The sequence below is a fragment of the Saccostrea echinata genome, unplaced genomic scaffold (genome assembly GCF_033153115.1).
Source record: "Saccostrea echinata isolate AGI-Se365-2 ecotype Australia unplaced genomic scaffold, CSIRO_AGI_Sech_v1 ptg000001l, whole genome shotgun sequence".
Classification (NCBI taxonomy): domain Eukaryota; kingdom Metazoa; phylum Mollusca; class Bivalvia; order Ostreida; family Ostreidae; genus Saccostrea; species Saccostrea echinata.
Genome location: NW_026889750.1, coordinates 21,749,332 through 21,821,420, shown reverse-complemented (window position 1 = coordinate 21,821,420; position 72,089 = coordinate 21,749,332). Strand labels below are relative to the sequence as shown.

The 72,089-nt window shown below is 35.0% G+C and overlaps 5 protein-coding genes and 2 pseudogenes across 5 annotated transcripts; 3 read left to right on the top strand and 4 right to left on the bottom strand.

Annotated features, from left to right (window-relative positions):
- The window catches only part of LOC133195834 (uncharacterized), a 3,615-nt pseudogene extending 2,265 nt beyond the window's left edge, over positions 1–1,350 (bottom strand).
- Positions 1,351–19,882: 18,532 nt separating this feature from the next.
- Positions 19,883–41,943, top strand: LOC133199239 (uncharacterized). Its single transcript, XM_061335108.1, has 7 exons — positions 19,883–20,072; positions 20,169–20,261; positions 24,162–24,268; positions 30,719–30,802; positions 35,373–35,522; positions 36,187–36,276; positions 41,478–41,943. The coding sequence occupies exons 3-7, from the start codon at positions 24,174–24,176 to the stop codon at positions 41,590–41,592; spliced, it is 534 nt and encodes a 177-aa protein (XP_061191092.1). The 5' UTR covers positions 19,883–20,072; positions 20,169–20,261; positions 24,162–24,173; the 3' UTR covers positions 41,593–41,943.
- Positions 41,944–47,010: 5,067 nt separating this feature from the next.
- LOC133195822 (DNA-directed RNA polymerase II subunit RPB1-like) lies at positions 47,011–48,242 on the bottom strand. Its single transcript, XM_061331779.1, has 2 exons — positions 47,858–48,242; positions 47,011–47,632 (listed from the first exon to the last, which is right to left on the bottom strand). The coding sequence occupies exons 1-2, from the start codon at positions 47,935–47,937 to the stop codon at positions 47,011–47,013; spliced, it is 702 nt and encodes a 233-aa protein (XP_061187763.1). The 5' UTR covers positions 47,938–48,242.
- A 3,334-nt stretch (positions 48,243–51,576) lies between these two features.
- On the top strand, positions 51,577–54,342 carry LOC133199136 (mucin-2-like). The gene is made up of 3 exons (XM_061335029.1): positions 51,577–52,543; positions 52,738–52,812; positions 53,132–54,342. Exons 1-3 carry the CDS (start codon positions 52,042–52,044, stop codon positions 53,509–53,511), a joined length of 957 nt encoding a protein of 318 aa, XP_061191013.1. The 5' UTR covers positions 51,577–52,041; the 3' UTR covers positions 53,512–54,342.
- A 3,440-nt stretch (positions 54,343–57,782) lies between these two features.
- On the top strand, positions 57,783–59,947 carry LOC133195814 (uncharacterized). Its single transcript, XM_061331767.1, has 3 exons — positions 57,783–58,596; positions 58,718–59,345; positions 59,389–59,947. Exons 1-3 carry the CDS (start codon positions 57,783–57,785, stop codon positions 59,945–59,947), a joined length of 2,001 nt encoding a protein of 666 aa, XP_061187751.1.
- Positions 59,948–62,336: 2,389 nt separating this feature from the next.
- LOC133195805 (uncharacterized protein F54H12.2-like) lies at positions 62,337–63,653 on the bottom strand. Its single transcript, XM_061331756.1, has one exon. It carries the CDS (start codon positions 63,651–63,653, stop codon positions 62,337–62,339), a length of 1,317 nt encoding a protein of 438 aa, XP_061187740.1.
- Positions 63,654–65,965: 2,312 nt separating this feature from the next.
- On the bottom strand, positions 65,966–66,939 carry LOC133199034 (uncharacterized; annotated as a pseudogene).
- Positions 66,940–72,089: the final 5,150 nt, after the last annotated feature.

The following is a 72,089-nucleotide window of genomic DNA, read 5'->3' as shown; positions in this document are numbered from 1 at the left end:
CATGTTATTTGTGTATCAGTGTTACACATCACTGAACACGCTGGTCAACATTGACACTAAAATCAATCTATGTCATGCAAAAAATCTTAGTTTCAATAATTGTGTATAAATTTATTTCGGGATTAATTAATTTTGAACATAATCTGAGGGTTCCATTTGCGTGATTTACAGATGTACACTCGAACATTTATATAATAAAACACTTAAAACTGAGAATTTAAAGATAATTAAATTGGGAAGTCATTGAAAATAATCATGACTGAAATAAAATACTCGGCAATGTTTAACAAAGAATTTTTCAAAAGCTCCAATACTTAAGAAAAATGCATTCAGAGTATAGTATGGGAATCGGCCTTGCTCTATAATTATCATTATCTATTTAAAGCTAATTCTGGTATAAAATAAACAATTCAAGTTTAATTTTCTATATAAAAAAAAAATAAATATGAAAACCAATATCAAACACAAAAATGAAGAAATTGGTTTATTTTGGTTGAAAATTAATATACCAAATAATTGTGTTTAAATATTCATGTTATTAATAGGTGTGCACGTCTTCTTCATTCAATAATTATAAATTGTTTCTATACGCGTACTGTGATTTTCTTAACAGTTCAGAAATGACTGTCGCGTAAGAATTGTAAATATTTGTTGATACTACTCAGAAAGAATTGCTCATCAATTTCAACTGCCTTTTATATAGTTACATTGTTTATTGGTAATCTCATTCTGAGTAAGCTCCGCCCATTAAATTAATTAACCCCGCCCACTGGGACTGCTTTCTGGGACTGCTGGGACTGCTTTCTGGGACCGCTGGGACTGCTCTGGGACCGCTCTGGGACTGCTTTAGCAGTCCCAGAAAGCAGTCCCCGGGACTGCTCTGGGACTGCTTTGTGTCAGGTTGGGTCTGGTTGGTACTGTACATGACTAATGGAGGTCATCAAATACATGGCTGAGCCCCAGGCATGTCGAAAAAGATCGAATCATTTTTTTCCCTGGTTGATGTGAACATTTTTCTAACTCTACAGCCACCACGTGTGTCGCCATGTTTTCAAATTATAAAACAAAGCATCTAAGTAACACCGATGAAAAATAAATGGTGCTCTTTAAAGCGCTTCTGTAACTTCAATTCATAGTACAAAGTTTATTCATCGGACAAAAACGGAAAATTAACATCTTCAAAGGAAGAAAAGCATTAAAGAAATTAGGGTCGGTGCTATAAATTAGGGTCGGTCGGGAAAGGGGAAACAAACATTTTTTGTAGGCCTAATATATAATTGGTTCCGAATCCCTGCTTACTAAGCAGTGATATTTTGAAAGTTCCCTGGCATTAAACCTCAGGGCCACCATGATCGTAGGATATGAGAGTTTTGTGAAACAGCTATAGGTGCAATCTTACGATAATTTTCTGTCTTAAGACAGATCTTAATCAGGAGGTAGTTTGCCCCTGGTCCGTAAAACATTAATCATTTAAACGATAGAACATTCTATCTACATTCTACTGTATAAGAAGAATCAATTCACCAACCAGAAATATTTGGAAAGCAAGCGCCCATTCCGTTCTTTCTCAGATTTATTATATGGTCTTTCATAAGCGAGTTTAAGGAGGACACCATAAGAACCGTCATCGCCGCTCTCTCTGAAATTTGTACTGTGCAAACCACGGCAACAGCTCGAAAATAATGTTCTTTCCGTACCCTGTCGGGAGTATAGATTTACAGTTTTTTTTCTTAAACAATGCTTCTAATCGCTAATTGCTTATCCTTCCAAACAAAATCAGAATTTGTAAATAAAGGACAATATTGAAGGGTAAAAATCGATACATTTTTGAAAAGTCGCCATTTTGATCTTTCTTATTTCCAACGTTATGTTTTTCCGAAGCGGTAAACCCACAATCGTAACACAATTGTTAAGCAAAGACTCATATCAAGTTACTTCGTACAGCCGAGGTTTGATGAAGGCGACGGAATCATCTGATGTTTACCGAATGGTATTTACCCCCGGCTAAAGCCGGGTGTAGAGAAATTTATACCCGGCCTGCTAACCAATCAAATCTCGTGTTACAAGCTAGATAGGAAATTATCCCTTTTACTCTTGCTTAACCTCCTGTGCAACGTCAGCTGAAAATTCTTTAGAATCTTTTCAGCAATTCTTCGATACTTAGTTTGTAAGAAAATGGCTTGCTGAAGTTGCTGTAGTCTAGTAGGATGACGTTCTGGTGTATAGTCCAAAAATGATGATAACGATATAGAAGTCCAAGTTAATATGCATAAAATCGGAAGTACATGTACACACCAGCCACAACAAGACCTAATGTTGGAAGGAAAGGAAGAGTTCCTGGTAAGACACTTGAACCTGTGAATATTATCACAACAGATCCAGAAGTACAAGAAGACTTTGCCTTCATCGCACAGACGGCACGTTCAACATTAAAATGTGTAGAGTGCTTGAAACCACGTGTAATATATGGAAAATTGAAACTGTCTGGAAGGCAGGAGATCCAATTTGCACAGCTAATGAGTGAATTCAACTACAGCTGTGGTGCCCCATTAACACCACCAAGGACACGCTCTACATGGAAAGGCTACAATGAAATTAGAAATTGATTGTTCATTTCCATTGAAAGTAGCTTACTACTTTTTATCCCAAGCTCTTTGACCAACAGAATTATGTTTTTATTGTGGAAAAGAAGGCGCCTCTTTTGACATTACTTTAAAAGAAAGTTTAAATCTGTATTGCTTGTGTGTGGGTCTTAGAGAAAGGTCTTGCTTACTCACTTTAGTCCTTATGGAAAAACAAAGAAGTGATATATGCAAGACTTTTCTCGTGGCAAGATTCATTGTTATTAAAGGACAAAGGATACACAAAAATATCTTCAATATGGATGTTGGTGTATATCATTATGTAATTTTCCAATGAAACCCCATAATCGTATAGATTTGCATTTTTCTCAAAATCTATACATATACTTGGAAAATCTTGCAAAAACATAGTGATACAGTCAATTTTAATTTCAAGATATCTTTTGTATTCACATCAAATTGTAACTTAGTATTTAGCGTATCTTATTCAAGTACTTATTAGTGCAATTTGTTCAATGTTGAAAAAATAAAATAGAAAAGCTTAAAACAAATATTTTATTTTTCATTTACCAGTGTATACATTTCACGAATTAGAGATTTTTGTACTACACATATTATTTGCAGTTTGACAAGGAAAAAAAAATTAAAAGAATGCCTACAGTGTACCTACCTACCCTATTTTTTTTTTCAGCCTGAAAGCGGAAACAAACTTATTTTTTCCTAGGCCTTAGTATTTCTTAGATATATTTTGTTCATTTGCATATTACCCAACTGTTTGTGAAAAGGGGAGGGGTGATAGAAGGTGATCTGGTTTTTATAAAATATTGGTAACTTTCAAAAGAGAGATTGAAACCGTCACGGTAGCTCAGTCGGTAGAGAGCTCGCTCCATGATCGCCAGGTCGTGTGTTCGAATCACATCAGCGACTGACCTAAGTCGATAAAAATAGGTAGCAACTGTTCCTTCGCCAAGCGCTCGGCACTTTGAAGTGAAAGTTGTGGGTCTTTCGGATGAGACCTTAAAAACGGAGGCCCCGTGTCACGGTAGGCGTTGGCACGATAAAGAACCCTCACTGTTCAATGGCCCTGAGTGCCGAGTAAAGAACTAAATTTGAAGCCCTTCACCGGTATATGGTGACGTCTCTATTTGAGTGAATCAGCGATCACGGAGCGAGCGCTCTACCGACTGAGCTACCGTAATTTATTAACGAAAATGAAACGTGTGTTCTGTATTTTGTTGTGATTGTAATAAACACCAAAAAAAAAAAAACGTATTAAATTGAACACATTTCTATATGTTTCATTTTCAGAAGGGGTTTTGACTGTTACTGTAGCATTGCTAACTATCCCAAGCTGACAGAGGTGAAGAGTATGGTATTCAGGTTGCATTTGCAGTTGCAATTTCAAGTCACCGTTCTTCAACTTTAATCTTCTTTTCCTCGATTTCTAATCTTCTTTTCTCCACAGCCAACCTCTCTTCCTCTGTTTCAACTTGTTTCAATGTTAGGTCATTATTGCAAGAATAACGTTAATTCTTTGTGCGTTTCTTTGCTGGCTCTACATCGGCAAGTCTTTTTATACGAACAAAACTCATATTATACAACCACGAATACGTATACGAAATTCATATAAACAAAATCAATGAACACTTTTTTAAATAAGATATATGAAAACATTAATTTTGTTATTTTATCTTACGTAGTTTCAAAATTAATATGAATCAAATTTAAAGTAATAATTATTTCAAATTAAACATTTTTTTCAGCAGAATTTAAAAAACAAAACAAAAAAAAAAAAAAACACACGCATTTTTTCAATACTTTTTGTCACACAATTTTGTCATTCAAATTTATTTATACATATGACGGCACAGTTTAGCACTATTGTGACTCCACTCCCACATCTCCCGCCCCACCAAAGAGTTGAACATTGTACATGTATTTGGTACATTAAAATTTTATTTTGTTTAGCGTTTAAGTCCTTTACAATATTTAAGTTACACTTTTATTTACAAATATATATATATATATATATATATATATATATATATATATATATATATATATATATATATATATATATATATATACATTTACAGGAGCTAAATTAAGGTAGAACAATACACCCATGAAATCTGTTTTAAATTATTTCTTTTAAGTACACTAAGATAAAAAGAATAATGTCACTGTAATGTCAATAATGAATGATCTTTGTTAGAAAATTAATAAGTTGTTACATGTTTTTCGCCATATTTTGTTAAAAAAATTTAGAGAATAATATATATTGGTCATTCGAGAGCATACATTTTAATTAAAATGGGTTTTTGTCATCTATGACAGTCAGTTATTAAATGCAAAGGAACTTTTGATCAATTTTTAGTAGAGACCTGAATATTTGGGCATATTTAAAGGAGTCTCCAATAAAGGTCAAGGTCATATTTTGAGGTCAAAGGTCATATATTGTGACGTCATTAACTGATTCTTTTAATTTTTTGCATTGAATAATTTTTTTAAATCGCCAAAATATCTTATACTGTCGGTTCAATGCTCCTCTCTCTGACCCATTTTTAATCTGGATTCTATTTCAATTATTCTGTATTTGTAAAAATTGAATCATACGTTTTCTCTTAAGTGTAGCATACTTACGCGTGAATTTTCAATTCCTGGGTTATCTATGATCTATTTTTTTAATCACATTTTACTCAAATATACCAGTATCAAATTAATAATTTACTGAAATTTAGTTACAGAAAGGTTGTAATTATAAAAAGCTTCACTCAAATTTGCAATAGTTCGTTCGGTAATTTTTTAAGAAAGCATATTCTGAAGTTCAATGTCTAATTTCACAATGTTCTTACAGGGGGCTGATAGGCCATATTTCAAGCTATGTGAACAAACATAGTGCGGTTGAATGTCTTTCAAATAACATATAAAGAGAGATTTTGTATCTTAAAACAAAGCATCAAAAAAATAAATTTGAGGAAAAATTTGGCCTATCTATTGTGTACTACTTAAAAAATTATGGAGCATGTATTTGAGCGCACAATTTCTTATGCGTATTGCTTATTTGCTTCTAGACTGTTGTTAAGAAAAGTGCAAATCATGCAAGTGATGATGATAATGAACCTAATACTGTAGAGTGTGATGTACCAATAGAACAATTAGAGAAGGGAGAGTTTAACTTAATCCACTGTCATCCTAAAGCTTTCCTCAAAACCAGATTTAGCAAACTTCTTAGGTCAAAGAAGTATCAAGAACTCATTTGTGCAATAGTTATCGATGTTCATATGTTTTCAGAATGGTAAGTTAAGGGAGGAAAGATCTCAATTTTTTTTTTTGCTTTTGTAATAGCTAGTGTACTTCGACTATGTACGAGGATTGGATTCCCTCCCTAGGTGAAACTAAAATAAAAGCTGGTGCAAAGTGGGTAGATCGCCTAGTGGCCCTGCATAATTAGTAGTATACAGTTTTGTGAATATGAATAATAACCAGTTGATATTTACAAGGGGAAGAGTTTCATCCTGCTTTTTTGAGAAAATTCGGTTTCTACATTTGACAAGGCTTTTCATTTGCTGCTGATTACAACTGCCAATCAATAATATCAAACATGAATCTTAAAAATCCAGTCGTAATAAGCGAGAATGTAAACAGGTCCAACATTTTCCTTGAAATCAAAAATTAAAAAAAATTGAAAAGAATGGCGACTTGAAAAGCCAATTGCCTAAGAACTTAAAAAGAAATTCTTTTCCTCTAATAATCATGTTTGTAGAAAACATAGAATCCATGGGATATTTCTTTCAGTGTTTATTAAATAAACTCCGAGACAGGTGTTACGATAGAGAAAATGTTTCACAAAACAGGATAATTGCTCATTACCACAAAGACTACCCAGAGTCCATAAAAACCATCATTATTCAAGAACTTACAAAACAAGGCCCTAAAATACGCCTAGTTCTTGCGACAGTTGCTCTTGGTATGGGAGTAAATGTCCCAAAGCAGGCGTGTAACTACGCCTACGCATGTGCTTCCACATCATTTTCACCAAAAAGTAATAATAATAAAACAAAAAAAACTGATTAATTGAATCTTTGTTGAAGGAATAAAATGAAATTCATAAGAACCATATAAATATATACGATTATCATTCCGGAATTTTAAATATTCCATCGATAAGTTTTACAATATTGTCGCGTTAATCATATCTGGTTTACTGTAATTTCAATGTTGTGAGAGAGTATGCTTCAAAAACAACAGAAAATTACCAATTTGTTCGGAAAGCTTAAAACGGCAGAAAAATTAACAAAGAGTACGCCCAGTTCAGAAAGACTTTCAGAGGCTGTTAAATTCAGTACATGTGATTTCTCTCAAGGCCCCGACTATCCGGACATATTTCAATGCTGCGACGACGATTTCCGTAAGGATAGCTTCAAGACCAAGCTCCTTACTGGAACATGGGAGACGGCTTATAAATTTGACTTTCCATACAGGTAGGCAAAATAAGTATATGTTAAGTAATTTTAAGAATAGATTTCATTGATTTTTTTTTTATTTTGAACAAATGAAATTGATGGGTATAAACGAGACAAAATAAACTATGATAGATTTATCAGCCTGCTTTTAGTAAAATTACCTAAATTGGCTTCAGATAATACAAAGCGGATAATACAAGGTGTGAGAAAAAGGTTTTCTTTTTATATTTTAAAGAAGTACTGGGTACTAAATGAAAACTTCAAGGGAAATGGCTTGAAAAGCATACATGGCTGAAATATTTTATGTTTTCTGATGCAGTGTATTGTGCTCCTTCTGTATTGTTCGGGAGCCAACGTGATAATGCTAAAGAACGTACATTCACAAAACTGAGTCCCGTCACTGATTTTTCCAACTTAAGTAAATTCATCGGAAGGGTCTAGTCACCACGAAAACGTCAGAGCACAGGCACATGTTTTGTATACGGGGCGCCCCTACTTATTTTTACCACAAGGTACCTAACTCAATTTCAGCTCTAGCGTCAGAGCTAGAGAAAAGTTTCAAAATGTTAGACTACAAAAATCCGCGAAAGCTGACATCAGAGGACAAATATCAAACTACATGTATCAACTGGAAGTTATTGAAAAGAATCGTCTCATTTAAGGTGAAATGACTAAAGCTCTTCTTTTTTGTGCTAGACAAAACATCGCATTACGGGGACATGAAGAGGGGAAGGGTAACTTTCCTGACTGACTACATTTACAAGCACAGAAAGACCCCATCTTGGCTCAGAGTCAGCAGACATTAAGGCTAAATATACATCCCCTATGATACAAAATGAACTTTTAGATATCTGTGCAGACAAAATCAGATAAAAAATTATAGTTGATCGCTGTAATGCTGCCAGTTTTTGTGGTTTTATTGCAGATGAAGCAACAGAACAGACTGTTCCACAAAGGAACAAATTACATTGTGTGTGAGATTTGTCGATTCTGGGAATATTTGCGAAGAGTTTCTTGGATTTCAGGAAGCTGAAGGTAATACGGGGGGACACCTTGCTAATAAGTTTATATCATTATTAGAGGAGTAAGGCATAAACGTTGGTCGTATGCGTGGACAGGGGTATGGTGGGGCAGCCAATATTGCCGGTAAGCATAGAGTTGTCCAGGCAAAAATCAGAGAGAGAGAGTGCCCTCAAGCTACCTACACTCATTGTCGTGCACATTCACTGAACTTGTCAGTTGTTCATGCTTGCAAATTAAAGAACCATTTATTCGGAATATGATGGATACGGTGCAGACAATCTCTTGAATTCGATTACTCGGCTAAACGTTTATAGCAGTTTAACGAATCATTATCCAGCCATAATCCAACGAAGGAGCAAATGAAACGCAAAGCGAAACTTTAAACTTTATGCAAGACCAGGTGGTTCTCTAGGGTCGATGCATTAACTACATTTAAGAAATGTTACAATATCGCTAGCGATGCTCTAGAGGAATCGTCTGGGAATATATATTTGAAGACGCCGTAGCCATGGGAGTCAGAAATGATGTTCAACCTTCGGTACTAAATTTTGCTAGACGGCAGTGCTACCGTAGAAACGTTCCTTGAGATACTCCATCAGAGTACTGGAAGCGAAGTCTGTATCTACCATTTGTATCTCATCTTGTCAACGAATTAAACGACCGTTTGGTTCAAAACGAATATTGATTCTCTGCACAATGTCTGCTTCTTCTCAAATAGGAAACATCACAAGGGCAAAACTGACAAAACTTTATTTCACATGCCGGGAGGACTTACATGTACCTGCAAATGATAACATTGAGTTCCAACGAGAGGTCGACAGGTGGAGGGCAACATGGACTGATATTCAGGAAAAACCATAAACTCCTGGCGAGACTTTGGCTTCAATCAATGAACCTATGTTATATCCAAACATTTTCAAATGTTTGGAAATCATTGCAAGTTTGCCCGTAACTTCAGCAACCGCAGAACGCTGTTTCAGCGTCATGCATTGCCTAAAGACATACCTAAGGTCAACGATGACGGGACAAAGAATGTCGTCTTAAGCAACTATAAACATGTACAGGGATACCGAGGTCAATGTAGCAGCTGCTATCTCAGCATTTGCAAAAGAAGACTTCCGTTTCTTTTTCAAAAAAATGATAAGATCGCTATACTGATATCTTCCGTATTATTTGCATACGATTCCATAACTTGACAATGATTATTAGTCCCCGGTGAAACCGGAGGGGACTATAGGTTTCCTCTGAGCTGTCCGTCCGTCTGTCTGTCCCTCTGTCAGTCTGTCCCACTTGGTTTTCCGCACTTTTTTTCTAAGCGCTTGCAGATATTGAGCTCATAAAACACCGTGCCACCAACATTTCTGAGATTCGTCTCACGTAAGCTGAAATTTGAGAAAAATCTTAGACTTATTCTTGTTGTTATATGCGACCTTTTTTCTTAAAATGCACAAAGTTGTTGAATCAATGATTGAATTTACCTTCCAGTTAGTTGTTTATGCAATATTTTGGTGTGTAATTGCGAAAATACACATTCTCCACTTCCTTCGTCTGTTATTTGCTGTTTCGAGTCGCTCAACGGAAATCTTTGCGACAATAAATATTCACCAAGTCCCCGTAAAATAAACCCCACAGAAGAATAACACAAAACGTATCCAAACTTTATAGTCTTGGTTCGTCTGTTTACATAAACACACAAATATATACACCGAGTCGTCACTTCCGCCATTGTGACGTTACGTGTCGAAAGATTACAGAGTGTGTAGGCGGATCAAGACTATATATTTACAGGCCGATTACACATTTTTTCTTTTATTTTGTTTTGTATACTGTCAGATATATCTATTACATTTTACTCTCCATAGCAAAAATGTTTTAGATATAGGGAGTTTTTGTCCCTATTTAGAATAATTTAAAAAAAATCATTTTAAGCGATTAAAGAAAATAAATTTTACCACCAAAATGATGATTTTAATACTGCAAACTCGGCATTAACAGTGATTATAATAAGAAAACACCGAGTAATTTTTTTTCTCTAGCTTATTAAATGTTAATTTTCTCACATGATAATTTTCTTGAGTGTTCCGTAAAGTTCGAGCATAAGTTGCGACAGAAAAAATGTCCAGGGCGAGTAACATAATTACAATTCAATTCAATATACATGTATGCTTGGTTTTACGTGAACCCAATTTATCAAGAAAATTTCGATACAAATTGTTTAATGTCAGGTTATTTCAGGTATACACACCCCTTCTCCCTAAGAAACAAAAAAAAAAACAACCTGAAATTGAACTACAGACATGTATGTAGGGACGAGGCTAAATAACGCATCACATTTTCCACGATCCCCTGTGAGAAAATGTCACAGGAAAAATATTCTTCTTTCAGATATAATATATATAATAAATATTAATTTCAGTTATAATAACAACGAATATAGTGAGCAATATTCGTTGTTACACTGGACACCTAAATCAATCTAACAATTACTTATCAAGTGACGATTAACTGATTAATTCCTGTGAAAAGTTTCACGGCGTAATCATGTACTATTTGAAACTTTGGACCATTCTTACTTTTTTAATATCAAGATTTAACTGGTCGTATTAAAAAAAGTCAGGTTTATTCTTAAAAATAATATAAACGGTCAGGGATTTTTGTGTGCGATGTATAGTGAGTATAAAGCAGATCCTCATACGCGGATCTATAAGCTAGAAGGGGGAGGTGGTCCCCCCCCCTGGAATTTGCAGAGTTATTAAAAGTACATACTGAATCAAATAAAAATTTATTTTGAACACCCCCACCCCCTTGAAAGCGTGGAGACCACCACTACCACAAGAAAATAGGTTTTTCACGTTTGTGAAACAGATTTTTTTCTTTGCAAGAAAATTTCAGGGTTTGATACTTTTGGGAAAGCAGTTTTGCTTGTCAAGAAATTTCTGGGTTGGATTCTTTTTTTGACTTGGATGGAACCCCCCCCCCCCCAACTGGAAAGAATTCTTTGATCATTATTCTTAATTAAGAATTTTATAGATTTAGTGAAGATCCAAATTAGACAGATTGCTATCATCAGTGAATTATAAATTATTTTGAAAGCATAGCAATATTTTTTACACAGAATTTTAGGCAATGTTCTTCCAATATTTGCGTATAATTTACACGAATAGGTACGTATATTGCATAAGTAAAAAATAACTACCGGAGAAAGAAAAACAAGAGGCCGTGGGGATTTAATATTATCTAATCATATTTACTTTTCTGATATACATGTATATATAATGTGAATAAATTTGTCTAGCCATAAATAGCATACTAAAATATGAATTTAACTAATAAATGAAAATAGTTCTTGCATGAATGAAGATATACATGTTATGTAAAACTGTCACAAGAATATTGCTTTTATTCCGTTTTTTTTTCTTTTAATATAGTTTCAAGTGCATTGTTTCAATGCGTGGACAATATTATGACATTTTTTACATGTGCGTAAGAACCCCCCCCCCCCTTTCTTAAAAACGTATAATCTTGTTTTGGGAGAAATAAACATGCTCTCTGTGTTTGCACGTTAATTTCATGTTTTCGTGGATTAATGTGTGCACTGTCATAATATTTGCAACCATTTTACCATAAAATAATTCTGTGAGATTTTATTTGAGACTACTATGTACCAATCTCAAGATTTTCTGAGAAATCTCAAATTTTCTTCTCAGCTGAGTCGGAAAAAACGTTGGTGGCACACACGTTTCAGAGAAATCTCAGATTTGAGAAAAATCTCAGATTTAAGAAAAAAACTCAAAAGATAAGTCGGAGTTTGAGAAAATATTTATTTGGTGGCACAGTTTGGTGAGAAAAACTCAGATTTTCTGAGAAATCTCAGATTTGAGAAAATCTCAGCGTTGGTGGCCCCGAAGCCAAGTCTGCATTTCGTTCCATTTCAATGATTTTTGACGGAATTACGACCTTTTCAATTTTTCGGAGTTTTCCGCATTTTTTTTTCTGAACGCTTGAAGATATTGAGCTGATTTTTGGTATGTGACTTTACCTTGATGAGTTACAGATCAAGTTTGCATTTCGTTCCGCTTCAATGATTTTTGACGGAATTATGGCAGTTTCAATTTTTAACGGGAACCAGATTACACTTGCCGGTAGGGGACTAGTATTGCTAATGCAATACTCTCAGAAATGCTTGTTAGTCCCCTACTGGTGAAACCGGAGGGGACTATAGGTTTCTTCTGAGTCTGTCCCTCTGTCTGTCTGTCCCACTTGGTTTTCCGCACTTCTATACTTATAAATTAATAAATTTTGCAAATAAACTCCAAAACGGATGTACCAGAGTTCTTACTTACTCCTCTAACAATACACTAGATACAAGATGATGTCCGTAAACTACATTTAGGTTTCACTCGCATAGAAAGTATCGTACATAAAATTAAAAGTCTACTTTCATTTTCTATAAACAGCCATGAAATAGCTCAAATGTGAGTACGGTGGCGTTTCCGGTTGGCGGATCTAAGTTACTGGCAATTTTTAATGAAACTTACAACAAGCAATCGTTTATTTACTACAGAAAACGTCATCACTGAATTATTCAATCAAAACTCGATTTAAATGATATAAAAGAAATAAGATGTGATAACCGATTAAAAAGGGAAATGTTCAAAATATTTTCGTCATTCACCGATCTTTATATTGACGGAAGTTTCTAGAACATCAAGTAGCATCGAGCCCGATGTTAAGGAAAAAACGAGGCGATTTTAGCTACATGACCATAAAAAAGCTTTTATGTAAATGGTCATAATTGAAATAATGGTAAATCACTGATAACACTATAAGTTGTGAATATAATTATATATCGAAAGACTATTACATATACATGTATGTAGTAGGTTTTCTTAATAAATTTATCGGTAAAATTTGTATATATTCCTTCACTCTCTACCATCGCCTCATACATTCACATCTGTCGTTGGTTCGCGTATATCACAGTGATAAGCACGAGAAATAGTGCGTTTGTTTCAATTCATTTTAATAAAATGTCTGAGCGAAAGATAGTCCTTAAAGATAGATATTTACTACATAGATATAAAACTATTAGTTTAATTTGAAATAATTCTTGAAATGTTATGTTTTTTACGTTATGTCAAAAATCTTGACGCGAGCCCATTGCAGAGGTGTCTGAGAGAGGAACGAACGACAACTCTGAATATTCCTTAATGCTTTAAAAATCTTCTTCTCTGCTCCTGGGTATTTTTGAAACAAACTAAGTACATTGTTATAATAAGCAATGGTGCTTCTTCCAAAATTGTGAATTTCATGGCCCCAGGGTAAAGGATTCTAGTGAAAAGGTTGGAAGGGGGGGGGGGGGGGCTCTATTGATTATAAATGAAAAATGCATTAATTCTGTTAAATAATCCTGTCTGCTCCTTAGTGTTAAGCAGGTAAACAAAGTGATTACTTATGATGAGCAAACTTCTGGTCCCAGGGTGAGAGACTCTAGTTTTCTCGGTGTGGAGGGGGGAGGCTCTATTGATAATATAGTGAATCTGTAGTAAAAATGCATTATTTCTTTAAAAATTTTCTCTGCAATTGGGCATATCAGAGGCAAAAAGATAAAAAGTTTTAATAAGGAAGGGTATTTTTACCAGATTTTTTAACATCTCGACCATTTGGTCATGTGTTCTGGTCCTGGCCAGGGCTCTATTAATTTGTATTCTACTGAGAGGAGTTATTCCCCTTTGCCGTTTACTTTTGATAATTAATCACTGTAAACAGTGTACTTGAAAGGTTAATCGAATAAGAGAATTATGCAAGAATTTTTATTGTATAATATAAAAAGTATTTTCATAGTTTTACTGGTCAGGTAGACTTGTAAGTTATAGATAAATAAAAATGGAACAAAAATAACTTGTCTTATTAAATGTTCATCAAAGACCAAGAGAGGCCAATGTAAGAGATTTCAACAAGAAATTAAAATAGTACAGAAGCACCGATAGGTTTTTAATATACTGTATAATGATAGTGATAAATAGGGAACAGATTAGAACTTAATTTATAAACTGTCAATGAATACTAGATTAATTATTTTGTTGATCCTGATCACCCCATTTTTCTTGCTTTTGGGCAACAAAGCTTCACCTTTCAGTTCATTTTATACTCTATGGATCCTCTAAATTGTTGTATTATACTCAGGTGACCGTTAAGGCCCTTGGGCCTCTTGTTATTATGTTGTATAGTTTCGTGTATACGGGCTAAGACATGTATAACGTATCTGTTGAAATCTGAAAGTGCTCGCTCCAAAATTTCATTTAAGATAAGGCAAATTCAAATTTTTCTTAATATCAAACCTTTTGTTTTTTCTATAATAACATTATTTATACTTTATAAAAAGATTTCGGTCCGTGATCGGAAGGTCGTGTGCTCGATTCACGGCCGCGACTGAAAATAGGTAGCAACTGTTCCTTCGCCAAGCGCTCGGCACTTTGAAGTGAAAGTTGCGGGTCTTTCGGATGAGACCTTAAAAACCGAAGCCCCGTGTTACGGTGGGCGTTGGCACGATAAAGAACACTCCCTGCTCAATGACCCTGAGTGCCGAGTAAAGGTCTGAGTTTGAAGCTCTTCATACAATTAACTAATATAAAAGGCTCATTAGATAATTGAATTCCTTATTTAAATGCTTAATAAAATATGGTTGAAAATCGGTAACGTATCTGAACCCAGTCAAGCGGACACTATGTTCTATGGCATTTTTTTCTATAGTCAATGTGATTGTTTGGGAAAACAAGTTTTTTCATTGCAAAGTATAAAGCATACCAGCCCATTTTAGCATATATAATGATTTGATACTTTTGTTTCTTGTAAAAATTACAAATTCAGAAAGTTGATAAGTGCAACGGACACAGCAAAACTTCACAATGTCGACTAATTAGGATGATTTTTTAAGAAAAATATTATAGTATGAAACTTTTAACTATATTTCCCTTTTAGGACATACAAATACTTTTTAAAAAAAATCATTATAAGCTAATCGTATCATGCATAAATACTTTTTTAAAACACTACAGACATAGTTTTTAATAATTTGTCAATTTACTGAAGAATGTGTCATAACGCTACAGATCCCATAATGCAAATAAAGTGCAATTTACGGTGCAATATTTTTTCTGCGCACGGATGGGGATGCATTTCGCCACTTTCCAGCATTGGTCAATCAACTACCTTTCATTCCTTAATTCTAGACATACATGTATTCTATTACCAACCAGTATATATTTTATCCACCTCCTAACCCTTAATCTACAGACATCTCTGGCGAGAATCGTCAGTAAGTCAACATGGCTGTCGGAAGACAGAAAATTCATTCCAAGTGCATTTATTGGTCTGTAGAGAAGATTATAAAGGGTTAGGAGGTGGATAAAATATACAGGTTGGTAACAGAATATGTCTAGAATTAAGGAATGAAAGGTAGTTGATTGACCAATGCTAAAAGTGGAAAATGAATACATCCTAAACCGTACGCAGAAAATCTTGCGCCGTAAATTGCACTTTATTTACATTTCAAAGACTAAAATGCAAAAACCATAATGTTCTGCAGCTTCATCAGATCAAACGACGTGATACGTACGGCTCTTCGGATCAAGTTACTGCTGTAATACGTGTATTATAACAATTTTTGGTATTATATTATACATGTATCTTCATCACCAGTTTCATTCTCGTCTTCTGGAATAGTAAATCCTCGTAACTTTCCCGCCGTTGATATAAATTTGGAAATACAGAATGTTCAATGTCAAATAATTTAATGTTGGAAGTGTGTGGAAGTTAACGTTTGGGATTTTGAATTCACCACACTTTAGGGGCATTATTTCGGTTAAGAGCTCCTTGACATCACCCGCAAATGATTTTTTTCTGATGGCGTATCTTCTTTGCTTTAACACACAACATTCTATCAACATCGTCCACAATGCCATGAATAACGGGGCTGCTTTATAGACAGTCACAATTCAGTTTCTTTTGTACCCCTTCCTCTAGCTGATTAGATCACTTAAGAATAACACTTCATTTTCCTTATGAAGATCTATGGCTTTGTTTGACCCCCCCCCCCCTTTTCCTTTAAGGTTGACAAAAGAAACAGCTCTTCCTTTCAAGGCCATTTTTACCTATAGCAAAATTTCGAACTTTAAAATATATCCAAAAAAGATTGGAATGCAAAATTTCAGATGCACATTATTGTGGTAAATGTCTCCTTCCTTGTTGGCATCATTCATACTTATGATTAAGAATTCCACTGATGAACATAATTGTAAAGATCATCTTCCTGTGTAACTGAACACATTTCTATCAGATAATTTATTGTGTTAGTTGGAATCATCATACATGTGCCTTGCTTTGCCTCCATCACTTCAACATTGATAATAAAACGAGCATTTCTAATGTACAACTCCAACTGTACCTTGTCTCCATCAACTGTACTGTTTACCACAAAATTAGATTGATTGATTGATTGTATTTTGTTTATCGTCCCTCTCGAGAATTTTTCACTCATATGGAGACGCCACCACTTGCCGGTGGAGAGCTGCAAATTTTGTCCTATACTCGGCACTTACGGCCATTGAGCAGTGAGAGATCTTTTTCGTGCCAGCACCTACTGCGACACGGGACCTCGGTTTATACGGTCTCATCCGAAGGACCGGTCTCCACGTCCCACAGTGGGATTCGAACCCGCGACGTAAGGATCAACTCCTTACTTCGCGACTCTAGAGCAGACGCTCTAACCACTGCGCCACGCGGTCGACTACCACAAAATTAGAACCGCTCACTTTCATGTTTAGTTTTACCAAAGGCATCCTGAAAAGTATATGATTGATTGATTGATATTGTTTAACGCCAAGTCGGCAATATTTCAGCCATATATCGGCGGTGAAAAGTTATGTACAGATTTGAAGGATTTTTGGGTTTCCCTGGCGGCCCCCAGTGAGCCTACTCTTTTTCGAAAACCAGAAAAACGATCTTTTACGTGCCAAGGGGGTTGTTATCCTTGACATTTTCCAATAAATACATACTAGTATTCAATATAGAAATATATCTTTTTGTGCTATTTTATCAACTACCCCAGTACAATGAACCAATTATTGTGCTGGATAATAACTTTACAAAGATGAAATTCATGCATCCATTTAAAAACAACCCTTAAATCTATACTACCTGAGGATGCTTCTGTACTAATATGATTAATCATGGCTTTTTTTTTGTTTAATGCTTTTAAAAAGATTGAAGGATTTTTCCTATATATTTCTATATATAACTTTGATCCCTTGTTGTGTTCCCACCCTACCCTTTGGGTTCATGATTTGATCAAACTTGAATCTATAGTACCTGAAGATGCTTCTGCTAATTATCTTGTCTTTCATGTTCTTGAGAAAATGATCTTTAAAGATATTTCCTATTCATTTCCATACATACTTTGATCCCCTGTTATGGCCCCTACCTTCACTATAATGAAGCTTTCACATAAGCTTCATCCTTTCTGGCACAGTGGTTTTTGAGAAGATTTTTAAAAGATGCCATTAAATTTTCACTAATTCTGTATCATCTCCCCTTGAAAAAGAGAATGAATTAGTGTTTTTCAAATAACGATCTATATAATTAATGACAGTTTTAATTGGAAAATTTTTTTTTTCTATTTTTCAAGAGTCAATGAACATAGCGCTGATGTATATTTAGGAACAAAGGCAAATGTAATATATATACCCACAGTAATTTAAATTTCAACATTCTATATTTATGAGACACAAGCATTAAGTACAAGCTGTATGCTACCATCCTCCAATATAAATTCATAGATACCGAAAAAAAATCAAACAAAATTGACTGAAATAGCGTTTAAAAACAAGTAAATTTTAACACATCTTAATCATAAAAAAGTTTTCTCCCAGAATTTTAATTACCCATTTGAAAATGAATTGACCATCAATAGCTCGCAGACACCTATACTGATGTCGCATGGGTGTGATCAAAGCTCGAAAAGTGAATAGATTTGAGTCACGTGTTCAGTGCTTTGTTATTCATGAGGTCAAAGGCGGGTTGAAATTTGTAAACAAGGTGCCTTTACTATTGAGACAAGTACCTGATTTTGCGTCTATTTGGAAACTAATAAATGAGCGCAAGATTGTTTCAATTTCTATCATGAATGTAAATGACTAGTATAACTCTTTACATTGACCGTATTTACGACAACCTGAAACATTCACGCGCTCATATAAAAAATTGGCTTGGAAAATGGGGGTGTGGCCTAAAGTCTATGAGAAATCGATGTAAACAACGTACCCCTGCTATATTAATCAGATAAATACCTAATTACAGAGCATGGACGTAAACATTGAAATTAATAAACTACAATGTTTGATGGAATGATTGAGACAAAAATATGTAGAAAATCTTTAATTTTAAGTAAATTATCGGGGGACCAGATTTGAACGTTTAAACGATTCATTCTTTTGACCTATGCTCGGCACTTAGGACCATTGAGCAGTGAGGGATCTTTTTCGTGCCAGCACCTACTGCGACACGGGACCTCGGTTTATACGGTCTCATCCGAAGGACCGGTCTCCACGTCCCACAGTGGGATTCGAACCCGCGACGTAAGGATCAACTCCATACTCCGCGACTCTAGAGCAGACGCTCTACCACTGCGCCACGCGGGCGACAATCATGGCAAGTCATGGAAATTTCAGTAACTAAATCTATGATACTTTTCTTTTTTATAAAGTGATTTATGAACAATTCGAAAATGGGTTTTGTATTTGCTCTGATGAACAATTTTTCCCCAACAATTTTAATTACAAAACTGTATACCTGGCCTGGTTATCTGCATAGAAACGAATAGCAAGAGCAGTATATAACCTTTGAATGGCGCAAGCTCTCACGTTTCTGATATGGAGAATCATACCATAAATAGTTGCAGCCGTTGTCGCTTTAGAATCAGAAGAGACATGGTCGCCTGGAAATAGTTATCCATAAAATAATATTTCATTACCTCTTAATTTCCCAAATTATCATAGGATACAAGGATATTGTATTGTAGATATTAGTAAACATTACAGTAAGATTTCTCCCTTTTGCTTTATAATGAGATATAGCATATATATGCAAAATTCTAACCAAATATTTTGTTGAAAATTTCAGGCCACTTCCGGTTTAGCTGAACCATACTTCCGGTGAAAGTGATATAACATAAGGCACTCTTTTAACAACTATTATAAATACTTTCATTTGTAAGAAATTGAAAATGTTTATTAAAAAAAATTTAGCACAACTTACGGCGGACAACGGAAATAACGGCAGAAAAAAAAAACACTTGTGCACAAAAACCAGTCAAAACTATCATCCTTGCAAGTCTTATGACTCTGCCTTTAACCCTTCCCGAGAAAAATCTGGGACATATTTTCATTTTCACAACAGAAAATTGGCCTCGTTACAACGAAGAGATATGTCTCTGATAGGTTTGAGAATATAAAGGTGATGTTTCACTTTTTCCTAATTATTTTGGAGAAATATTTTTTTCAAAAAAGATTCTGAAAAATTTTTAGTCGTACAATCACACAAACTGTGTATACAAAACTGGACAACATATACCATGTCACATCAATTGACAGCGTAACAGAGCGTTTGATCGGAGTATTTAAATGTTACCTAGCTCAGTTCGAGAGCTTCAGTTGACTCAGCATCCTTATTACTCTGTGCGGCGTGGCTATCATATATTGGTGTACGATTTTCTTCTACGTCGCTATAGTGTGAAGTAATGATTTCACTCCACCATTTTGACTGTCGAATACTTCATTTGACTCTTAAATTATAAGGATTCTGACTCGTGACGTCACATATTGGCCTATATTGATGAAAATCAAAAAGCTGCAAGGGGATTATTAGCCAAGACTTTAGTGCTAGCTAGGAAACCAGTACAATACGCCAACTTAACGATAGCAATTAAACATCTGGGGACAGAGAGGTGTGCTTGCGCAAGTATCAAACCCCTCCCTTTTGCCAGAAATAATTTTAACTTAATTTAGACTTTTTACTCATTAATTTTGTCTATTTAAAAAAGGTGTGACTGTAGCCAACCATATTATATAAAGGCAGACGTTTTCGACACCTTTGAAAAAAACAGGAAAACAAGGAATTTAGCGGCATAGATTCGGTAAGTTAACATAATTGATACCTTTTTATTTTACACTTCATACTCAGATAAATATTTTTCTAAATCAACGTCTGATTTTCTATTTAATTTTGAAGATGTAATGGTTCATCTTGAAGATGTAATTTTTATCATGTGAACATGATTTCTGGAGTATTTTGTATTTTGGCTGTAAATGCTGTATGCTTATTTTTGTGACCTCATATGATACTCTCCGAAATATAAAAACATTTAGTCATTCTAACAGTCGCAAACCTTTTTAACTTGTCCATATTTCTAGAAAAAAACAAAACATACACAGAAATAGTGTTTACGATTAAATTTAATTTAGAAAAATGATTTGATATTGAATAAGGTAAGCTATAAATACAATGACTGTTACATCTGGCTATATATAATATATATATATATATATATATATATATATATATATCATAGGTTCACGTTTCCCTCCCAGATTTTATTTATTTTAGAAATCTACCACAACTATTAAATTATAAAAGTCTCAGAAACATTTTTACTTCACAAAAACCTCATTTTCCATAAAGTAATTCATTTTTAAAATTGCAATTAATATATTTTGTACATACTTATCTTTAATTCCTTTGTTGTAAACTTTTGATAAGTATACATGTATCTTACATTCCTTTTGACATTTTTTTCTATTTTATTTCTATAGATTAAAAAGAAAATTTTGTAACGAACATGATTTCCAAAGTTTCTCAGTTTCAAATTCAAAACCAAAAAATAACTTTTTTTCTATTCACAGAAGATATTTAAATGACGTATGTTCGTATTATTTCCACAAAAGATGGACAACTTTTTTTTTAACTTTAGAGCTGATCTCCTGATCAAAAAGTCACAAGCAGATAGACGGACAGGGTGATTTCCAAATTTTTAACATGTTCCTTTGAACTATTTTTAAAAAATTAAGATAATGTACATGAAGCACTAGAATTCATTTAACATAATACACACAACAAAGTAATACACCGTGGAAATAACGTGCGATTATACAATGTTCATCAGCGTGTACTGCTCATGAGGCATTTCATGTTAATATATATATATATATATATATATATATATATATATATATATATATATATATATATATATATATATATATATAAACTGTGATTATCAAGCATTTTAATAATTATTTTTTAATTATAACACTATTTTAATAGACAAAACTGATAAGTAAAATGTACATTTATACTCCTGCAATGTAAATAACGTCTTTATGACGCGTATAAAAAAATGTTCAATGTTCATAATCGCTCTGTTCAGATATGTAAAATTTTAAATTTAATTTGATAGTGATTTTCCAAAAGAAATTTATAACTAATCATGAAATACGAATAAATCTATGTAAAATTTTACAGAAATTTCACTTCGATTCTCTTATCATGGGCCAATAAACCATTAGAACATAAACCAGGAGATTGTTACAGGAATCAAAAAATGATATACAAAATGAAACTCAGTTTTAATTAGGCATGAAGATTCTTCCGATAAAAATCGTATGAAATCTGTTTAAATTTAGCATTTAGAAGAAATGAATACCATAGGTGTTAACGTAATCGTACGTTTACTTGTAAACCAACATGATGCTTATTTAGACACAAGTTTACTACGAAGGGAATGAGTTAATTTAGACACGTAGAAATTAAAGGTGATTTCAAATGAGATGAAATACTAATAATTTCAGTACCATACGAAGGTTTTTTTGCAAGAAGGCGATTCATTATACTCTGTAATAGTATTCCCCTTAATATTTGCAAATATATCGAGTATTAAATTATTCCAGGCTCTATAAATATGTCAAATGAGACAGTATCATCAACAATAAAGGACATTATTCTTCTTGATTATTGAATACCATAAACGTATTGAACTCGGGCAGTTCGGTCAAACGTCTTTTTATTTTATATTGACATATAATAAAGAATAAAATGCACCTCTGTGACAGACCATATGTCGAGAGAACACGGCCGTTTAGCAATTATTACGGGTGTTCAAATATCATTAGGGCCGTACTGCAAACAACGACCACATGCTCTCTGTACCTTTAATACCATACTCTGATATCTCCGTTGACTTGTATGTCGAAAAGTGGCTCATTTCTTATGATACAAAAAGTTCTTTGTAAAAATGATCCTTAGATTACAAGAGATTGAATGGCACTGTGCCAAATCTCATTTTTAGTTTAATAACTTTTCTACAGTAAATTAATCCATCTACAATCATTTCTCTAGGGATCACTCGTCTTGTTCCCTTCATTTGCCTGTATTTACCATGTTGAACATTTATTGTACAGTTTAAGAGTAAAGCTAATAGAACAAAACAGTAATTGGATTTATTGCCTCTTTAGAAGCAGTTTACACTTTACGTTAAAGTTTCGACACCAAAAAGGAAGGCGTTTTCAGAGTTTTATTTGAACAACTTTTCCCTGAGCAATCATCAATTGTCGAGTGGATTTCCGGATAAAATACTCAATTTGCGATTATCTTAACTTGTCCAAAATCTCGCCAGCTGATACCTGATTACGCTTTACAAATTATTTTGATTTAAGAAGACGATTATCGCTCAGTTTGCGTCTGTTTTAATAATTAAACATGCCAAAGTGAGAAAACATCTTGATAAAATCAAATCTTCACTAGATTGTTTCCAAAATTGTTGATCGTAATGATTCGAAGCTTCTAGGGAAATAGAAAATCGGTTCTTTTGTGGCATTGTTAACATTTTCACTGGGACCAGATGTCCTCTAAGAAACAATCAGACCCACTTAAAACGGTGGCACTTTTCACTACACTTAATCTGTACAATTGAATTTCTGTTGACAACATCTACTCAGAAAAGAAAGTGCAACTATCAAGGTTGCATTGAAATAATTGGTTTTTGTTATTCATTAGGAATAAAATAAATAATTAACATTAAGACTTTTTATGTATTCTTGAGATAGAAAATGTATTAAATGGTCATAGGTGGATTCAATTTCTTACATTTAGCTAAGTTCTTTGTGTCAAAAATCGACGCACCAGTGATGTGATGAAAGTATAACCTTGTTCCTTTTCTATCAGAAAAGGGTGTGAAATCCTATATAACGCTTTCATATTTTCAGTTCATTCAGTAAAATAAATCTTTCCTTTTTTTATTCCGAAAGTGTCACAATTGTAAATTATTTCATTTGTTAGTATCAGAACTGTTCATTGATTTGCATTCTACAAATAATATCAGAGGTTACATAATTTTCTCTATAAACGAGTGTCAATATTTTATTAATGTATGCAAGGAGAATAGTGGGACAGAATAACGGGATCCATATAACATAGGGTTTTATTTGCTCAAACCAATCAGCGTAAAAAAGACCAATTTATTTGAAAGTCATGATGAGTTAAATGTCACAAATATGTGCAAATTAATCTGTTTAAACGGACGTTCGATGCAAATGAAAAAAAAAAGGTACAAATAAAGAAAATTAATGTTAATATCTATTTTGTCTGGCACATAATCAATTGTTTTTGGACGAAATCGTCTTTTTTATAGTTCAGTGTGTATCTTATATTCCCTTTGTGGACGGAAGCGACTTACAAACACCCAACATACAAACACTTTTCAGTTTTTAATTAGCTGTTGATATCGGATAACGTTTTTATGCAATTTTATGATACGTAAATCTATTCTGCTATGTAACGTTTTATTAATATTTACATATTACAAATGTTGCCTTGTTGGCATTCATTGTACCACAAATCATGCAGAAGTCGATCATTAATATGTGGCAAGCTGGATGTTCAATTACGGTTGGCCCCGATAAACAACCTAGTAAAAAATGAACGTCAAATAATATAACAAAAATAAATAAATGTCAAATGATATTTGATTAATTAATTTCAGGATTTGATCATTATGGAGGGATTGAAGACATCGATTCTATCAGTGCTATTTTTCATCGTAGCAACATCATCAATTGAGATTAAAACACAACATTTACGGGAAAAACAGTACGTATATAAATTTCACAAAAAATTAACATTCAGTTCATATCTTATAGTGTCTTTCTTAACCTTAACCCTTACCATTCATTTATTTATTTATTTTTTGGTTAGTATACGTCGGCCATTTCACTCTTTAATTTTAGGTTATAAAGTATTCATTTTTTTAATGTGACCAACAAAAAACCGTTCTAACTAGCCTTTTCACGAACAAGGGGTTGATCATTTAGCATCACTCTTACTGTACATATAATTATTTAAGAACAAGTAGGTGTCTACTCGTGGCAAACCGGAAGCCGGATTTATTCTTTTTCGGTTTTAAAATTACGGTTCATATAACAATAATAAAATGTTAACAACGTCTGCAGAAATGTTGGAAGGGGTGTATAAAGATAAATGAGGGTAATTGAAATCAAACAGTATGTAGCAGAAGATTTAATCGATGTAAGACACAAGCGCGAGGTTGAATGCCGGTTATTTCAGATGCAGTGTATATTTTTTGCCCATATTACAGCAGGTATATTGTACAACTTGAATATTTCTGATACCTATGGCAGATACATCCAAATAAGAATTTGTCCTAATCTTTTCGTTTATTGCACTCATTTGTGCACAATCGGTATGCTGTGCACCTGGGATTTTCCTACTTTCGTTTGTAACAGTAAATCTTCTAGATACGAACGATGGTACTATATTATTTTTAAAAAAGTCAACAAAGCCTACTAATGAAATATTTGAATTCTTTAATATGATTTTTGAATGAAAGACATTATAATATGATTTTTGAATGAAAGACATTGTATCTCTTGTTTTTCATCTTTTGTTAGTAGAACTAAACATTCAGGAAAGTCGGTTCAGTAGTGATGAATATGCCCTCTGTATATATTGATTATTAAAGTTTGAATGAAAGAGCAGTATATGATAAATGTCTAAATGGCCCCTTAAAATGATTATCTTAATTGTACGTTATATATAGCTTTACTTTGCATAGCTATACACGTGACATTTATTTGTAATTTTCAATTTGATCAAAATGCCATTAATTTAGAAGTTCACCTTTTCCCGCCATTTTAGCATATTTTGTATAAAACTGCTCATTTTCAAGCAGTTTTTCTTGCGGAAAATATTGAGTGCAGACTTGAACAAACTTTATATTTTTACCAAAGATGTATCTATCCAAGACTAATTACTGACAGAAAAAATTTGCATGTTCAAAGCTGCGCTCTATGTTTCCAATAAGAAAAACGACAAGAAAAAGGCACATTTTTGTCTTATTTTGATTGGATTGCAAAAATAACATTTCTGACGTCATTTACAGCCCATGAGTGCATATAAATATAAAAGAAATGTATTGGAAATATCTCTAATATAATCTCTTATACAAAATAAAAAAACAATTATGCATATCTGAATCACATTCTAAAATGTTTATTTTTGGGGGCCCAAATTGACTCTTAGCATACAAAGTCCTTTTATGTTTATGTTCAGAAAAGAATGTGTAATTATAAATGAAATTGTTCTTAAAAAGAAATGTTCCACTTTTTCCCGTTTATTTATAAAAATTTTGTAAACATAAACGTTTGAGCTATTAAACTGCGATAGGGGTACCTACATGTTTTACCCCATTCTTCGATAAAAAGGCAGATGACCAATGCATTTTTTGTGCTGAACAGATACTTTTAAGCATCAGTTGCAATAAATCAAGACAAAAAATTTCAGGGTTAACACATTAATTATTCTAGTAAAAGGCTTTATTTGAGTTTTGAGCTTTGTTAATTTATTAGCAAATAAAAAAAAAATCTTCAATATTTTCTTCGTTTGAATCAGATATGTGTACATGTACTTTAGCCTAAAATTATTCAAAATAATCCTCATATTCATTTGATTTATGTTGAAAAGAATATATCTGCCATGTGCAATGACGTAAAATACAGACTGTCTTGATTTTTTCTTATTGATAAGTGGGAATAGGAGTGTTTCACACCTTATCTCAGTAAAATATAGATGATCTATGTGTTTTCGTGCTTTGAAGTACATAAGGTATTTCTTAATGTAAACCAGGCTTCGGGGTCTTAAAACTTAGACGAGCTCACGTTTGATCTCAGTCTCACTTTTCCACTATTAATTCCTTTTGTAAAAAATGAGACTGAGATCAAAAGTGAACCCGTCCAAGTTTTATGGCCCCGAAGCCAGGACAAAACTTGCACCGTTAATACATAAATCCTACTAGTAGGAATAAACCTACCTTAATGTAACTTTTAAGCTCGCTTCTGTTTCAAAGACTGTCAGTTAAATCACGAGATTACATGTTTACCTAGTTGAAATGTGGTTAGTATAAATAGATTTTTGTTAATATCCGGTTTCATTCTTAAAATACCCTTGTTTAAGTATATGATAAATGGTTTCTTTTTATTTCATCAAGGCGGGACTGAATTTATGGTAATTGTAATCTTCAAGAAATTGAAGATGAATTTCACTACATGTATATTCACGGCAACAAGGAAGAATGCGATGTAACAATTAATTATATACAAATTTGATGTGTACCTGTATTCAGCTTAAAACGGAATATATATCTCCTAACAAGCATTGCTCAATTACTTTTATAAAGGAAATGAATAAAACATAATCCTTGGCCTAAGATCCAGGTATATCACCGCGATTTTGCTTGAGGGTATTTCGGGTTCCCTTGTGGGCGGTTTGTGTTTAGGCTGATGAGCCACATGTCGGTAAAAATATATAAATAATACACGAAAACATGCATGAAAGTCAATAGGTTTAAAATTTAAAAATCATATCGGAGATTCCAATCTACCGTTGGATATTGTAAAATCTTTCTTATATTGAAATACCGCTATGAAAACTCATACTAGATGTAAATACATCCCTAACCGAATTTATTAAATCAGAAACAAATTCTGCAGTGGTTTAATTCGGGTTAAAAATAATGTGCACTCTTCGAGATTTCTGAATGAAGCAACAATTTCTACAGCCGAAGCAAAAGCAATTATTATACAAATTGCATTTGATAATATTAAATCTTCTAGTGACAATTTTTAAAACATTTTGTTTTTGAATTCAGACTCGCTCTCCTGCTTACAATCCAAAACAATATGAACATTGATCACCCATACATTTTGGATATATTCGTCTCACACCATGAAGTGAACGTACTAATCTCGAACAGAGGGCAAATTTAAAAACTAGTGGGTTTAAAAATTCATTTATAATCTTGAAATATTGCAGTGAATAAATTAAATTTGTTTGCGTTTTATTTTCCGTAAAACGTAACGACATATTTTTCGATGTCATTTTAGAAACAGATTTGTAGCCAATCAAAATCCAAGAATATATTCCGCCAGAGATTACTATATAACACTTCATGGTGTGAGACGAGTTTTCCAGTCGGATAGCAAAGTTTAGACGCCTTTTGCGGAGATAAAATAAAATATAGACAAGCATGCCATATATACATGTATGGTTGTATACATAAATCATAAAAGAGAATGATTACAGTTTGCCAGCGCATTTTCTCTGAAAGTGTAAACGACTGCGATATTCAGAGGAAGGGGTTTGAGTGCGGGTGGGTTGGATGTTCTTCCATGTGATGGGGAGTTAAGGAGGTTTGATCCTTAGCTCTTGAGAAGCTTTTAGTCTGGACCTTTATTTCTAAAATTCTGCATCATATTTAAGTTCTTAAATTAAATTTGGATTCTACAATGTAAACTACATTCGATAAAAAAACTGCAATTATATTCCATTCCAATAGTTTTTAGCTCACCTGAGCTGAAAGCTCAAGTGAGCTTTTCTGTTCACCCGTTGTCCGTCCGTCTGTCCGTCCGTCCGTCTGTCCGTCCGTCTGTAAACTTTTCACATTTTCAACTTCTTCTCAAGAACCACTGGGCCAATTTTAACCAAACTTGGTACAAAGTATCCTTGGGTGAAGGGGAGTGTAAATTGTTAAAATAAAGGGCCAAGTCCCCTTACAAGGGGAGATAATCAAGAAAAGACAAAAATAGGGTGGGTTCATTAAAAAATCTTCTTCTCAAGAACCACTGGGCCAGAAAAGCTGAAACTTATGTGGAAGCATCCTGGGATAGTGTAAATTCTAAATTCTTAAAATCATGACCCCCGGGGGTAGGGCGGGGCCACAATAGGGAATCCAAGTTTTACATTGAAATACATAAGAAAAATCTTTAAAAATCTTCTTCTCAAGAACCACAAGGGCAGAAAAGCTTAAACTTATATGGAAGCATCCTGGGGTAGTGTAGATTCTAAATTGTTCAAATCATGACCCCCGGGGGTAGGGCGGGGCCACAATAGGGAATCCAAGTTTTACATTGAAATATATAGGAAAAATCTTAAAAAATCTTCTTCTCAAGAACCACTGGGCCAGAAATACTGAAACTTATATGGAAGCATGCTGGGGTAGTGTAGAATCTAAATTGTTCAAATCATGATCCCCGGGGGTAGGGCGGGGCCACAATAGGGAATCCAAGTTTTGCATTGAAATATATAGGAAAAATCTTAAAAAATCTTCTTCTCAAGAACCACTGGGCCAGAAATACTGAAACTTATATGGAAGCATCCTGGGGTAGTGTAGTTTCTAAATTGTTAAAATCATGACCCCTGGGGGTAGGGCGGGGCCACAATAGGGAATCCAAGTTTTACATTGAAATATATAGGAAAAATCTTAAAAAATCGTCTTCTCAAGAACCACTGGGCCAGAAATACTGAAACTTATTTGGAAGCATCCTGGGGTAGTGTAGATTATAAACTATTCAAATCATGACCCCTGGGGGTAGGGCGGGGCCACAATAGGGAATCCAAGTTTTACATTGAAATATATAGGAAAAATCTTAAAAAATCTTCTTCTCAAGAACCACTGGGCCAGAAAAGCTGAAACTTATTTGGAAGCATCCTGGGGTAGTGTAGATTATAAACTATTCAAATCATGACCGCCCGGGGTAGGGCAGGGCAACAGTAGGGAATCCAAGTTTTACATTGAAATACATAAGAAAAATCTTTACAAATCTTCTTCTCAAGAACCACTGGGCCAGAAAAGCTGAAACTTATGTGGAAGCATCCTGGGGTAGTGTAGATTCTAAATTGTTTAAATCATGACCCCCGGGGGTAGGGCGGGGCCACAATAGGGAATCCAAGTTTTACATTGAAATACATAAGAAAAATCTTTAAAAATCTTCTTCTCAAGAACCACTGGGCCAGAAAAGCTGAAACTTATATTGAAGCATCCTGTAGATTATAAATTGTTCAAATCTTGACCCCTGGGGGTAGGGCGGGACACAATAGGGAATCCAAGTTTTACATTGAAATATATAAGAAAAATATTTAAAAATCTTCTTTTCAAGAACCACTCGACCAATAAAGCTGAGACATATTTAGAAGCATCCTGAGGTAGTGTAGATTCTAAATTGTTCAAATTTTGACCCCCGGGGGTTGGGCGGGGCCACAATAGGTATATTAAAAGGGGGGAAATCTGGTAAAGAACAGCATGGCCAAAGTTACTCAGGTGAGCGATGTGGCCCATGGGCCTCTTGTTTTTTTTGTTTTGTTTAGAAGAGAATGATCAATTCGGTCCAAAGCAATTCGTGTATGACTTTTACATGCAAGATTGTTGTGAAAGTAGTAATAGAATATGTTAGGAACATACGGTTAGTAATATTTGGAAGTATTCGGTGAAATAAACCGGAAAACGACGCACTTTTTGTACGCAATAAATATACACTTTTTTTCAATCGTCGGAACTGTAGCTCTCTGGTCGACCATTCCAATTTTTCCAGACCAGCGAGATACAGATCTCTGATCGTCCATCCCAATTTTTGCAGACCAGCGAGGTACAGATCTGCAGCTAGTCCATAGCATGACACTGCATGATTAGGCATCTCACTTTAATGAATAAATCTATTAATATCTCAATGGATTAATAATGGATTAATATTCAGCCAAATTCAATTCCCAATTTTTTATGACTTTTTTTGAAGACATTGATTTTACAATAAGCTTAAAATCTCTTCCCAGTTTAAATCATCCGAGTATCTTTTCACGTTCTCGAAGTAATTAAAACAACAATTTGCATGCCCCCCCCTTTTTTTCTGAGTATAGTATATTTCATTTAGATGCTGGCTGGCCCCTCCCACTTTTTGTTGCTGTAAGGTCGAGCACTGGCAAATTACAGGATTTAGACAGTTTTTTTTTGGTTTTTGCTTGCTTGTCATGTTTTTTTCTGAGGAGGTTACCCCCGCTCCCATCCAACCACCCACCACACTTTTAAGACCGTTGCTCCGGGCCTGACTCAAAGACTTCAATTTTTCTCACGCTCAGTTTCTACAATGTACAGTCTATGCTTATTTACTAGGCTTTATTCAGTTTTTTCATTCATGCGATATTAAATGTGTACCATTATACAAATTTCAGAAAGTGTATTCTTTTCTTCTGTAGTTTGGTTGATCAACTGGATAGAGTGCGAGAGAAATTAGGCGATTTAGCACATACAGTAGATACACTCAGGGCTTTTACACAAAGGTAAACGTATGATAATTTTGCTTGAAAAAATTAAGTAATGAATAATCAGGAACGAGGTTTGATTTTTTTTGTTAATTTTACAAGAAAAAAATGTCAATTTGCATTATTTTATTCACACTCGCTAGATCAGCTAGCTAAATGATATAAGAAGAGAATGTACAGATTTGTTTCAAGATTGTATGTATAATAGATGTTGGCAGCTTTTCGTGCTTGATGAATAAATCGCTCAACAATAATCATGATTAAGTGCCAGGGGCATCTCAAAATGTAAACGGGATTTCCAGGGAGATGATGTAATTTTCTGAATAATAATTCTCCATGACTGTTATGTTAAGAAAAGAGCACTGCTGCCCCCTTCCCCTTTTTCCGCAAAAGCTCGGAAACACTTAATTTCATTCGTTCGTCTGCCTGTCACATTACATGTATCTTTAACTTTGGTCGTAATTCATATAACACTTGAATGAAAGAAAACAGAGCTTTTACATTTCACATGTACAATACCTGTGACAAGACCTTTCTGAATATACTATAATTTTTTAACCCCTCGATCCTTATCTTGAAGTTTGATCTTCTTTTCAAAAATTGTAACATTGGTAATAACTTTTGAGTGAGGGAAGATGGAACTTTTATATTTCACATGTGCATTACCCGTGACAAGATATTTTTGAATATACTGAATTTTTTTTTCTTTATCTCTTGACACTTTTCTTGAAGTCTGACCTACTTTTCAAAAATTGTAACATTGGTTATAACTTTTGGGTGAGAGAAGATAGAAATTTTATATATAATTTCACATGTGCATTATCTGTGAGAAGACCTATCTGGATGATACAATAATTTTTTTCTACCTGATGACCTTCAAGGTCAATTTACTTTTCAACAAAATATCATTGGCAATAGTTTTTGAATGAGAGAAGATGAAGCTTCATGCACATCATCTGTGATAACATTTTCAAGAAATACTATCATTTCTGACCTCATGACTTTGAAGTCTGATCGGATTTTAAAGACAAATTATTTTTGGCTGTAGTTTTTGCACTTAAAGAGACGGGGCTTAAATATATTTAGCTCACCTGAGCCGAAGGCTCAAGTGAGCTTTTCTGATCACATTTTGTCTGTGGTCCGTCTGTAAACTTTTCACATTTTCGACTTCTGCTCCAGAACCACTGGGCCAATTTCAACCAAACTTGCCACAAAGTATCCTAGGGTAAAGGGGATTCAAGTTTGTTCAAAGGAAGGGCCACGCCTTCTTCCAAGGGGAGATAATTATGAATTCGTGAAAAATTTCTTCTCAAGAAGCAATGTGCTTGAAAATATGAAACTTATGTGGAAGCCTCCTCAGGTAGTGTTGATTCAAGTTTGTTCAAATCATGACCCCCGGGGGTCCGTTGGGGCCACAATGGGCGATCAAATTTTTACATAGGAATATATAGGGAAAATCTTTAAAAACCTTCTTCTCAAGAACAGCAAAGCCATGATTGGTAATATTTACTTGATAGCATCATCAGGTAGTGTAGATTCAAATTTGTTCAAATCATGACCCCCAGGGGTCGGGTGGGGCCGCAATGGGCGATCAAAGTTTTTCATCGGAATATATAGGAAAAATCTTTAAAGAACAGCAAAGCCATAATTGGTAATATTTACATCGCAGGTAGGTTAAGGCTCCCCGTAGAATATCACAGTGCACTCTGTGTCTTCACATCTCTGAACTACCAAAATATGACATCATAATGGAAAATGACGTCAAGTCACTGCAAACTTGAGGTGTTATGACGGGGAGAGTATCATGAACTTAAAACTTTATTTCAAACTGCATGTAAAACACTAGATAGCTATTGCAAAATTCACGGGTCGTTAAAGGTTTTTTAAGTCTTATATGTCCGAATATTTTAAAAATACACCGCTTACCTACCCTTGATTGAAATTCAGCATGTTCAAAATGCTTATGAAAAATATGCTTTTGAAATGTACTCTGTTTTATACCCGTGGTTGGAGGTAGAATTTATTTTGTGTGTTTAAGGTCAAGATCTTTGGAAATGAAAGGTGCCTACAGGTTTCTCAAATTTGAGAAATAAATTCCTTTAATGATGCTTTATAACTTTAGCTTGGTCAAATAAGGTGTTTCGGGGCATAATTTGTAGATGAACCAGACGAAAAACCATATTTTAAACTGTCATTTTCAATGAAAAATTAAGAAAACCAGTCATGAATACGGGAGTTTTTTTCATATCAAACAAAGGAAATGTATCCAGATTGCCTACAGTCTCTCAGAAAACGATAATTTGTAATCGTACAAATAAATCGTAATAATAATCTTCTTTAAAATGATATTAAATTGAATATAGGTATCGGGATTACTTTTCACATGATTTCAAATTGAATTCCACGAAAATACTTTATTTTCTACATAACTCTATTAGAGCCGTAAAGTACGGGAAAAAGAAAGTTAGAATTGATTATGACGTCATAATGGATCTAGCACCAAAAAGTTAGTCTAAAGTCATTTACTAGATCTTGACCTTAAAAGAGTCTGGCGCAGGTGATCATGATTAATGAGGATTAATCTGAGAATTTTTGTGAAAATCTGTAAGAAGAGGTTGTTCTCTAACTGAATTTTGCTTGGGAAAAATGTGTGTTGGCTTTGGTTTAATACAGATTACGATATTGTGTGGAAAATACTCTCAGATTTGTAGGTAAGTTGAATTTCTCAGGAAATATTTTGTATCTAAGTAATACTATGACTTTTCCCAAGCACATTTCGGATACACAAGGATACGATGAGTTTATTTATATAACAAAATGTTAATAATTATTATGTTAATCAGCTGCGCCGAAGCGATTCAAAAAATTATAAATGACCGTCACGTGATCAACAAAGTCATGTGATATCATAACAAATATGTTAATATATAGCCGAGGAAACCCTCTATATAAATTGGGAGTACTTAAGTTCAATACTTATAAATTAAAACTAAAACCGACCTCGCAATGACATATTATGTTTTGAGCGCATTTTAAAGCTTCGGGAAGCCTTAACATAGCTGTGATGGTAGCATCCTCAGGTAGTGTAGATTCAAGTTTGTTCAAATCATGACCCCCAGGGGTCGCCTCAGGTAGTGTAGATTCAAGTTTGTTCAAATCATGACCCCGGAGATCGGGTGGGGCCACAATGGGCGATCAAAGTTTTAAATTTTACGTAGGAATATATAGGAAAAATCTTTAAAAATCTTCTTTTCAAGAACAGCAAAGCCATGATTGGTCATATTTACTTGAAAGCATCCTCAGGTAGTGTAGATTCAAGTTTGTTCAAATCATGACCCCCGGGGATAGGGTGGGGCGACAATGGGCGATCAAAGTTTTACATAGGATTACATGGTAAAAATCTTTAAAAAAAAACATTTCTTAAGAATAGCAAAGCCATGATTGGTCATATTTATATGGAAGCATTCTTAGTGTAGATTCAAGTTTGTTCAAACATGGCCCCTGGGGATAGGGTGGGGCCATAATGGGTGATCAAAGTTTTACATAGGAATACATAGGAAAACTCTTTAAAAATCTTCTACTCAAGAACAGCGAAGCCACGATTGGTCGTATTTAAATGGAAGCATCCTCAGGTAATGTAGATTCAAATTTGTTCAATTCATGCCCCCCCCCCCCAACTAATTTTAAATTTAAACTTTTCAACCTTTCAAGACTGAACTGATTTCTGCTTTTTCCTAGCCATAGTGCTCAGGTTAGCGATATGGCCCCTGGGCCTCTTGTTACATGTGCATTACCTGTGACAAGACTGTTTCCACTAAATGATGGGTTTTTTTTTTACCTCATGACTTGATTGACCTACTTTTCGAAAAGTTTAATCTTGGCCTTTAATTTTTGTTCATATGTACATTACTTGTGACCTTTACATATTCCTTTTGCACCAGAACTTATTGCTCCAAAAATATAAAACTTTTTTTGCATGATGGACAGACAAGCCAGGACAGAGACGACATTAACAGTATGGCGTAAGTCGATGCATCCAAACCAATGAGACCCCGAAAGGGGGGACCACAATCTCTGAATTTGTTTGTTCTACATGTACTACCCCGTGCTATTTATTTAAAGTAGAATATAACTTTTGACCCCGAAGCTCAAAGGCAAACTACTCGTGATCACGTGGAGCACTCCAGACATATCTGAGTGATTTTCTATCGCATATCAATTTCTGGGCATTATTTAAAACCCCAAAAAATTCAAAACTATTAAAACCATGATCAGACGCAATTGTAGTAGATCAATCAAAAATATGCGTTTCTTCTTAAGCATAAATGCATGAAGAAGTTTGCATATATAAATTCGACTTAAAATTAACAAAATAAAAGTTGCTTACCAATATGGAGGTCCGTTTTTAATTGTGTACTGATATTCTTTCGAACTTATTGTGTTTAGCCTTGAGAAACTTAATTTTAACGAATGCATGAATAATTATATTGAAGAAATATTTTTTTTTAGTTATTGTGTTTCATATTTTACTGTGAAAAGGTTTCTCACACATGCACGATCATAACCATTATGATTATCTTTGTTTCAGAGAAGCATGTGCCCTTAGTCTCAATGTAGATATCTGCGCTGAAAAATACATAGAACAAACAGCAGATCACCAAAACAACTTGCAAGGCCTTGTGGAGGGGAATCCTGGGAAACGGCGCCAAACACGAAGTGCCGACAGCCCACTGAATATGTAAATAATGATTTTATTAAATAAATTATATGCAAATTATTACATGTACCATTAACCGATTTGTTTAAAAAGAGATTTGAGTAATTCTCGAAACAACATGCACCGAAAAGAAGCGCCATTAGTGAAGCTGCCATTTTTGTAAATATAAGTTCAGCAAGACTGGAATTACTTAATAAGTAGTGAAAGTATTTTTACTAACACAGACGTGTTTATTCAGTGTTTAGAACACTACCGAAAATGAAATGTAACTGCTCAAAATTTTGAAGGATAATGTATACCGTTTTTTTTCGCCCTTTCACACTTGCAAACATTTTTGCCCTGTTTTAAATTCGCCCAGTCACAGTTCTGTTTAAGAAATTGTACTGTATTCTTTGAATTCGTACCGTCTTAGATTCGCCCACTTGTGTCTATTGCGAAAGAGGGGAAAATAAAACGGAGGCGAAAATTTCCCTGTATACAGATTAAATTAATCGTCGAGAAAGAAATAAAGAAAACCAAACTGCAGAAATCCAATAAGTATTTTTCAAACAGCAACATTTAATTATATTTTTGCACGTAATTTCGTCCCTTTATACACAAAAGTTAATGGAATTGACGTCAAAGTTCATGTATTAGGGCATGATACTACATCAATAAATTGAACAAATTAATTTAATTTTTTCAGATTTGTTGAAGATCTGTTAAGAAAGAACGAAGCCCTCCAGTCTATCCAAGAAATTATAAATAAAGTTTCCAAAACAGTACATCAAGAAAAGTGAGTACAATCCAACACAAAATAAATTACTGATTGCACATTATACATTTACTGACTGGGTTCGAGGGCAACATGCGTTTTGTGGGACCCAAAAACCAAACTGTTTTCCTGAGGCCGTTACGCCGAAGGCAAACAGTTTGGTTCGAAGGGTCTACAAAACGCATTTTGCCCGAGAACACAGTCAATAAATGTTTTGTTAGACCTTTTTTTTTTGACATACATGTATGTCGAACACCAACGAATGCAAATGAGATTTAGCTCACCCCGCCCATTATGTGACGTAAGCGGTCAAACATCTCATCGAAAGGTCCAATATCTCACTCCGCGGTCGAACATCGATTTTTTTATGCCCGCTCAGTAAAACATTGGAAATGTTAGACTTTTTTTAGTATTGATTTACAAAAGAGTTTTCCTACAGTAGGAGTTATATACCCATGCGTCACAAATATGTCAAATATATAATTGTTTTCATTTGGGCACTGCATCAAAGATCTGTTTATTTTTCACTTTTACATTTAGAAAGGATAATTATGAAAGTTAGCAAGGTTACATTCTAACAGTTTTTGGTTTGCTCATCAACGACCCTTATAAAAAAGGGCCTTAACGGTCACCAGAGTATAATACAACAATTTAGAGGATCCATAGAGTATAAAATGAACTGAAAGGTGAGCTTTGTTGCCCAAAAGCAAGAAAAATAGGGTGATCAGGATCAGCAAAATAATTAGTCTAGTGTTCATTAACCGTTCATAAATTAGGTTCTAATCTGTTCCCCATTTATCACTATCACCATACAGTATATTAACAAATTATCAGTGATTCTGTACTATTTTAATTCCTTAATGAAATCTCTTACATTGGACTCTCTTGGTCTTTGAATGAACATTGAATTAGACAAGTTATTTTTGTCTCATTTTTATTTATCTATTACTTACATGTCTACCTGATCATTTCAACTATAAAAGTACTTTATGCATTATACAATAAAAAATCTTGCATAATTCTCCTATTCTATTAACCTTTCAAGTACATTATTTACAGTGATTAATTATCAAAAGTAAATGGCAAAGGGGAATAACTCCTCTCAGTTGAATACAAATTAATAGAGCCCTGGCCAGGACCAGAACACTTGACCAAATGGTCCAGATGTTTAAGAATCTTTATTAAAACTTTTACTCTTTTTGCCTCTGATATGCCCAGGTGCAGAGAAGATTTTCAAAGAAATAATGCATTTTTACTACAGATTCACTATATTATCAATAGAGCCCCCCCTCCCAGCACCAGAACCCCTGACCTTGGGGCCATGACTTTCTCAATTTTGGTAGAGTCACCCTTGCTTATCATAACTATGTATTCAATTTGTTTCAATAATACCCAGGAGTAGAGAAGATTTTCAAAGAAATAATGCACTTTCACTATATGATCTATATAGTCCCGCCCTAACACCAGAACCCCTGAACCCAGGGGCAACGAAATTCACAATTTTGGAAAAGACATCACTGCTTATCATAGCCATGCACTTAAGTTTGTTTATATAATATCCAGGAGCAGAGAAGAAGATTTTGCAAAGAAATAATGCACTTTCACTATATGATCTATATAGCCCGCCCTGGTACCAGAACCCCTGACCCAGGGGCCATGAATTTCAAAATTTTGGAAAAAGTATCCTTGTGCACCATTACTATGCACTTAGTTTGTTTAAATTATACCCAGGAGCAGAGAAGAAGATTTTCAAAGAAATAATGCACTTTCACTATATGAGCAATAGAGCCCTGCCCTACCACCAGAACCCCTGGCCCAGGGGCCATGAAATTCACAATTTTGGAAAAGGCATCAATGCTTATCATAACAATGCACTTAGTTTGTTTATATGATATCCAGGAGCAGAGAAGAAGATTTTCAAAGAATTAATGCATTTTCACTATATAATCAATAGAGCCCCACCCTAACACCAGGACCCCTGACCCGGGGGCCATGAATTTCACAATTTTGGAAAAGGCATCCTTGTCCACTATTATAATGCACTTAGTTTGTTTAAATAATACCCAGGAGCAGAGAAGAGGATTTTCAAAGAATTAATGCATGTTCACTATATAATCAATAGAGCCCCACCCTAACACCAGGACCCCTGACCCGGGGGCCATGGATTTCACAATTTTGGAAAAATCATCCTTGTCCACTATTATAATGCACTTAGTTTGTTTAAATAATACCCAGGAGCAGAGAAGAGGATTTTCAAAGAATTAATGCATGTTCACTATATAATCAATACAGCCCCGCCCTAACACCAGAACCCCTGACCCAGGGGTCATGAAATTCACAATTTTGGGAAAGGCATCATTGCTTGTCATAACCATGCACTTAGTTTGTTTAAATAATATCCAGGAGCAGAGAAGAAGATTTTGCAAAGAAATAATGCACTTTCACTATATGATCTATATAGCCCCGCCCTGGCACCAGAACCCCTGACCCTGGGGCCATGAATTTCACAATTTAGGTAGAGGGCCTAATGCTTATTACAATCATGTAAACAGTTTGACTGCTTGACGTCCAGGAGTAAAGAAGACGATTTTTAAAGATTGCATCAATTTTGGTGGTTTTAGCCCCACCCCTGGGGCCCAAGGGGGGCAGGGACCATGAAATTCACAATTTTTGTTCCCCTTTACCCAAAGATGCTATATGCCAAAATTGGTTAAAATTTGTTGAGCGGTTCTAGAGAAGAAGTTGAAAATATTCAAAGGTTAACGCACGACGGACTTTTTTTTTTTTTTTAGAATTTTTATCTAAAAATTATAAAAAGGTCTGGCTAAGCAAAAAAAAAAAGCTGTATAGAAGAAATCTGTCGACACCTCTACTTTTTAAGGGATTCATTATCGAGGTTTCTTTTATCTGCATAATGAAGTCTATGACATTAAATTTTTAAAGAGGAATATCTTTAAAATATTCGAAAGTTAACATATTAATTGTCCGTAATTGATATACATTCTGAACAATTTATTAGCTTCAAATTAGGGGAAAAGCTCGACAACTTAAAACTTAGAGACCGACATGTATATGCAGATAATTAATATAATAAATTACTTACATCTGTAACTGTCATACATGTTTAACCGAGCTGGGTTTTTTTTCCACATAAATCATATATGAAGAAAATGATTTTTGTACTGGTAGTTCAATATTATGATACTTCTAATATGCGAGAACTCTTTGATAGTTTTATAGTAATTAATATACTCTTACACATTTGTATATTTTTGAACTTTTGTAATATTTATTTTAAAATATTGATTAATTGATTGTATGTTTTACGTCTCGTTTGAGAATTTTTCAGTCATAAAAAGACAAATTTTAGACCTTTACTCTGGGCCATTGAGCAGTGAGGGTTCTTTAGCGTGCCAACGCCTACCTTGACACGGGGCCTCGGTTTTTAAGGTCTCATCCGAAGGACCCGCAACTTTCACTTCCAAGTACCGGGCGCTTGCTACCTATTTTTTATCGACTTACATGTATGTCAGTGGCGGCCATGATTCAAACACACGACCTTCCGATGACGGAGTAAAATATTGATCAATGGTTGTATAAAAATAATTGTGAAAACTTTATTGATTTACTTTGGATAACGGTATGTATTAGTAGTCCTTTATTGTTTTCAACAAAATAAATTAATTAAAAGTAATTAATTTACAGCTTTACAAATCATTAGAGTCAAAGAGTATTATCCGATAGCATTGCTGGATGGCTTTCGAACACCTACCACAATTAAACTTCCTCAGATTTTATGGCAGCATTAACAAGCACAAACCAGTTCTGTTTATATTAATCATTAAAAATATTGCTTTCAGCACCCACGAAAAACATTTAGATTGATACACACACACACACACATATATATATATCGCCTTTTATCAACTGCATATGGGGTTTATATCTCCCAATTGATTCGATATGCAAGAGAAGAGCATGTTCCATGTACAAACAATTTCTAAAAAGAGGCAAAGCTATTAACAAAAAAGTCATTATTCCGCAAGTTCTATGGTCGATAAAATGACATCGACCTTGTCGGCAAATAAAATCTACCATTAGTGGAATGCTGACTGGCATTTTTCATACTAATTGTTAGACAATTATTTATTAGATATATAATAATTAGAATAATAATTATTATTAAATATATTATTTTTCTGCTTGCCTGATGATAATGAGCACACGGCGGATATGAACGGTCGACAGGGTACTCCTCTATGGCACCTGATCGCACCTCTGATGTTTTCAGAGGTCTGTGTTTGCTCTGCTCCCAATTTGTATTGTTTCAATAGATTTTTGAGCTTGATTGCTGTTCGTTTTTCTCCATATTTCATATGTTCTGCGATATACAATGTTAACAGTAAAGGCATGAGGATGACTTTATTTAGACAGTAAATTGTGTAGTCTGTAATTGGCTCCTGTTGTCAATGCCAGTATATTTCTGTACAACTCATTTGCAAAATAGTCCTTGTAGAAACTGGAATATTTTAAACAATTTTCCTCGAGATCCAAGGCATTTTCATCAACTGATTACTTTAAACACTGTGAAACTGTATTCTGTTTATACTAAAACTTTAATATCTCAAACACCGATATCGTGAATACCATGGACATGTCGAATTAAGTTGGAAGGCCATGCTATTTTATCTATATGTTTTTTAACTTCGATATCTCTAAGCCTCGGATATCTCAAAGTTGTTTTCGGTCCCATCAAGTTCGAGATATAACGAAGCCTGACTGTATTTTAAAATTTCGTTTAAAGGACATACCTATTATTAATCATACATGTAGTTCCCGTATTGATTGACAAGCTTGGTATATCTGACCTCTCGTGAATGGCGTTTTTGGTACTTTTGAAAATAAATTTAAGACGTTATAACACATTTTGACCTTTCATATTTGATAATGTATGTATATTGCAGTTCGTTAAATGTACGATTGATTGGTTGTCATTGTTTAAATGTATGATAAAGAAACTCAAATACATATAAAGATTTCTTGGTAATATGGAATTTAAAACTCAGTCACATACGATATCATTTGAACACAAATGTGCTCGGTCGATATGCTATTCTGTGAAATACATATATAATATTACGCAATTGAAAATTTTTTATCACAATTTATTTTGACAGAAAAAGGTAGCCTACAAATGTTGTCATGATTTTAATCATTTACAGAAAAAGAAGCTGTACCTTGAACCTGGCCTACCATTGTCAAACATCGGAGTACGCAGGATTAACAGATCTTTATAACTATCTCAACAGTAATGCAAGCCCAGGGAAGAGGAGATAACCCTGCAGTGTGATTGCTATTTGGCAAAATAAACATTTAGCAAATGCATTCTTTTTAATTTTCAACAAAATAAACGCAATTGCTTAAATGTTAATTTTCACATTAATGTCTCAGGTTACTCTGCTAACAAAATTGAAAAGTACTCTTACTGTTCAACAGCCAAAGACTCTCCAACCTATCTCTCTCGACATTGTGACACATTTATTTAAAAAACTTCTACATGAGAAGAAAACACTTGCTGTGGCCTTTTAGATATATCGACGACGTATTATCAATTAACAATAGTTACTTCAATTCATATGTCGACTCAATATATCCCGATGAGCTTCAAATAAAAGATACCACAGAGTATGACACATCTCTTTCATATTTGGATATTTTTAGTGTTGTCAAATCGGACGATTTTTAGTAAGCGGTTACTCGCTAACTTTTCCGATCGAGTAACCGGTTACTCGGAAGATTTTTTTTTTTACAGTTTCCATATCTATTATTTATCTCATCCTTTACCTATCGGTAGAAATAAAACAAATGTACTGCGTATGAACTATTTACAATTACAAACTGAACCACATACACAATATCTTCAAAGATATTTGATTTTAGACGTCAATCGAAACGGACAGTTTGTTTTTGTTTAAGAAAATAATTTTATCGACACACAAACAAGACAGATATATAGTCGTCAATCACCATTTTTACAATGTGTAAAAAGCATTTTTATCCGAGTAACCGAATAGAAGTTTTACTAACCGATACTCGCATCGATCGACGGTTAACCGGGTACTCGTTAACAACACTAGATATTTTACTGGAAAAAGACTTTAATGGTTACCTAACAACAAAACTGTATGATAAACGTGATGACTTCAAATTTTCAATCGTCAACTTCCCTTACTTATGTAGCAATATACCCTTACCGTTGTATCACCTGCATTTGGGGTTTATATCTCCCAGTTGATTCGATACGCAAGAGCATGCTCTACGTATGAACAATTTCTAAAACGAGGCAAACTATTGACAAACAAGTTGATGAAACAAGACTATCAATAGTCTCGTTTGAGATCATTATTTCGCAAATTTTGTGGTCGATACAAGAACATTCTCAGCAAATACAACCAATTATTAAGTCAAATACTGATTGACGTTTTTCATACTGATTGTTAGGCCATTATTTACTCACTGAATTGTCTACAGTTTTTTTCCGATCATGACAAGGAGCACAGGGCGGGTGTGACCGGTCCTCCATGGCACCTGATCGCACCTCTGATATTTTTGTTTTGTCTGCTCCCGTTCTGTATTGTTAATATGGACTTTTAACTTGAATACTGTTCGTTATTTCCATATTTCATCTTTGCATTGTGATAAAGGTAATTCACTTGCCAGCTTTTAAAAAAAATTCAGTCAGAACCTCTAACTTCCAAAGTATTCGTTGTTATTCAATTTTTATAACATATTAGAATTAAACATTGCAAATTATACAAGATTCAATTTAAAATCTGGTCACAAAATCATAAAGAAACGAGATTTATGGGGGACTTCTTCTTCTGGTGGAAGGATATTTAGATTCATTGATTGATTATTATTGTTTAACGCCGAGTCGACAATATTTCAGTCATATTTCGGCGATCAAATTAAGTGTATATGACCTTTTTTGAAGCTTTTGGTTTCTCTGGTGGCCCTCAGTGAGCCTACTCTTTTTTCTGAAAACCATAGAAACAATCTTTTGCGTGCCAAGGGGGTAGTTATCCTTGACACCGGGCGCCATTTAACGTCCATCCGACGGACTCAAAATTTAAAAAAAATGTAAACAGTTAAAATTTAGACAAAATTCCTTAGTTATAATATTCTAAATTTTACAGTAAAAATCAGTTTCATGTAAAAATTTTAAAATTGTATAAACATTTACGTTTGTAAAAAGTTCATGCATCGTTCGCACATATTAACATCAATTCTCTGTAAGGACCAAAATTTTACTGTAGGGCTGTGGCACACACCATGAGCGATTTTCATGAAACTTTTTCAGGTGATTAATGCCCATACATTATGACATAATCAACATTCAAAATTAAGGTTACTACCTTGGTTGCCATGGTAACGGGCTAATATAGATTTTTGCCCCATTTACTCCCAATTCAAGCATAAAAATGCTATATACTTGATTTCATGTGGTTTAATTTTCTTTATTATTTTGGGATAATTCATATAGTATATGAATAGAACAGATGAAGCATTATATAACACAATTAAAAAAAATTCTACAAGTCACTGCAAATTTTTCAATTGATGGCTCAAAGATGACCAAATTCTTACATTTTGAAAATGGTCATTTTTTCCCTATATTTCAAGAAGTCTCTCAAGAAATGCAGGCGATTCAAGAAAAAATAACCTGAAATTTTAAAAACACCATAATAATATTAGTTAACTTTTATGAAAAGTAGAGTGGGGACTTATTTCGTTTTAGGTATTTTTAACTTCGAAAATTGGCATTTTGCCAAATAATATTTTGTTCAAAATGTTACTAGACACTGGTTGTTTTATAAAATTTCTTTTCCAAACATTTTTCTCACTAATAAAAAAGACAAACCGAATGATTAATAAATATTATTAAAGATAATAAATAAGATAAAACAAAATTAATTGAATTATTATTGTTTCTTTAGGAACCTTTACAAAGGGCAGATAACTGAAACTCTAAAGAAAATTGGCTATTCAACTTTTCATTGGAACTTATTTCAGTAAACAACATTTTCAAATACTAGATAAAATATGGAAAAAGATAATGGATAAAAACTCTTATGATACTTTTTTAACCAAAAAATAATAAATTATTACTTTTTTCATACCTAGGTACATGTAGGTAGATATTAATTTAGCAGGTTTGAAATTTGATAAGCTAATGTTAATTTCCTCCATTTAAATTTTGCTTGTTCCCAGATGCATATCTTTATATATTAATTTTATTTGGTTAAAGAAATTTAGAAATATTTACACTGACCATAAATTACATAAATTAACACCCTATTAAAAATATTAATAAAACCATTAATATATAGTCTTACAATCAGTAAACATACACATATTCATGTGTATATGTATAATTTTATCGCTACTTTGAAAAACTTTTTTTCAAATTATTAATCAAGCAAGAATCTACATCTAAACATTATCCAAAATGTGTATTTAGAGATAAACAAAATGTAGAAAATAGCTGCTATATAACAATTTTGTAGACAATAGAAACAGCTAAGCTTGATGTTTCCATGATTTCTCTTTACATCAGAGGTTGACCATTATGTGGTGTTGTGTCTGAGCAGTCAAGAAGAATTTTAAATGCATGGGTTTGAAAAGTGATACTTGAAATAATCATCTTCATCTTTTCCCCTGGAATAAAAAACATACATGTATTCTTTAATTAAAAATCAATTGTTTAACTACATTTTTCATGCGATAACAAATACAAGTATATAAACATATCTATTTTTTTTAAATGTATATAATTCTAAGCTAGTAGTTAGTATTTACACCTTGAAATAAATTGCCTCAAAATCCCTGCATGTGTACTTAAAAAAGCAGGCTTCATATCACAGGTGCTTGGCGACGGGACCCCCTCCCCCCTCCCCTGCGTTCTGTATCCCAAGGGTTCTCCCCGACTTTTTTTTATATAAAATATTTTTCTATGACACATTCACAAAGTATTACAATTTAAAAATTCAAAATATAATCTAAAGCTAATCTTTTATAAAAAATCATACTCTCTGATACTAAAAGAGAACTTTTAGTATCAGAGAGTATGAATATTTATAAAAGGTTAGTTTTATGTTATATTTTGGATTTTTCAATTGTACGGTAATATTTTGTGAATGTGTCATAGAAAAATATTTTATATAAAAAAAAAATCCTGAAAAATAATGGAGCGCTCAAACAAAAGAGTGACGTCACAGGTGGATTTTACAGGGAAATAATGGAGCGACTATTACTATATTCGGGGGATATCATACATGTACTTAAAATAAGTCGACAGTAACATATGTATATATCTTACTCATTCCATATGCTTCGATTTTTTGGCAAGTGACAATATAGCTAAAATTTTAGTCAAACTTATAATCTATAAAGACTAGTTAAAAATTATAAAAAGCGATTTTATATCCAAATATCTCGGCTGAACCAACGGTAAATATTTATAAATGTCTCTTGCACCTGTACACAATGGAAAATTTCAAGGGGATGTTGGGGAGGATGTCCGCAACCACCTCTACACCCCACCCCCTCACACAAATGTACACGGACACACACTAAAAATTCTTCTAATACATCTTAATTTTGCTTGTATAAGGACTCTATAAATAAAGTGTGAACAAAAGCATGCATGGCTTTCGATATTTTAATTGAGAAACTTACGAATTTCACTGAGTATACGGGAGCATTTTTCCTGGTGGGGGTAGGTATCTAGAATTTTTTTTTAAATATTTAATATAAAAGGGGATCATTATCCAATATCATATAAAATTGCTGGGGATTTATAGACATCTTAACAGAAATCCATTAACTATTAGCTAAAGGACCGGTATAAATGATAAGAAGTCGACCCCCCCTCCCCCCCCCCCCAGTAGTAAAGGGGGTAGTCTGAGGGCACTTTACGGGCACCCCCTCTTAGGGCCGTCTGAGGGCACCCCCTGTTAGGGCCGTTTGAGGGCACCCCCTCTTAGGATCGTCTGAGGGCACCCCCTCTTAGGGCCGTCTGCGGACACCCCCGTCTGAGGGCACTACGCTTAGGGCCGTCTGAGGGCACTACTCCAAAGGCTGTTTAAGGACACCACTCTTATATATATATAAATATAGCCTGTATACGATTTATCAGCAACACACAACATCGAGATTATTTCACTGTTCACTTAAAAGTGCAGATAAAACAGAGAACTATAAACAACCAAATAGTATTTCTTTTAGTCAGAATTTTCTGTTTGAACGTTGCAGATCAATCTCCCATAGTAGTAAGTACATGTTGTAATGTTACTCTATTTCATTAAAAAAAAAAGAAATTTTATATGACTATAAAATTTATTGCGAGTTTCTCAACAAATAGATAATCTGAACACATCATCATACCAATCATTAAGAAAGAAGGGAAAAAAAAAATTTAAGACATAGTTGCATACTTGAAAATGAACAAATACTTGGATAGAGTTTTAAACAAAAAGAACACATATAATGATCATGTAAATTTAGCAGATGCACATTTAGTTTAACCCTTTCCTCTTAAAAAATGTCACTGAAATTTTTTCATGAAATCTTGAATATAATGTACCACCATTGACGTTTGGAGAAGGTCCACACGGACGCTATCTACCAATTCGTTTAAAGCGTTGAGCTCCTCTTTGAGAGGGTAATTGTCAGGTGGCGTCCAAAACCCTGGTGCTACAACTGGAGAGAGACTCGGTGTTGATTGTGGGGGGGGGGGGGGGGGGTGGTTGTCCGAGTCATCATAGGGTTGACTGTAGGTTCCGACTTTAGTAGCAATGGTGGCGATGCTGGACTGTTTTCCGAAGATACCTGACTATATCCGGCGAATGAAGGAAGGGGGGCCTGGGGTGTTGTTGTCGGAGTCATCATTGGGGTGACTGTAGGTTCCGACTTTATTAGCACTTTTGTCGATGCTGGACTGTATTCCGAAGATACCTGACTATATCCGGCGAATGACGGAAGGGGGGCCTGGGGTGTTGTTGTCAGAGTCATCATTGGGGTGACTGTACATGTAGGTTCCGACTTTATTAGCACTGGTGTCGATGCTGTACTGTAATCCGGAGATACTGGACTGTAATCCGGAGATACGGGACTGTAATTCGGAGATGAGGGACTGTAATCCGGAGATGAGGGACTGTATCCCTGGGATTTTATAGGCACTGGTGGGTTGAACACTCCTGACTCTGTCGACGCAGGTTTATGGCTAACAGTCAACGTGTTACACACTGGTGTCGTGAGGGTAAACGTTGACCGGATACGTTTTTCAAACGTTGTATATTTCCCTGGGTTGTCTTCTCTGTTACAAAAAATAAATAAATAAAAAATAGATAAGTATACTAAGAAAAATTTAAAAACAAACAAACAAACAAACAAAAACAAACAAACAAGCAAAAAAAACTTAAAATAAAATATTCATTTATTTTTTTTATTTTTAACAAATACTTTAAACCAAAGTGAGTCTGCTTCATGCTTTTATATTCCTTTATTTGATTTTTTGTGCCTTAAAGTCTGTAAAGTTTACCTGAATGTTTTCAGCAGTGGATGCTCCTCTTTCGTCTGCTGCGAGAACCCCTCACTCTCAGGGCTGTTTTCTTTCTTCATTTTCCTACGAAAAGATTTTCAAAAAAAAAAGTAAAAAAAATGTTTATGTTTACACTTTAAAACATTTCAATAGTATGTGGTGGAGTGGGGGTATTCTTATATTTTTTTAGAATAAGAGTAGAGATTAAATAAATTTACCTTCTCAAAAGAATTAGTGAGTCTTCTGATTCACTTAATTTTCTCTTTTATGTAGGTTGACTTTGTTTAGGGGAGGGTTTATCTTCTTCAACCTGGTATGGGTCCTCCGGGAAGTTTCTAATAAATTATAAATTTTTAGCATTATTTTAAATAAAAATTGAAGCAAACAAATGTTAACCTGTTTATTTTTATATATACATTGTTTTTCATTGTAACAGAAAATCACAATTTCAACATCAAAAAAATTTTTGACTTCAAAATGACAGCTAATACATATTAAAAAGTGATAAATTTTAAAAAGAGTACTTACCCTGATTCAAACGCCACCTGGAATTCCTCCCCCATCTCGATCCACTTTTGCTTTGCATTTATCCTCTCTATTTATACTGATTCGGGAGAAAAGGGGCAGGGCTTGGCGTTTAACAATTGTATTTATTTAAATTATAGAAAATTATAGAAACCGTCTCAAAAAACGCTCAAACGATCATTCAAGAAAAAATCGCGCGCGTTTTTTTTAAAGTTCGACTAACCTTTCAGAAAATTCTGCGCGATGATGACTGCGCGCACGTTTTCTGTAATTTTTTACATATATTCTATAATTACATCTGTGTAAAGTTAAATTGCCGTGGTACGAATTGATTACCAAAGCGATTTTCTTAAAAAGTACAATGTACCTTCAAGAAAATTTGAAACGTGTTCTCATTTTTTGAACTTTTAGAAATTACTATATTGGTACTACAAAGTCGTGTAAAGTTAAATTGCCGTGGTACGAATTGATTACCAAAGCGATTTTCTTAAAAAGTACAATGTACCTTCAAGAAAATTTAAAACGTGTTCTCATTTTTTGAACTTTTAGAAATTACTATATTGGTACTACAAAGTCGTAAATATTTTTTTCCCATTAAGGCTCCTTAATAAACAGCATGAAAAATAAATAAATAAATAAATAAATAGATAGATAAATAAATAAAAGAACACATGCATACAAATGTTTACACATTCAGCACAGAAAGAAGAAGAATGATTATAAAAACAAATATTTTTCAAGCAAAAAGTTGTACATGTTGTTGAAAATCGACTTTTTACTTTTGATTTCATTAATATTGACACAAAATTGTTACTATGTGGTGATAAAGTTTTACCTTTGCAAACTAATATAAACATTTTTACAACTGTTCACAAATTTACAGATGATCTTATTAGTCACTGTACAAGTTATATCTATTTTTTATTATCATTGATGACATTTTGTAATTAATCTAAGTAATATGTTTGATATCTTGTATGATGTGGAGGAGCGGTTTTTTTTTTTCTTTTAGAAAATATTGCGCGCGTTTTCTGTAATTATTCGTTATTTCTCATCTGTAAAGTTGAATTACCATGGAACGCCCAGATCACCGAAGCGATTTTTTTATTAAAGTTTTCATATCGGGCGCGTTTTCTGTAATTCCGAAGCATTTTTTTTTAAAGTTCAGTTCACCTTTTGGAAAATACCGCGTTTTCTGTAATTATTCGTTATTTCTCATCTGTAAAGTTGAATTACCATGGAACGCCCAGATCACCGAAGCGATTTTTTTATTAAAGTTTTCATATCGGGCGCGTTTTCTGTAATTCCGAAGCATTTTTTTTTAAAGTTCAGTTCACCTTTTGGAAAATACCGCGTTTTCTGTAATTATTCGCATGTGTTGTCATGCTAATATTCTATAATTACATCTTTGTGAAGTTAAATTGCCATGACACGACTTGATTACCGAAGCGATTTTTTTTAAATCAAAGAAAATACCACGTGCGCTTTCTGTAATTACCGAAGCGATTTCATAGTTCCGTTCACCTTTTAAAAAAATATTGCGCGCGTTTTCTGTAATTTATTCGTTATTTCACACCTGTATAAAGTTCGTTTTCTGTAGTTGCATGTTTTTGTATGTGTTGCTATGAGAATATTCTATAATTATCCTGAGTTTAATTTTCCTATAAATTGACGAAATCCTAGCTATTTCTCACCATTTTAAATGACTTGTCTCATCCATACAGTCATTAACAAAAGATCACTGAAGTAAGTTTAATAGATCTAGAAAACAATCTTGTAAATAGTACATTTTATATACTGATGTAGGTTTTCGACGACAAACTTAATTCGCTCAAAAGCGAGATTAGTAGATTATGTACACTGTGCGATAGGATGGATACACTAACCTAATAAACACTTATCACATTAAAAAAAATTGTTTACGTGTAATCTGAGTAACCAGATTTATTATTACACAGATACAATAATCTTCGAGTGTCTGTAATTTATTAACTACATGTTGAAATATCACATTGTAATGAACAACACAGTGTGTCTGTCGTTATGAACTATGAGCACAATTCATAGTAAAAAAAAAAAGTTTGTGTCATTGGCATTATTATTTAATCACCACTAGCCGCCAATATCTGTCATCATTTTGAATATTTGTTCTAAGGTTTGCGTTAGACAACAGAGAGAGTGTTTTTCGTAATATATATATGTCATCATTTTAATCAAAACTATAAGGCTTTACAATGTACACTGTTTTTTTACCCCATGATCCACACCCGGTCATGTGACAATACGTTAGCGCTTAAAATTTTTTCTGCACGTGCAGACTGATCAACGGCGCGGATTTTGCAGCAGAAGTGGGGTAGATGCATCACACTGATGATGAATAGGCCTATGTGTTTGATGCTGATTATTGTTTTTAACTTTGTGTTAAATGAAACGGGTGCGCTTCCTCTGAATTGTGGAATTTGCATTTCAAATGCAGACGGTGTAGCGGACTGCAGTCGAACATCCTTGACATGTATACGCGTATTTAGTCCTGACAGTGAAACAAAGATTCGAGAAGTGTATGTATCGAGGTGTTCTCAGAAAATATTCCCCGGAAAGTGGCAGAAGTTTACAAAGAAACTTGGGCCTGGGAATGCAGTGCCATGCAATGGTAAATTTGTTTATTATTTATCTATTAATTGATACCCACGCGGCGCAAGTCATACATATACACATATAGTATGCAGATAAAATTTCTTATATTAGGTGCATTGTTTGGGAATTAATTTGTTGCTCTCACACGGTTGGGGATCCTTACAGCGCTAAATAGCCATGACAAGGTTGAGTTTATTTTTAGCAGAGGAATCCCCAGACCTATTTTTTCGGAACACCTCGGTAGTTCAGGTTTCGATCACGTGAACACTTCATGGTACGACTCGTGAAACTATCGATGTGTGTGTAGTTGCAGGTGTAAAAGACACAACATATCTTTGTATTAGGTCTATTATTGGTAGAATTTGTACAGGCTAACTTCATCGCTTTTGCTCGGACATTGACATCATGCATCACAGTGTAGGGGGCGATACGATATGAACTTTTCATACCCAGAGTTATCGTTCGTACCTATAAATGTGGTACGAACGATAACTCTGGGTAGAGATTGATATTGTGTATACTTCCGTTTGCCAAGTCACCAATGAATGAATGGTGTAAGAATGTCAAAGGACGTTGCACTGTAACAAATCAAGTTCAAGATCAAGTTTCATGGAAAGATTAAGTTTATTGGGGTTTTTTTAAGCCGAGGAATCCCTAGACCTGGTTTCGGTACTTAATAGTCTCAGTCACTTAAACTTTTGGGGATGCTCAGACGACAACTAAATAAACATGAGACATTATGCATACATGCATCTTTAAAAAAAAAAAGTCAAGCGCCTTGCTTGAGGGACCCAGTTTATCCATGAAAAAAAAAATTAATTAATGTTTACAATTAGAATTGCAGTGGTATTAATCCATAGAGCAGAAATAATTTTTGAGATATGTTAAATGTGTCTATCTGAGAGGGGTTGCTGATATTAATAATGGTGTGCACTGTTAATGACGTGGTTTATGCCCATGTGTGTGTTTGTGTGAACTAAGCTGTCTATCAATAGCATAACTTTACATTTACAGCTCCAACTTCCATGAGGGTACCGCAGTCTGTCGAGGAGTCAGTTACTACAGTCCGACCCACCACCATTGCCGAGGAGTCAGTTACAACAGTCCGACCCTCCACCATTGTCGAGGAGTCAGTTACAACAGTCCGACCCACCACCATTACCGAGGAGTTAGTTACTACAGTCCAACCCACCACCATTGCCGAGGAGTCAGTTACTACAGTCCGACCCTCCACCATTACCGAGGAGTTAGTTACTACAGTCCGACCCTCCACCATTGCCGAGGAGTCAGTTATTACAGTCCGACCCTCCACCATTACTGAGGAGTTAGTTATTACAGTCCGACCCTCCACCATTGTCGAGGAGTCAGTTACTACAGTCCGACCCTCCACCGTTGCCGAGGAGTCAGTTACTACAGTCCGACCCTCCACCATTGCCAAGGAGTTAGTTACTACAGTCCGACCCTCCACAGTCCAACCCTACACTGCTGTCAGAGAAGATTCTACTGTATCTGCATTATGGAGTGCAAGTGAGTTATTCTTATTATTTCATCACTTTTACATGAAAGATAATTCACTTAATTTCACAGCTGATGTATTATTTTTTTATCCAGTAGAATTATTTATTATCATTTAATAAGGGAGGTTTTTTTTTTAAATTCTCATATGATCGTGAACTATTTTTATTTTTTTATTTATATTTTTTTTTTTTTTGAAAATGTAGGAACTCATCTGAAGAGGAAGACAACGACGGAACCACCAGAGAAGGATACCATTTTTGATGAGCCTGAAGTTAAAGGTCAGACCCCCATTCTGATGTATACAATTCTAGTGATGTGTAGTTGTACATTTGTATGTATAATATTTGCAATAGGTATATCTGTGAAAGATAAACTTTAATGTCCTTGTGAAATGCAATCAATGAAGAGTAAATCCAGAAAAAATTTCTTGGGGTCGAAATAGGATATATAAATTGAGACAAAACTCTGAACTAGACCATGAAAGAATATTTTCAAGCAGTTCAGATGATAGAGACAATAAAAAAATAAAGATTTCTGAAGTTTTATGTTCACACTTTCTGTATGTATATTTGTATATTATTTTTTCTACATCAATAGGATTCTTCATATGGGCAGTTGCTGCAACAATGGCTATTGTCATTGTCTTGTTGAGGAGATGTATACGAGAACATGGGTATTGTCAATGCTGTAGATGCATTACACCTACACCTGCACCACCCACCTCTGGTAATCTTAGCACGCAAACAGAAGAGATTGAACTTAGCTCCTATTCCACACCTTATGCTTCTGAGATATCATCTTCCACGATTCTCCCTAAAACGTCAACACCCAGTAAAGACACATCAACAAGCATGTTAAGTGTTACAGACCGAGCAACCTCTGTGACCGATCTGACCACAACATCCGTAGAAAGTACAAATCCTCTCCTACCTGTGGCATCACGTACCAGATCTCAGACCAAACAATTGAAGTTTTGAGTGATGTTTTAAAAGCTTGGGGGGGGGAAAAGTTTTCTTTTTTTTATTGATGTACTTGGAAAATTTGTATAATTAAAGGGGAACATGATGACATAGAGCGAAAGAGAGGTTATGATGGGGATAATAATAAGACTTCCCTTAAAAAAGATTTGTTTATAAAGTACTATGATGTTTTGCAAACTTGAGTTTACCTGTTGTTTTTTAAGGAGAATAAGTCATGTTTGTTATATTTTTTTGGTATATTTTGAAGCGTATTAGTTATCATACCTGATTGGTTTTTTTTCTTCAAATTTTCAGGATTTACTACTTTTGTTCTTGGGAGAATATGAAGGAATCTATATTTTTTAGGGTAATCTTTTAACTAAGAAAAAAATCATTTTTTTTCTTTAATTATTGTACTGTTGTGGACAACAAGAAATGTTTGTTAATTTTTGAAGCATACTCATATGTTTATATTTCACTAGCCTATGATTGGATGTTTTTGCTGTGATAGGTTAGTTACAGAAATATTAATACAATATAGTATTGTCTTGATGATTTTGTACTTTGTTAAAAAATGTGTTTACTACATGCTGAAAAAAAAAGAATCTACTGCTCAGATACTTCTTTCTATTGATATCATTTTACAATTTTTATAGAAAGTTTGCTATTTGTGTAATATTTACATATATTGATAGTTTTTAAGCACCCTATCAACTGTTATTGATGGTATTGCCCCCTACACTTCTTTACTAGTTGGTCTTTGAAGGAGGCAAATTTACTGGGTAATTTTTTAATTTTCTAATGAAAAAAATAGGGTTGTGTGAAAGTAAACACTTTTTTTTTTACCTGATGGAGTTTTTTTTGAAAAAAAAAGATGTTTATTTCATTTTTACTGTGTAGAGGAACATGTGATTTTATCTACCTCTTTTTATTTCGCATTTTATATCAAGTTATTGTATTGTTATTAAAAGTTTTTTAAAAGTTCAATTGTTGGTTTATTTTTTCTAATCTATGAATCACTCTGCTATTCTACAAAGGTTCCATATATGATAATTCTGTGGTTGATAATTTGCATGAAAGGGTATCGTTTTTTTTCATGGTTTCCACAAGATCAAACTTGTTATTGGGCCCAAAACCTGACCAGTTGAAATGTTAAAGGACTAACTCGGCAGGCATACTACGTTGATACGTCAAATCAACGTTGAATTTAGGTTTAGACATTGGTTAAACGTGGATTCAATGTTCATTCAACACGATTTGCCTGTTGGGAAATGAGTGGATATATTATTATTTAAATGTCAATTTTATCAATTTGATTGTGTGGGTCAAAATTAATGTTATAAGGTTTCGTCAAAGATCAACATGTCTAAAAAAATATTTTTACAATAGCTCCAAAACTATGTGTGGTATAAAGTCAAAATGTTTACAGTTTATAAATATATCAGTGATTAAAAGATAGGAAGAATCACTTGATAACAAATATATAAAAAAAATCTTTCTTGAGGAAAATTGTTTCAGAAAATGTGCATATTTTAAGAAAAATACATCTGCTTAATTCTGTCCTTTTTGTGAAAACCATCATTGCAGAAATAATATATGTTTATCATTGAAGGGCAAGTTGGACGTGAATGGTCTCTGAAAGGTTGTTATTGAAAGCATGACATACATGTATAAAGACAAGACCCTGTAGAACCCGCCATTTGTATTGTACTTTCGCTTTCAAGTACTAACATTTCGACAAAATAAACAGGAAAAACAACTTTCTGAGGCTATCCAAGTCCAACTTGCCCTTCATTGATAAACATATTTTGTTTCTGCAGTGATGGTTTTCACTTGAAGCACGGAATGAATTGGGTGCATTTTCTGAAAAAATATGCATTTTTAAAAAGATTTTTTCTCCATTTAAATATTGTTCCAAATAATTATTATCAAGTGATACTTTCTTTCTGTTAATCAATGAAAAATTTATAAACTGTAAAAGTTTCAACTTTATACCTCACATAATTTTGGGGCTATTGTAAAAATATTTTTTTAGACATGTTGACCTTTGACGAAACCTTAATGGAAATCCTATCACGAAAACAACTGTGCTACAAGTTAAAAAATTTGCTTTGTTTTTTCAAAACAAATTTTTTTTTTTACAATTGAAGACATGGCTGACAATCTGTTAAAGGAAATTCTGGATTCTTTAACTGAGGTAGACACCATCAATCTCTTTGCTGCAGCCAATGGTTTAACCGGAGATGCTGAGGTTGAGAACCGCATAAGGGAAGTAGAATGGAATCATCATATTGACAATTTATGGGAAGAAGTTCTGCTTGATCTGGAATCTGCTCCAAAGAGACCGAGGCAATCGGATGAAGATGATCAACCATGTACAAGCTTTCAGTTTGGGGGTGGAGATGAAATCAAAGAGAAACCTTACTACATTTGGAAAAAAGATACCCGAACCTTCAAAAAGAACCTGGCCCGCGACACGAGTTTTAAGGTCAAATTTAATGATCAATGGAGAGGAGAAAAATTGGTCGACATTTACCAAAAAATGCACGACATGTTTGATGATGTGTTGTCGCAGGCCCGAGGACATGATGCCGATTTGGGTCGGGTTGTACTCAGTCACCCGAATTTGAACAACTCTATCGTCGTCCCACTGCAGTCCTGGGAAAATCTCAATGCCGATACGGTGATGTCCGAGATAACAAAAGTATTAAACTCCAATGAAACAATACCTGTTGATGAACATTTACTTGTCACTGTAGGATCCATCGATTTACCAAAGGGTGGGGGTTGGAGTGGGAATAAGTTACCCGTTACGTCCCTCTTTGGGCCCGGCAATTCGTTGATTAAAAAAAAATCTATCTTGTATGTTGAAAATGACAACAATCTTTGTCTACCCATTTCTATAGGCATTTGTTTCATGAAGATATGCAAAAAAGTAGACGCCACAACGTGGTCACAGTTAGTTGGAAATGACCCTGGGACGACAATGGATCACGTGATTCAACACAAAACCGTTCCCAAGTGGTATTACGGTAATATGCTTAAAAAATCACGCAAGAAATGTCAAACGTCCATGGCACTAGAGCTCTGTAAAAGAGCAGGTGTTCCAGCCAACAGATATCTGGGGTTAAATGACATTGAACCTTTCGAAAATTTGTTGAATGTCAGCATCAACGTTGCGTCATCTCGAGTCGGCAACAAATTTATCAGAGTCATCGAAGATACTGATCGAAGTCGATTATATTTGTACCATGTGGAGACAGAAAATGAAAAACATCGGCACGGTATTGGTAGTATACAGGGCTTTTTCAACGTGTCTTATTTTTGCCATACTTGTTTGAAAGCTTATAAAGACAAACATAACCACACGTGTTCAACCTCCTGTGATGTGTGTTTACACGATGCCTGTCCAAAGACAGAAAATCAAGTAGGATGTATAACCTGTGGTCGTGTGTGCCATTCAATTGCCTGTTTTGAAAGACACAAAGTCGGTAAAAGACTTCACAATAATGAAACCATCCCACCTGTCTGTGATTTATGGCATCAATGTAAGAAATGTCGCGTCAAACTGTCCGTGTCTAAACGTGATCCTAAGTTACACGTATGTGGAGAATGGCAATGCCGCAGCTGTTCCGAATACCACGTAGGTGAACACCTCTGTTTTCAGAAGTCCACTGATTCTGATCCAGGGGAGCGAGAGAAAAAAAAATTCATTTTCTACGACTTCGAAACACGCCAAGATGATATTTTTCAATGCGAACAGGGTTACACTCCTGCTCGCATTAGATGCCGTGAATGCGTGAAAAACGACCACCCGTGTGTAAATTGTAGGCTCTGCCGGCATTGTGAGGACCCGTCTTGTGGGCTACAGCAACATAAAGTTAACTTTGCGGTCCTGCAGACCTCCTGCCACGTCTGTGAAAAGGAAGAATTAAACAAAGATTCCACATGCTTTAATTGCGGTGAACGTTGTCACAAGTGTGCTAAAATGAAAAAATCAAAGTTTGTCGGTCCCCCCTGTCCAGATACTTGTGGTCATCGGGAACTGATCTTTCGCGGCGAAAGGACCGCAGAAGTTTTGTGCCTATGTGTGTCAACCACACATGAAGAACACCATTTTAATTGCCCACAATGCTAAAAGCTTTGACTTATATCCGATTTTAGAAGTTCTTATTGATAGACATTCGATTCGACCAGATAAAATCATTTACAATGGGTCAAAAGTAATGTATATGCACATCGCAAACAAATTGAATCTCACGTTTTTGGATTCGTTAAATTTCCTTCCCATGAAATTGGCAAAGATTCCAGATGCATTTGGCTTAGAGGAACTCAGCAAGGGATTCTTTCCTCATTTTTTCAATACAAAAGAAAATCAGACTTACGTGGGTCCCTACCCTGCTCTACAATTTTACGGATACGATTTCATGTCGTCGGGAGAAAGAAAAAAGTTAGCCTTGTGGCATGCAAGCAAGAGTTCCGAAGTTTTTAACTTTCAAGAAGAAATGTTAAAATACTGTCGCTCCGACGTTGATATACTGAGAAGGGGTTGCATAGCCTTTCGAAATACCGTCCTTCAAGCCACGACAAGAGAGAGTTCAAGTGTTCAACCCGATGGCACGACTTCAAAGACTACCATTGAGGGTGTGGACCCCTTTGCCTATGTAACGATCGCCAGTGTGTGCATGGGTATTTACAAAACTTTATTTCTCAAGCACAATGTTGAAGTTGAAATTACGAGAGACTTGACGTCCACTTGGCAGACGTTGGATGACTGTGAGGGGGTGACGGGTGTATGGCTCGATGGAAAATGGAGTGCTCTTAGTGACCTGAAAAAAGAAGACAACACGGAAGTGGGGAAACAACGTTTGAAAAGCCCCATAGCTGTCGTACCGTCTCAGGGATACGTCAGCAAGGATCATTACAGTAAAGTATCCATTCAATGGTTAGAATGGTTGATGTACCGAAGTCGACAACGAGGGACACCACGACATATCCGCCACGCTCTCAATGGGGGAGAACACCACGTTCCAGACACGAATTATCGATGTGATGGATTTGTCGGGAATCCTGAGGGGAAAGGCACCATCTACGAATTTTATGGTAAGAGATTGTTATGAAATTTACTATCGAATTTGCCCCTCCCTTTCCCTAACTGAGGGGAGGGGGCGGCGGCGAATCTTGTGTTGAAAACATAAACATAAATCTTGCTCTTTTTTTACAGGTTGTGTGTACCATGGATGTCCGGAGTGCTTCACACAGGAGCGATCAGATGTCAAACATCCAGCCACAAACCAGACGTTAGACGAACTGTACAAGATGACTAAAAAGCGAGAACGAGAACTTAAAGAGCTTGGATACGATCTGATCGTAGTATGGGAGCACCAGTTTCGACATCAATTGGATAATAATACCGAATTGCAGCAATTCGTTTCCACGCTGGATTTAGAAGACAGACTTGATCCCCGTGACAGTTTCTTTGGTGGTCGGACCAATGCCGTGAAACTTCATTATGAGGTGAAAGAAAACGAGAAAATCCAGTATTACGACTTCACAAGTCTCTATCCATGGACTAATAAATATTGTCGTTATCCCGTGGGTCATCCGACCATTATTACGAACGATTTTCAGGACATATCAAATTATTTTGGACTCGCTAAAGTCAAAGTCCTACCACCCAAAAAACTGTATCACCCCGTGCTCCCGTATCGCTCCCAAGGAAAACTGAAGTTTCCATTGTGTCGAACCTGTGCCGATGCCGAAAATCAACACGCTTGTACTTGTTCTGTTGAGAAAAGGGTAATCACGGGGACGTGGTGTACTCCTGAAATCCAAATGGCAGTGAGAAAAGGGTACAGAGTTTTGAAAATATATGAGGTGTACCATTTTGAGCAGTCGTCTTCAGTATGACCCCACAACAGGTGAGGGGGGTTTGTTTGCAAATTACGTTAATACATTCCTTAAGATAAAACAGGAAGCCTCCGGATTCCCACCCGAGTGTGACAGTGAAGAGTCGAAACAAGAATACATTCGACAATATAAAGAGAACGAGGGTATAGATTTGGAATACGATAAAATTCAGAAAAATCCAGGTTTGCGCTGTTTAGCTAAACTCTGTCTCAACAGTTTTTGGGGGAAATTCGGTCAGAGGCTCAACATGAAACAGTCCAAGTTCTTTCATGAATCTGACTTTGACAAGTTTTTTCAGCTTCTCTCAGATCCTACAAAAGTCCCTCATAATTTTCACATTATATCCAGAGACACCCTCCAATTCGAATGGAGTAACCATCACTTGTTCATGCCTTCAGATTGCAAAACAAATATATTTTTAGCAAGTTTCACTACTGCACATGCGCGTTTGCGCTTATTTGGTGTATTGGATCGATTGGGGGAAAACGTGCTATACTTTGATACAGATAGTGTTATTTTTAAAACTCTCAAGTCTGACGACTAACATTATCTACCTATTGGTAATTATTTAGGGGAACTGACGAACGAAATCACACCTGAAGATGGACACATTGTAGAATTTGTGTCAGGGGGCCCAAAAAATTATGCATATCGTACGCTCTCGGGAAGGGAAGAATGTAAAGTTCGTGGTTTTACGTTAAACTGGACAAATTCCAAAGTAATTAATTTTGAAGCCATTAAGTCCATAATTTGTACAGCGCAGGATAAGCAGATTGAAATTATCAACCCTTGTAAAATATCCAGGGACAGTCGAAAAAGAAAATTGTTAAATCGAAGAGAAACCAAGCGATATCAAATGGTATACACTAAACGGAGAATTCTTCCCAACCTTGATACACTGCCATTTGGATATTGTTGAAAAGCATGTTAATAAAGACTATGAACATTTTTTTTTATCTTACTTTATTATCTGTACTAAAAATTAATTACATGTTTGTATTATTTATTCTTTGAATTATACAAAATAAACGTTCTTTAAACAAAAAAATAGTTCATTTTTTGGTTCAGTTTAACAATCAGTATGAAAGCCATGGAATGTGTTTCTTGCGGCGTTTCATGGACACACCAGGAGGTTTTCCTATTGTTTTCGTTTTACTGACGTAGCCACTGCCTGTCTGCGAGGTGTTGTCGATTGATTCACTCCTTGTTGTATCAGTTAGGGTGTTTTCAGGTATCTGTTGTCTCTGATCGTCATTCACAGTGTCTGGCTTAATAGATTCCTCATTCTCCCCGATTTTTTTAAGTAGATGTTCGTATTTTAATTTAGGCAATAATATCATTTCTCTCGCCATTTTTGTCTAAATGATGAACGATAGGTTTCAACAACAGGGACAGCAATTGTAGATGGTTCAATAAAATTCTACGCTTTTGCTTTGAAGTGACTTCTCTTGATCCCAGTGATCGAATGTTCGAATGGTAAGGTTTCAGTTGATTTATATACTTCTTACTCAGGGGAAAAGTCCCTGTGTATATATTCAGGGCTATTTCACTGATGACATCGTATTGTTCACTAGTCAAAGATTTGATAATCATTCTCTGTTGAGTAGTGTTTGCACTTAGCATAAAAGAAAGAAATGCTCTCTGCTTCCGTATTCTTCGATTCATATTGGTATACTGAATAAATTACAATGGATAACATGTTTTTATAGAGGTTGATAAATAACCATGTCCTCTCCAGGCAAGATGCGGGATCGCAGTTGGTATTTTTTGTTTTGGGTAGGTTCTAAACACACATGCAAATAGCCAAAATTTGGACTTGTTGCTGCTTCGTATGCTGTTTTGAAAAACGGTACATATCCTGGTAATATTTGTGATCCGAAGGTGATGATCTGGCGGGAATCACGGTAATTCCTGAATAAAATCACATTAAGACAGTTCAGAGATATGGTCCTGGCATATTTACCAGGAGGATACAAGTTTTGAGAGAGCATAATAGTGGTTACGTTACGGTGATGAGAAGTCACCGTAAAAAGATGTACACAATCTTGAGATTGTGCAACTTGTAGCATAAGATCGTCTAATACCACTATCGTGTGGTTTACATTCTCAGTATACTGCTCTATATCTTCCTTGGAGGGTAATCCTTGATGTAATATGAGTCTGGGTATGTTTGCCCTCATTTCGTCAAACATGGGTTGATATTCAGAATAAGCATAGATGATTTTATCTACAGAAGTGGAAAACATGCCATCTGCATTTTGCAAGAGTCGTTTAGTGAAATGGGTCTTTCCGCTTTGCGTACTACCACAAATCAAAATTGTGGTGGGTGCTGAAAATGGTAGTAAAGATTTTGTTTTCCACCATTCGATCTGCGTTGCCATGTTTCCCTTTCCTCTACTGATTAACGAATGATTTGACATGTAATACTGAACAAGTATTTATAAAAAAAAAAGTCACCAATGTCATATATCATGTTTATTGATACAAGAATTCATGTATGAAACTACGTACAAAGTCATCATTAAGTTGAATGCTACTAGAAAATAAAGTATAAACACGTGACAAAGCCATTTTAAGACACAATCTAGATATCAAAAATACAAGTACATAAAGCCCACACAAATCTGAATAGGAAGGTTGAAGTCGTTTATATTTAAAGTTACAGAATTCACTATTCTTATAAATAAAGTTCTCAATCTCTGGATAATTCCCAAGTGGTTTCCCTAGACTGTCAAAAAAATCAGCCTCCGAGGAACTGTGTATGATTACAGCAATCCAATGCTCTCCAGGAAATGGCAAAGGTTGCGTATTGATGATGAAGGCACTTGGGTAATGCGTCACGACTTCCGGTAAAGTATTACTGGCATGTACTCCTTTTACAAATCGTTTTAAGACAGGTTCCTTGTGCACAAAATCGAGGAGCTGTTTAGAATTCATGGTTGAATGTTATTGATGTCCCGGGACTTGTCCACTTCTAGTAGAGAGGAAAAGGTGGCAAACACCAAAACGTTTGCAGCTTTTGTTGTTGCTTGTTTGAACTTTAGTTCGAGTCTGGTGTTTCCTCTTCGAATCAGGTTTAAATATTCTTCACCAAAACCACAGGGATCTATGGTAAAGATGAACAAAGAATATCCACTTCCAAAGTTGTCTCGAGTAATTACTAGCCCAGCGTCTTGATTCCATTTTCCAGAGGCCTCAAACAGTCGAGCATATGCTGATGAATAATGTCCTGTCGTGAAATCGGTTTTTAAGGGTCTTTCTGGGACACTTTCTCCGTTTACGTATATCCCTACATCCGTTACACCAAAATGCTCGAAATTGAAAGGATTGGTTGTGTAATCCCCGTTAACAGCTTTTTGATCTACCAATCCGACAACGATGCGGTCGGGTACTGCCTGAGGAAAAATGTTGTCCCAGTAAAATTCAGTAGATCCTCTAGGAATGGTGTTCATTTTCAATTCATTTCTTGAGATGGTATATTTTACAGGGGTAGATTCTATCTGCTTGCTGTGGTTCAATAGAACTCCAGGATCTACTCGCACTTTGGCCACTTTGTACACGACATCTAGTAATTCCAGTCTGTAAGCCGGGGTGCTCTGTGCTGACATCATTACAAAAGGTGCACTAGATCTAAAAAGCTTTATGTAGATATCTACGCCATTGATCAGGTATTTGTCGATGTCAAAAATATCTTCCATCAGGTTACCCTCTAGTTCAAATACTTTACTTTCCTGTGTATAGCCGTATCGCAGGACTAGTCCAGCATTGCCACCATTGTAGGCATTCGCATCACCCAAATTTCCTTCGTCCTTAAAAAACAACTGGGACTGCTTTTGGGAAGATAATTCCTCTTTTCCACCAAACAAGACTGTTTTCAGGTATGCCTTCCAAGGATAATTATTCGTATTAAAGGAAACCAACTTGTTATTTAAGTAGACATCCATCTGCGAAAACATGCTTTGCAATGGGAGATTCACAATTCCAGTCTTCTCATTGGCCGCTAATGAGGAACCATCCGCTTTTAAAATCCTGGCTTTTACATACAATCGGCTTCTTTTTAAATCGATATATTCCGCCCCCGATCCAGATACGACTATTTCTATGGGAGTATCTGACACTCCAATACTGGAAATCGGTCTGGCTTCAGTAAAATACACTTTTTCGACTGCTACCTGATTAGTGGGTGACGCAAAGAGAGAAAGTTCCATTGGCTGGGCTATGTCTTTATTATCACTGCTTAAGAAGGCCATCTTTACTGCTTAAAAACGTTCTTGTAACTATCGATCTTAAAGAGTTTTTTCGACTTTTGAGATGTCTTTTTTCCTCCAGATGTATGTCGCTTTTTAGGTCTTCCGTTCGTTTTCTTTTTCGAGACTGGTTTTTTCTTCCCAAGATTGAATTTCTTGCTCTCCCTCCTCCTCTTGTGCGATGTTGACGTCTTCAATTTTTTAGTAGGAATGACTGTGGAGTGTTTTGATGGTCTTTTTATACCCTTGGTCACCTTGACAAAGGGAACGCCTTCTTTTACGTCTTTCACATGTTCCGATTTGGCTCTCTCTTCCACGGCAGCCACCGGTGTCACTTGAGGGGTAGGGTTAACGGATTCTAACTGTGAATGAGGTCTAATCGGAATGACATAAGATTTTCGTTTTCTCATACCCCTTCCAATTTGTTTGGGTTTATATTTGTACGGACTGAACTTTTTCTCTGCCATGTTTTTATAAAAAGCTTCCCAGATTTTAGGGTCACTTATGTACGTCTGACTATTCATTATAAAACGTAAGGGAATTTCTTAAAGTGAAGTGTAGCGCTCACCGGTCCGTCTAGAAATGGCACTAAGTTGCCTGCTCTGTCCGTTATATATATACAGATCTGTTGTAACTGACCAATCTTTACGGGAAGATAATAAGGTAACGTGTAGATGATGTTGTTCTCCTGTTTTTCTCCAAGAAAAACTCGTCGTAAGAGGGGTACGTCCTTACCACCAACAATGGTTTCCTCGCATATGTCACAGCATATGTACACCTCAGGGGTTTTCTTCGCTGGATCCCAACTCTCTGTAGTAAATTCTGTTAAAGCAACTGTCCAGTATCCATCCAATTGAATTTGTTTATTCAAGTGAACTCGAAAACAATTGGGTTTATTGTCAAAATATTCGGAGCTGTCTGTAGACCTCAACACCATTCGAAGGCTCATCTTGACTGATGATGATTTGTTAAAAAAACTGTATTTATTTAGTGTTTTCAAGAGAACTTTCGAGAATCCACGAATTGAATTTACTAGGCCATCCGTCCCATTTTACGTACACTTCCTTTTTATTCCCGCGTTTTCGCTTTTTCAACACCTTTTCCACTCTATACAGAATATCTCCCGACTTCATGACTTTTTGAAGTTCCGATTCATAAAAAGTGCCTTCTATTGGATCATCGGCTTAATCCTTTATTTTGTACACAGGTATACCAGCTCTCTTGTAGCGATTAGACACTTTAAAATATTCTTCAGTCCATTTTTGCTGGTAGTCTCTTTGAAATGGATGTTTGAGCTGTGAAATACGTACGTTATCACCTATTTTATATTTAAAAATTGGTTTTGTTCTTTTCTTTTTACTAATCGATTTGATTGTTTTTTCCAACTTGTTTTTCCTCACAGGATTCTTTTTCTTGGTACTGAGATAGGAAATGAGTCTCACCTCATCTGCATTTTCCTTGGTAACAGTAACAGGTGCTTGTTCTCCAAGAGATCTGTGAGGTCTCTGGTTATAACTAGTCACTAAATCTTGTAAAACATCAACATAACGGTATGTTCTATTTTTCAGAAAATAACGATACATAAGATTTTTCATGGTACGAATAACTCTTTCAGCATAGTTTGCTTTAGTTTCATTCTGGGTGTATATGACATGGACACCCTCCTTTTTTAAAAACGCTTTTACCCAGCGATTTTTAAATTCACTTCCTTTATCTGTTCTAAGAGTATTCGGTTTTCGTCCCGTTTGGAAAACATGTTTTAAGGCATCCGTGATATTTCCGTGTTGCTTATTTTTCAATGGTACTATGAACAAAAAGCGACTGAATATATCTATCAACACTAACAAAAATTTGTAACCATCATTCTGAGAAGAAATATTTGTGACATCGGCTAAATCACCATCCCACATAGAATCAATGGTGTTTACTATGACCTTTGAGCGGGGAAATGAACGACGAATAGGTTTCATTAAACTGTAAGGATCTTCGTTGTTCAAAAATTGTCTGATCCTTATTCTTCCTATTTTGTACTTTCCATCTTGTTTTACGGCTTGATAAAGTTTTTCTGGACCTCCAAATGCTCCCGGATTTCCAGGAGTGTAGTAGAGTTTTCTCAAATAATCTGTATACTTTGACATCCTGTACCTGACTGATCATTTTTTCTTCTTATTGTTGTATTATATACCAAATAAATCATAAAACATTTTTAAAGTATATTCTTTTTTATTATTATGAATAACATGATGCAGTTATACGTATGTACATATAATAGTATTTTATACCACATGAGCAATACAATTTAATCAAGAACACTGTCATTCATTGTCACTTTCAATTGTCAGCGTGTCTTGTAAGTCACCGACATTACATTCCATGGACACATCTATCTTAGGCTCGTAACCAAATGGAGTACATTCTGGGCAATTCAACATCCCAAGCTGATTTTGATGGGACTCTGTGAATGCACAAAGTTCGGTGTCATTTAATTCTGGAACAGACTGTTGAACTTCCTCAAGGGCCTGTAGTAATCTGTTCAATTTGTATTTGTTCAGGGTCACGCCTCTTCTAGTTGGAACCGGTTCCAGGGCATCATCGGGCTTCCAAAAGTGTCTGATATCTACTGTACCGTATCCGGGAGTAATCGAGACGTACACTCCCCCTCCTATATGACATTTCATTTCTTCGTCTGTTCTGTTGTGCAGATGATTTTGGATATCTGGAAGAATGGATTCAAACCTCAACCATCTGGGTAATGGAAATGTTACTCCCTTCTTTGTGGGTATCAGACCATTGTTGGCTGCTGTAAACTGACGGATGTGTATATTGATCCTGTCTTTGAAAGACACGGCTGTGAGGAAAAGTTCACCATCCAGATTGATTCTGCACCGCTCATCTTGAGATATTTGTCGTGCTACAGAATCACTCTTTGGTTTGCTTTCAGCATACTGATTTTTGGCCGTGTTTACAGCTAAGGATCTGGCCATAGCTAATTCTTATCGTACTCGGACATGGTATCTTCGCTGTCAGTGAGAAGCTTGGATAAATCTGTTTGGCCGGCTTTCATCAGCGCCATTCGGAGACCCCTAAAAGCCTTCTGTCCTCTCCGAAGAATGATGCTGAGTAGTTTTCTGTTCTGATCGTAATTGGTCTTCTCAGTCTCAATTTGTTGCTTCATTTCGTCTGTGATAATGTTAGAGTCATAAAGATGTCTGGCAACCGTGGAGGTCCTTATTTTCTTTACCAGGGTCGAATAGTTCTTTTTTATAACATTCTGCTGGTTTTGCTCCATGTCTGTTGAAACGATGTTATGCCTAGTAAGATCGGCTTAGATCTGATGAAAAATGTTTATAATCACTACGTTTTATAGCAAATTATCACGTGGGTTGGTTGACCGTAGACGGTCCTAGGAGTGGTGCCCTCAGATGGCCCTACGAGGGATGCCCGCAGACGGCCCTTACAGTGGTGCCTGCAGACGGACCCATGACGTCATTGACCCTGACAAAAAAACACCAGCCAAACATTCTACAATCCTTTTTTCTGAGTTACTTTACAAACTTTATAACTGATTTTGTGCTTTCAAAATAGATTCGTCCATATGATCTACATATGTTTTCAGGTATTGCCACTGTTTTTTAGTCAAGGTAATACCTTCGTCGCCCGGTTTTCCGGAATAAAACCGTCTTATGTCAATCTGTATGGTCTCGTTGTCACATATCATAGCGTATACGTCGTTGGAAAGCGGGTACCGATCCACGTAAGAACAAGTTTTATGCATATCTTTTTCACTGACAATAGTACACAGAGAAATGAAAAGTCCAATCACCATAAAACTAGGTATCATGATTCCAATATTCTTTTTCAATTTCTCTTTTAACATATCTTTAACACTATCACTTTTTAGAATTTCCATCACAACCATTTGCTCAGCCATCTTAAATAAAAATGGTTTTGCTCAAACTTTGCAAGCCGATTTATATAGAGAACTCGTATGATGTCATTCTCTTTAGAGTCTTTTTTCGTCACAACTTTCCGTTTTACTAAAATCAATATCGTTCAGGTCCTCAGCTGTCTCTGATGTCCAAGATTGACCTCAGACATTTTTATGTCGTTTAATTTTAAATGTAGGATTGTTGACAATAATATTTCGGCGTGTTCAATTCTCCTTTTAAAATGTGCTCTATCTATAGCATACTGCATCCATATTCCTTTCCGTTCTTCAAGTGGTATTGATATAATTTGTACATGATTGTCAAATTGAACTTTCTTTTGCATTTTGTTCATCTTTAACACTCTACATTACTGATTACAGACAGTATTTTTTAGGCATAACCCGACGTTTCAATAGGTATTCATTTGTTCCCCAGCAATCTGCAACATCATATCCTTTTCTCATTTTCTGCTTAAAATCAGTAATACAATCTTCTTTTTTATCAAACCATTTGCTCTCTAAAAGTGTCCATTTTTTTTCATCTCTTCTGATACAATTCCACGCTAAAACTTTCCACTTGTACTGTGTGTTGCTATCACCCATGGTTAAAAATAAGATGTTTATGTATTGTTAAATACTTATATATATAAGAGTGGTGTCCTTAAACAGCCTTTGGAGTAGTGCCCTCAGACGGCCCTAAGCGTAGTGCCCTCAGACGGGGGTGTCCGCAGACGGCCCTAAGAGGGGGTGCTCTCAGACGATCCTAAGAGGGGGTGCCCTCAAACGGCCCTAACAGGGGGTGCCCTCAGACGGCCCTAAGAGGGGGTGCCCGTAAAGTGCCCTCAGACTACCCCCTTTACTACTCCCCCCCCCCCCCCCAGTCAACCCACTTTTCGTTAGTTCTTGATCATACACAAATCAATCGATAAAAGGGTTCAATACAAATTTATGTCGTGGGCAGGTGGGATCTCTCAAATAAACGGATTATCTACAGTATATTTACATGTACATCAAGTACTAACAAACATATTGTATTACATGTACATCAAGTACTACTATATCAATGCTGCCTGGTAGGGAATTGTTGTTTGTTCTTTTACAGTGAATCTGAATTATATGACTTCTTTTTAGGCTAATTTTTTTTTATTTCTTTCCATTAAGTCGACCATCTCTAATTTTTACCCACCACCCCTACTACTTTTTAGGCAATGTACCAAAAAAATATATATTTTTATGCCCCCGGATCGAAAGATCCCGGGGGTATATTGTTTCTGTGCTGTCTGTCTGTTTGTCTGTTTATCTGTTGTCAACTTTAACCTTGCCCATAACTTTCGATTGCTTGGAGCTATGACTTTCATATCTCACATGTGTATTGCTTGTGACAAGACCTTTCTTTGGGTACCATCATATTTGACCTTTTGACCTTGGAGTTTGACCCACTTTTGCAAAATTTTACGAGACTTTAACCTTGGCCATAACTTCTGAACAGTTGGTGCTTGGGGTTTCAAACTTCACATGTGTATTGTTTGTGACAAGGCCTTCCTTTGGATATCAACAACTTTGACCTTTTGGCCTTGACCTTGGAGTTTGACCTACTTTTGAAAAACTTTAACCTTGGCCATAACTTTTGAACAGTTAGTGCTTGGGGTTTCAAACTTCACATGTGTATTCATTGTGACAAGACCTTCCTCTGGATATCAACCTCTTTGACCCTTTGACCTTGACCTAGGAGTGTGAACTACTTTTAAAAAACTTTAACCTTGGCCATAACTTTTGAACGGTTAGAGCTAGGGCTTTCATACTTCACATATGTAATCCTTGTGAGAAGACCTTCCTTTGGATACCAACAACTTTGACTTTGACCTTGATGTTTTTTCTTACTTTTAAAAAACTTTAACCTTCGCCATAACTCTTGAACAGTTGCAGCAAGGGCTTTCAAATTTAACATTTTTTATCTTTTGGCCTGGATTTTGACTTGCATTTGAGAAACTTTAACCTTCGCCATAAGCTGCCATACGGGGGCATCAGTGTTTCACAAACACATCTTGTTTTATATTGCCTTGTGTATATTTTTCATTACATACAAACTTACATCTTCTACAACATTCTCCTCCTTTTGATAAACTTCGTAGTTCTGATTTGCCAAAGTAAGTTGTTTTCTGAAGCAAGCACAAATTCCTATAATGCAAATATATTAATTAGATATATATATCTGGAATGTACTAATAACATGGTGACCTCTGAATATAGACCAATTAACAACTAATTAAGTCTAGTAAATAAAAAGGAATATTTAATTTAAACATTAGGCCTATGTCAATTTATTTGAAAAAGCTTCTTACATGTAGTTTTTATACAAAATGAAAATTTGAAAACATTGAAATTTATACCTGTGCCTAGGGTTGTCTAACCATTCCCACTGACTGCCGTATCTTCTGCTTGTTGTTTTCCTCCAATTGCATCTTGCATTTTTCTCATGGGTTTTAGAGTACATGCATGGAATCCCACATGATGGGAATGCAAGTCAGACTTCATAAATTTTGTTTCAATATTTTGCAAAGTGAATTTGACTTTAAAAAAACTATTATTAATAAAGATCCGTACATGTACAAACGGGGTATTAATCCCTAATCTAAAGTGAATGATATAAGATGCTTTGACATCTTTAATGAAGTTAAAACTTTCTTATTCTGTAATAAATACTCAGAAATCTATGCTTGTAAATACCTTGCCCTTTTTCGGTTTTCAATGGATGGAAACTTCATTATTGATGCTAAAATTAACGAAAGGTTAATTTAACATTAATCCCTGCAGACCAAAAGTAAAACATACTTGGGATATTTCAAAAGTTCCAAGTGTTTTGGCACACTTGCTTCTTAGTAAGGCTAGCTTACATTTGTTGACTTTTAATAGCTCTTATTGCACTCACTACAGCTTTTTGAGAACATGTACACATTAGTGACTCTAAATTTACAGAATATGGAAATTTTTTAGTGATAAAGTTGTTATTATTATTAAAAAATTGCTTAAAACTTGCAAACCAGGTAGTCCTTAACTCCTGAACTTGTACTATAGCTAGATGGCTCAGGACAGTTTTGGAACTCTTCGGTATTGAGAAATTTACAACACATTCTTTTCGATGACCGTCCACTTCTGCCTTCTGTTTGATAGTATATCTCAGGAGTGTCTATGAAGAACTTGTTAGCGACAGCAAACTAGACATCTTCAGACTTTTTTCAAGTTTCATTTTAAAGAAGCTAATGTGGGTGATTCAAGGGATGGACATTTTGCACAACTGCGGTATTAAATAGATAAATTTTGTTGGAATCATGAACTTTGGTGTGAGACGAAGGGAATTTCAATTTGTTGATATAATATTTATTCTTCCTGAAAAAGAATTTGATTATTGTATTGTACATGTAATTTGATTTCTTTTGTCTTTATTAGATTTGAAAAGACGGTTCTCTTTTTATTTCCAAAGGCTTTTGCATATTAAAAAATGAGACGGTTGAAAATTTGAAATAATAGTTTTATACTACAATATTGCGGTACCAATACTAGTGGTTTACACGAGTTGTGAAAATTTTACAATGTCAACCCTGATATTGGTGGTCCTAAATTCAATTTGGTCAAATGAATAAAAGAATATGACTTCTGTACTTAATTTCAATAGAATTTGATTTTAATATGCTCTTGAGTTAAATATTATGAAAAAGATTTATATTTCTAAAAAACTTTTAGAAAGTTCAACTACAACAAATGATTTAGTGAAATAGACTTATATTATTGATTGCACTAAGAGATCTTGATGTTTCTCAGCTATGTTAAGGAAATAAATGGAAAATGTGATCTTAATACCTTCTGTTTATCTATAACATTTAATAATCCTTGTACAAATAGCAAATATAAAATTGAAGGGAAGGTAATATAGTTACATTGTAACAGTATTTATAGGGTTGCGTCTTAGTAACAGTTACATTGTATATATCAGCTGTCACTGATGTAATAATAGAATTATTAAGTTGAATGTAGAAAATGACCAAATGCAAGGGTAAAAGATTAGTGCAATTAATAGACATTAAAAAATGTTTACACCCCTACCTGAAAAGCGCTGGGAGCTACATGTAGTGTGTGCTGTTTTGGAAGTGCTCGCATTTTTGCCGAGAATATGTGTAATATATATAAAAAAAAATCCACTTCGCCTCTACATCGTAAAGAGTTAAAAAAAATTCTTCAGGCCAGAATCAACTCCCAGCACTTTTTTCTTTAGAATATACATAACTGATATTCCACATTTCAACTCAAACAGCCTAGTGTATACCCATGCACTTGTCGCCCGCGTGGCGCAGTGGTTAGAGCTCTAGAGTCGCGCAGTAAGGAGTTGATCCTTACGTCGCGGGTTCGAATCCAACTGTGGGACGTGGATCCTTCGGATGAGACCATATAAACCGAGGTCCCGTGTCGCAGTGGGTGCTGGCACGAAAAAGATCCCTCACTGCTCAATGGCCGTA

Bases quoted from the DNA above. Each gene is read 5' to 3' on its own strand.
- LOC133199239 (XM_061335108.1), top strand. From the start codon at position 24,174: ATGGAGGGATTGAAGACATCGATTCTATCAGTGCTATTTTTCATCGTA. The intron at 24,269-30,718 runs GTACGTATATAA...TTTCTTCTGTAG, and splicing joins CAACATTTACGGGAAAAACA to TTTGGTTGATCAACTGGATA. The intron at 35,523-36,186 runs GTAAATAATGAT...TAATTTTTTCAG, and splicing joins GCCGACAGCCCACTGAATAT to ATTTGTTGAAGATCTGTTAA.
- LOC133195822 (XM_061331779.1), bottom strand. From the start codon at position 47,937: ATGAAGAAAGAAAACAGCCCTGAGAGTGAGGGGTTCTCGCAGCAGACG. The intron at 47,633-47,857 runs GTAAACTTTACA...TTTTTGTAACAG, and splicing joins CCACTGCTGAAAACATTCAG to AGAAGACAACCCAGGGAAAT.
- LOC133199136 (XM_061335029.1), top strand. From the start codon at position 52,042: ATGAGGGTACCGCAGTCTGTCGAGGAGTCAGTTACTACAGTCCGACCC. The intron at 52,544-52,737 runs GTGAGTTATTCT...TTGAAAATGTAG, and splicing joins ATCTGCATTATGGAGTGCAA to GAACTCATCTGAAGAGGAAG. The intron at 52,813-53,131 runs GTCAGACCCCCA...CTACATCAATAG, and splicing joins TGATGAGCCTGAAGTTAAAG to GATTCTTCATATGGGCAGTT.
- LOC133195814 (XM_061331767.1), top strand. From the start codon at position 57,783: ATGAAATTGGCAAAGATTCCAGATGCATTTGGCTTAGAGGAACTCAGC. The intron at 58,597-58,717 runs GTAAGAGATTGT...CTTTTTTTACAG, and splicing joins CACCATCTACGAATTTTATG to GTTGTGTGTACCATGGATGT. The intron at 59,346-59,388 runs GTACAGAGTTTT...CATTTTGAGCAG, and splicing joins CAAATGGCAGTGAGAAAAGG to TCGTCTTCAGTATGACCCCA.
- LOC133195805 (XM_061331756.1), bottom strand. From the start codon at position 63,653: ATGGCCTTCTTAAGCAGTGATAATAAAGACATAGCCCAGCCAATGGAA.